Source organism: Callionymus lyra, chromosome 1 (genome assembly GCF_982586985.1).
Source record: "Callionymus lyra chromosome 1, fCalLyr1.hap1.1, whole genome shotgun sequence".
NCBI lineage: Eukaryota > Metazoa > Chordata > Actinopteri > Syngnathiformes > Callionymidae > Callionymus > Callionymus lyra.
This window is the reverse complement of record NC_141818.1, coordinates 23467580-23531221: the sequence shown is the minus strand read 5'-3', so window position 1 is coordinate 23531221 and position 63642 is coordinate 23467580. Positions and strand designations below refer to the sequence as shown.

Sequence of the window (63642 nt, the reverse complement as noted above, 5' to 3'; positions counted from 1 at the left end):
CTGATGTGCGGTTGACCCAGACACGACCCGTCATCTCAGTCCAGTTCTGCGGTTGGAGACTGCCGTGTTCCCTTTTTTTTCCCCAGCACAGATGTTTCCTGTTCTTTCACTAGTCAGCATTTTCACACTTTTAATTCTCACTTCACACTTACATCGTGGCCTGGTACTTTCCATGCACTCAGGTTAAATTCAGGTTAGATTTCCTACCAGGTTAGATTGTTTTCCTGTATTGCGCATCCCCTTAAATCTACAAGGGCAAATTCCAAGATGTGAAACTATAAAGCAAGACCACACCAGCTTCTGCATGCACTGACTTATTAAGTGAATCAGCCAGATGTAGCCAAACAATTATTATGCTGTCCCTGTGTTTTATTTTTAGGTATCAGTGTGCGTGTGTAAATGGTTCTGTCTTTGTGTGCCCTGCCACAGACTCGCATCCTGTCCAGGGTGTCCTCCGCCTCTCGCCTGAGGATTAGGCGATAGGATTGGTGCCAGCCCCCCCAGGACTCCCATAAGGGAATAAGCTGCACATCAAATTAATTAATGACTTGATGTAAAACTTGCTAAAACACAATAGGTGAAAAAAATCCTTTTTTTGTCTTTGTCATTCTTAAATCTAGCTCGCACAATTGTCAAAGGAATATGTATAGTATTACTGTAGAGTAGTATGTCTAATTTAAACAAGTTGTCTTACCTCGAAACATAATAGTAATGTAACTTAATTATGTAGTTACTGTATTTTTTGATCACAGTAACAAAAGTACTTTTTAAAACTTGTGATACATTCATATCACATTAACATCATTTATGGTGAGCAGCTGGGGTGGAGCAGGATTCAAACCGCCAACCCTCAGAGCATTGGACGACCAGGTTTAGGTTCTATTTTTGCTTTTATTTATCAAACTATTATATTCCCCTAATCTAGTCTTGAATAGCTTGTACAATGAGTTGTTGGTATATTTTAAACCAATTCATGAGACCTAGTTTGGTTTCATGCACCTGCACCAGCCCAGGGTCCTGTGAAGCTCACCTGAATAAGTCCATCACTGCTGAGAGAATGGCTTTGTTTTTTAGAGTATAGGAGTGAAATTCTTCTTAACAGGATATTTCATGCTAGATTTGGCTGACTATTTAAGAATACCATTTTCCCATATGTTAAAATATGCTTCATTTCTGACACAATTTCATTTTAACTGTAGATGGTAAAATTTCAAATAAATAATTCAACAACATGTGGGCAAGCACAAGTTATATTCCATTCCATAATGAAAACACAATATTTCACAATATTTTAATGTAAACATTAAAAAGATCAACATATAACAAAACATTAGTCAAATGTGGCAATTGTTTTTTATTTGGTATCAAAACCAATGATGTCAACCTTTCACCCTTGTATCCACTGTATGGCTCTGTTAGATCACATGTAGCTTTCATATTTGTTTTTGCTTTAAACACTCAGTTTATTGAATATAATTCAGAAAAGAAGACTTTCATGCAATATAGGTTCTTCAGAAAATCCTTGGTGCAGTAGGTAAGAAACTATATAATCTCCTTGAAATAAATCATAGTAGAGGCTGTCTGTATTTGATTTAAACTATAATACAAGTAATTGGAATAGATCATTTGATATATTTATATATAGATATAGATATAGATATCTATATCAATATATAAATATATCAAATGATCTATTATAAATATATAGCTATATCTACAGGTCAAAATCAATCAAAAAAATTGCATATTGTGATAAAGTTCAATATTTTCTGTAATGTACTGATAAACATTAGACTTTCATATAGTTTAGATTCATTACACACAACTAAAGTAGTTCAAGCCTTTTATTGTTTTAATATTGATGATTTTGGCAAAAAAGTTAAAAAAAAAAAAAATCCCTATCTCGAAAAATTTGCATATTTCATCCGACCAATAAAAGAAAAGTGTTTTTAATACAAAAAAGTTAAACTTCAAATAATTATGTTCAGTTATGCACTCAATACTTGGTCGGGAATCCTTTTGCTTCAATGCGGCATGGCATGGAGGCAATCAGCCTGTGGCACTGCTGAGGTGTTATGGAGGCCCAGGATGCTTCGATAGCGGCCTTAAGCTCATCCACAGTGTTGGGTCTGGTGTCTCTCAACTTCCTCTTCACAATATCCCACAGATTCACTATGGAGTTCAGGTCAGGAGAGTTGGCAGGCCAATTGAGCACAGTAATACCATGGTCAGTAAACCATTTACTAGTGGTTTTGGCACTATGAGCAGGTGCCAGGTCTTGTTGAAAATTGAAATCTTCATCTCCATAAAGCTTTTCAGCAGATGGAAGCATGAAGTGCTCCAAAATCTCCTGATAGCTAGCTGCATTGACCCTGCCTTTGATAAAACACAGTGGACCAACACCAGCAGCTGACATGGCACCCCAGACCATCACTGACTGTGGGTACTTGACACTGGACTTCAGGCATTTTGGCATTTCCTTCTCCCCAGTCTTCCTCCAGACTCTGGCTCCTTGATTTCCGAATGACATGCAAAATTTGCTTTCATCCGAAAAAAGTACTTTGGACCACTGAGCAACAGTCCAGTGCTGCTTCTCTGTAGCCCAGGTCAGGCGCTTCTGCCGCTGTTTCTGTTTCAAAAGTGGCTTGACCTGGGGAATGCGGCACCTGTAGCCCATTTCCTGCACACGCCTGTGCACGGTGGCTCTGGATGTTTCTACTCCAGACTCAGTCCACTGCTTCCGCAGGTCCCCCAAGGTCTGGAATCGGCCCTTCTCCACAATCCTCCTCAGGGTCCGGTCACCTCTTCTGGTTGTGCAGCGTTTTCTGCCACACTTTTTCCTTCCCACAGACTTCCCACTGAGGTGCCTTGATACAGCACTCTGGGAACAGCCTATTCGCTCAGAAATTTCTTTCTGTGTCTTACCCTCTTGCTTGAGGGTGTCAACGATGGCCTTCTGGATAGCAGTCAGGTCGGCGGTCTTACCCATGATTGCAGTTTTGAGTAATGAACCAGGCTGGGAGTTTTTAAAAGCCTCAGGAATCTTTTGCAGGTGTTTAGAGTTAATTAGTTGATTCAGGTGATTAGGTTAAGAGCTTGTTTAGAGTACCTTTTCATGATATGCTAATTTTTTTAGATTTAGATTTGGGGTTTTCTGGAGCTGTATGCCAAAATCATCAGTATTAAAACAACAAAAGACCTGAAATATTTCAGTTGGTGTGCAATGAATCTAAAATATATGAAAGTTCAATTATTATCATTACATTATGGAAAATAATCAACTTTATCACAATATGCTAATTTTTTGAGAAGGACCTGTATATAGTTTTGGGTACCTTCATATTTTTGTACTAAAATACCTTGTGATGACACATCAACTTAAATGACTCATATACTGTGACTTGAGGTGTTTTGTATGATTTTTATTTTGACTGTAAAAATTCTTGGGGATGGTGTGAACATGCTACATATCGCACTGGTTATGGTGGGGGGAGGGGCGAATTACGGTCCGATACAAAGTTAAAGTTATGTTATTAACAAAGCCGTAATAACGCATATTATATTCATTATCCACAATCTGATTCATTACCTCATCAGTATCTTACTTCATTCATCAATGGAAGTCTGGAAACAGAAAATTCTTCCAACTTCTGCAAACTGAGACATGGGAAGTTTTGCGACGTTTAGCGAGTGCTCATGGGAAATGTGGTCTCTTGTCGGGCTAAACACTACCACTTTAGTCCACTGGCGTCGCTCGACTTAAAGTCGCATAGAGCTGCTTTAATAAACAAAGCAAAGTAAAAGCACACTGTGGGCGTTCTTTTTTCATGTAGTTAAGCAATAATCGACATTGAGCATTTTGTGACATAAACCCGTTGTGATTTTCTGAATAAATCATATCAAATGCATGTATTATTAACATTTTCGGGAGATTTTGTTCTCACTCCGGTCCAGTAGGGGGTAACAATGCGCCTCCCACTTGGTTGGCCTCAACGGCTGAGGCGCCATTTAGCAGCAGCGTAGAAGAAAAGTTATTCTAGTTGACAGCCAGGCAGGCAGTCGAGTCATAGAAGTCCCTGTAACTTACACGTCAGTCTATTCTCCGATCAAACATGAGAGAAATCCTCCACCTCCAGGCCGGCCAGTGCGGCAACCAGATTGGAGCAAAAGTAAGCTTTTTCTGTCTTTGGATGGATTTTTTTTTTTAAATATGTCGCATTCCGTTTTTTCCACATTTTTTTTCTCCCCTCTGCGGCGTACAGGCCTTACGCCTCTTAATCGACCCACTTTCCACTCTGGCTAAACTAATACTAGTGTTAAAATACTCGTTTATTTTTAGTCGCCATGATTAAAATGTATATTTTCATACGGTAAGTGTTTTATTTGTTCAGACAGATGTTATGCTGGCGTGTCCTATAATCCTCCTAGTTTTGTCCTAGAGGTTGAAAATACGTGCTATCTAGTAGAAATGTGTGCAGCCTGCCGTTTTTCTTTTGTCTCTTTGTCAGGGTTGAGTAATGGAAACGAGACATGTCTGCAGGGTGTGGTTTGCGGAAGTTAACATGACAAAGCAGCCATGTCCACAAATGGCGCTGAATGACGTATTTCAAACTCTGCGCCAACCAATCACAGGGCGCGACACTGCAGCGAGGCGGGCGCGAGCACGAGAGATAAACCTGGCTCGCAGGTGACGCGCAGAGGTCATAACGGACTTGGAGTGGATTTCAAAGAGGCAGTCGTTACATTTAGGCGCTAGAATCTCACTACTAGCATTAAAAAAGTATGCACTTAATACAAAATTAGACAATTATCCTTTAACTTTCATAGCAGAGAAACTTGATCATAAAATCACTTTCCTATTAGGAAGGCATGACTACAAAGAGATTTGCCTTCTTAAATGTAACTTTCAAATATGTTCTAGTTCTGGGAGGTGATCAGCGACGAGCATGGCATTGACCCAACTGGGATTTACCATGGCGACAGTGACCTTCAGCTGGACAGGATCAATGTCTACTACAATGAAGCCACTGGTAAGTCAGAACGGGCTTCAACAGTATTTGGAATAATTTTTTTAAAAGGTTTATATAATCTTTTTTCCGACAATTTCAGGTGGTCAGTATGTCCCCCGTGCCGTCTTGGTCGATCTGGAACCAGGAACCATGGACTCTGTTAGGTCTGGACCTTTTGGTCAGATCTTTAGGCCTGATAATTTTGTTTTCGGTAAGCTTTCCCTCTAATTGAATAAAAAAACTTGTTATTTTAGAGTTGGATCCAAATTTAATTTCTTCTCCTTAGGCCAGAGTGGTGCTGGAAACAACTGGGCCAAGGGTCACTACACCGAGGGTGCAGAGCTGGTAGACTCTGTCCTGGATGTTGTGAGGAAGGAAGCTGAGAGCTGTGACTGCCTCCAGGGCTTCCAGCTCACACACTCCCTGGGAGGCGGCACTGGCTCTGGAATGGGAACCCTTCTGATCAGCAAAATCCGTGAGGAGTACCCCGACCGCATCATGAACACCTTCAGTGTGGTGCCTTCGCCCAAAGTGTCTGATACGGTGGTCGAGCCCTACAACGCCACGCTGTCGGTCCACCAGCTGGTAGAGAACACGGATGAGACCTACTGTATCGACAACGAGGCTCTTTACGACATCTGCTTCCGCACCCTCAAACTTTCAACTCCATCATATGGTGACCTCAACCATCTGGTGTCTGCCACAATGAGCGGTGTGACCACCTGCCTCAGGTTCCCTGGTCAACTCAATGCTGATCTTCGTAAGTTGGCCGTCAACATGGTGCCCTTCCCTCGTCTGCATTTCTTCATGCCCGGCTTCGCTCCCCTGACCAGCCGAGGCAGCCAGCAGTACCGCTCTCTCACTGTGCCTGAGCTCACTCAGCAGATGTTTGATGCCAAGAACATGATGGCTGCCTGCGATCCACGCCACGGGCGCTACCTGACGGTGGCCGCCATCTTCCGCGGTCGCATGTCAATGAAGGAGGTGGATGAGCAGATGCTGAACGTGCAGAACAAGAACAGCAGCTACTTTGTGGAATGGATCCCCAACAACGTCAAGACTGCCGTGTGCGACATTCCTCCCCGTGGCCTCAAGATGGCGGCGACCTTCATCGGCAACAGCACTGCAATCCAGGAGCTGTTCAAGCGCATCTCCGAGCAGTTCACCGCCATGTTCCGGCGCAAAGCTTTCCTCCACTGGTACACGGGCGAGGGCATGGATGAGATGGAGTTCACTGAGGCTGAGAGCAACATGAACGACCTGGTGTCCGAGTACCAGCAGTACCAGGATGCCACTGCAGAGGAGGAGTATGATGAGGAAGATGGAGAAGAGCTAGATGCCTAAGCTTCTTTTCATTGTAATAATTTCTCAAGTAAAATTCTCTCCTGTCATTTCATGTACCAAAGTCAGTTTTACTATTCTTTTTTTCCTCTTCTGAACTTAAGCACTTCATTAGTGAATGTCTTCCAATTTTCTTTGCCTAAGCACATGAAATAAAGTCTGTTGCATTGTGAAACATTAATAAAAATGTCAACCATTTGCCTGCTTTTCCTTGCAAAGATTACATTCCTTATCGACTTGACAGTGAATCTAGTGAAGATTAGTGCAATTCTATTTTGTGCCACTTGGTGGCAACACCATCCAAACAAATGCCCTACAATAAGACGTGCAGAAAATAGGAAAATAATTAAGAAAAGTTGGTTTTATATTGGACGATTCATATAAATGAGTCAACTTTCTTTTTTGAACCTCTGTTTATTATTACACCTCATCCGTAGATGACATATCCCTTAGAACATTATTCAAGTCACCCAATTGTTTAAAAATAAATCCTACAAAGATAAAACAATACCTTCAGACAAAACCACCAAAGGAGGTACTGCTGATGGTTTCCAGTATAGAACCTGACGTCTTTCAAAATACATACACTATGAATAAAAAGATAACATGCATTCCACAATGTTTTATAAAATCCAAAACTGTCATGCATGAAAATACATTCACAATTATGTATATGCCAGTAGTTATCATTAGTACTGTTGTAGAAAAAAATGTGTACACAAGTTATACATGTTAGTGTGAGTGTGTGTTAAATAGCATCAAGGGTAACTTTAAATAATTTCATTTAACATAATAGTTGATAGTTTTGCCAATTTCTCAAATTCGTGGAATTTCTATACCTTTCACGATAAAGTTGCGAGCAGAACTGTCTTTGACAGGCTTGAGTTAATGATGCATGTTAAGAGAAAATCTCTGAAAAACTCTTAAGTACTCAAAATTCTTCATTAGCGGATGAGCCTGTCTCCTCCTCGTGGTCTTCCTTCAGTGCTGTGTCTCTGGGTGATATTTTGGCACTGGTCGTCCGACATCCTTTCTTGTAGGCTCTTTATCAAAGTGTTTGATGTAATTGGCCCCTGGGTTACCAAAATGGTGAACCCTCTCCCTTTCCACAGGGGTTTTTCCCATTGCATTTAAACATGGGATTGTGGAGCCTTTACTCAAAAAGCAAGGCTTAGACCCGACTGACCTCAGTAATTTCAGGCCTATTTCTAAGCTCCCTTTCTATTCCAAGATCTTAGAGAAGGTGGTGTCTGAGCAGCTGTCTTTGTTCCTGGATCAGAGCGACATCCATGAGAAGTTTCAGTCTGGCTTTTAGGTCCTTTATTGTTTTTGCTGTACTCGCTTCCCCTGGGTAAAGTCATTCAGAAATTTCCTGATGTTTCTTACCACATTTTTGCTGATGACATCCAGACATACTGCTCTTTTGATCTAACTGAGCCCCAGAGGCTGAACAGCTTAGTCAATTGTTTGCTAGAAATCAAACAATGACTGAGTGAAAACACTTTGCTGCTAAATGTAGACAACACTGGAACTCTAGTTATTGCTGCTGATGACAAGATTCCAGGGTTGAGTCAGTACTTGGGTGACTTAGGTCAGTCTGTCAAACTGATCCTGAGAAACCTGGGTGTTTGACAAAGACACCTAGAGACATCTCTAGTTTAACACTGCAGAAAACTGACCAGAAACTGTTTCCTTCAACTGAGAGAAATCTCCAAACTTAGGAAAATCTTGTCGGAACATGATCTGGAGCTTGTAATCCATGCGTTTGTGTCTTCTCGTCTGGACTATTGCAACAGTCTGTTTTCATGTCTTAACAAGAAGGAGCTGACTCGTCTGCAGTTGATTCAGAACTCTGCAGCGAGAATTCTGACCCGCTCTAGAAGTAGAACTCACATGTCTACGATCCTTAAATCTCTTCACTGGCTTCCCGTTTCTTTCAGGATCAACTTTAAAATTCTGGTTCTTACTTTCAGATCTATTCATGGTCAGGCTCCTCCTTACATCACTGATCTGATCCAACCTTACACCCCAGCTCGGGCTCTGAGGTCTGTGGATCAGAATCTACTGATGATTCCTCGCACACGGTTCAGGACCAGAGGAGAGAAATCCTTCCAGGCTGTTGCTCCTAAGATCTTCTTCTCCCTCTGCGTTTGATGGAGTCTACTGACTCCTGAGAAACAACTGAAGACATTTTTATTCGTGCAGGTTTTTCGTTGATTTTCTGAGACTCTTGGATTGTTTAAGCGCTTTGAGACCCTGGTCTTAAAAAAACACTCCATAAATACTAATTGCTTACTTACTTATGTAAGGAAATGACAACTTTACTGTAATCAATCATCTAGATTTACAAGTCGCTGAGAACAGACAGATTCTAGAAATCAACAACCTTCAGTAAGTTTCCACTACGATCACGTGCGACGGCCATCTTAAAATCAAGTGTTTACATTTACTGACCAATCCTACATTCACATTTGACTAGAGGCGTTAACCTGAATATTCTACTATAAAGATCCACCATTTTGTCTGATCTTTGCGTTCTGGCATGCGAAGACGTCTGCGATAGATCTCTCTGCTTGCTAGCGCCCGTGTTGACGTAAGTTTGTCTCTGACTTTTGCATAATTCACTAAACAAGCATTTTTCTTAAACTCATCAATGTGTCTGTCCTTCATTCCATCACCACGTACGAGCCTGGGGAGGGGTCGGTTCATCGGAACACAAAAACCCCTAACACTTACATTGTATATTTTATCTATATTCTATAATCCCCCTCTAGATCCCCAAAGGAGATTAACACTTAGGGAAAATCTTCATAAAAACCTCAACACAGAAATATACACATCATATCCCACCCATAACAAATTGTATGAAAAACACAAACCCGTATTAATAATAAAAACAAAACCTCATACTCAATATCCCAATACGATTTACTTTAATAATAACTATGACCCACCCCCTCATAACCAGTTAAAACATTCATTAAAAATACCCACCAACATTTGATAATTGTAAGTATAAAATGCATATAACATTCATAAATGTATTAAAGCGTAAAATAAGTAAAAACAAGAATAAACAGATCATTAAAGCAGAGAAGTGAGGATTTCCGAAACTTCGGGACATGTTGAGGCTGACATGAGAGTGTACTGGCCATAAGGATTCTTGGCTATGACTGCCTGATTGATACGAAGAATCAGGGCTTAGGCAAGGAATCAAGCAAGAGCCACACACGGCCAAGAGACTGATTACCACACCAAGAGTTGTGAACAGATTAAGAATTAAACCTTTCCATTTAATTCCAGAGAGCCAGGTGTGTAATGGGCTCTCTACTCTATACTCGAGTTTGGCTCTAAGACTAGTTATCTTACCCCAAGGTGGTGTGTTATTTGGAATAATTGTGCAACAATGTGGCTTGATGCGGGCACACACACCTTCTTCAGCTAGCATCCCATCGAAAATAAGCCTATTATGGAAGGTCATCAGTGATGTAGCTGCCAGTTGTTCATGTACTCCTTCTATAAAGCCTGAGGGTACCACCAGAACCATGTGATCATGCAGAACACTGTGAACATCCCTAGCATGCATACAATTCTCGTCAGGCACGCCCCCATGTCGATCCATTAACTCCAGTCACTCCTCCAAACTATTCAAAATCCAGTCCATGTTAAAAGGGTTTGGTTAAATGGCCAAGCCAAAGCAGAGCCACAAATACCATTTTGTGCAGCAGTGAGACTCTAACCTGAATTGGCATTCACCAGGCATGCATCCTGCCTTCAACATTCTCACAACACATACCATACATGACACATTATTTGCCTGTGTGAACCGAGGTCAGCCCTGAAGGCTACAAAAACCAGCTAACATCATGAATTTGGGCTCACAGGTTCAGGCTTTCGCTCGGCGAGATCTGAGTCTGCGAGTCCAGCTCTGAAGTGCTTTGTGCAAGTACATTTATCTGCCTATACCATTGAAAGAAACTATTAATTTAGAAATCAACACTTCGTCAGCCAATGATGAATAATAATGTTTATTAAGCATGTACTATGACATACATCATACAGAATAAAATAATTTAAAAACTAAAGGGAAACTTAACATGTTCTCTGCACCAGGACTTCAGAGAAACATTCTAACCAACTATTGCAACTGCCAGGGTCGCCCTAAAATCATATTTAGAGACAACACACCTGTGTTACTCTTTGTGACGAGGTATGATTGACTGAGTTACAGAAACGTTCCGTCACTCAGGGGCTCTGCAAAGAAGATATGACCAATGGCGACACAAACCAATACTATGCACAGAATGTGAATGCATTGATGCAACTATAGTTTATAATGTTCTACAACCATATGAAATCACGGTTGATTATTTTCAAACTCAAAAGAGAATACAAAAATAAAATAAAGATACAGAAATTAAAACACCAGTTTCGAGCCATTGCCCTCTATGGTCAGTCGCCATTGGGCTGAAGATGAACAGAATTGACCATACACGATAGTTACTTCTCTCAGTTTCCCTTTATGACACAATGAAACTGCCACGTCTTCCTCACATAATTCATTGAAAATCAATTAACTGGACCTCACTTTAGCCCCACCTACTGACTCTGATGGATTAGTTTGTCTTTTTTGTCATTGCATTTATCTGCCAGAGGACTCTAAAAAATTATTTGTATAAATGGAATTTGAATTATTTGATTATTTAAATGTATTTAAGTCCATTGCAATATTTCATTCATTCATTCATTTTAATTCATTGATGTTTTCCGCCACTTATTCCCTTATGGAGATCCTCTTGGTACTGGAATTTATCCGAGCTGCAGAGGGCGAATGGCAGGGGACACCCTGGACAGGTCACTAACCTGTCACAGTTCACGCAGAGACAAAAAAAAACACTTGCACACACTACTTCAATTTTTGAGCACTCAATAAAACTTCCATGTTGTTAGAGTGGGAGAAAACCCAGAGCACAGGAATAAACAACGTAGGCCACACATAAAGGTTGTCTCAGATAGAAGCAAAACCACAAGCTTTTTGCAGGAAGTTAACAACTATACCACCATGCACTCATGACAAAAAGTACATCAAAAAAATCATTTGGTCTTTAAAAGTAAAATTAATACAGCACATGTGTTGTGTTGTATTGGACATTGTCATTTATAAAAAGAGAAAAATAAAAGTACAACATTACATGCGCATGTGGCAGGATTGCTCCTTTTGTGAAGAGACATTCATTTCCTTCTCCGGAAAATGACTTGCAAAAAACTGAATGGACCCCACCTTTTAAAAGGTTATATTAGGTTGCAAACTCTTCATGCTCTTGTTGAAAACAGAATTCAAAGGATAGGTTGGGGTTCTTTTCTATCAGGAAGACATGATGTGCGCCTTGAGAGACAACTGTAATTCTACAGGGACACATGGATACATGTGACAGTCCTCTTTGTGTGGACGAAGGTAATTCCATCCAATACAAACCTTTGAAAGGTAATATCAGGGTAAGGTTTCACTCAGTTGGAGGTGGAGGAGGGGCGGGGGGTTCCAAGTACGGGCTTGAGTTGGAAGGCCAGAATGGATGATGGTAGGAAGGATTAAAGAAGGAATGAGGAGGAGGAGGATAAAGATGGAAGTTTGGAGGAGGAGGAGGCAGATTGTACATACAGGGAGGGGGGAGATACATAGGAGGAGGCTGAAAGTGTGCCGGGTGTGGGAGGGAATGTCCATAGGGTGCTGGGGTGTTCCTTGTATGCTGATGTCTGAACTGAGGGCCAGCAGGGTGGAAGGATCCCTTAGCACCATGAGACACCGGGTGCTGCGGTTTCTGGGCAGGATTATCTATAAAGAAATAAGTAAAAATGTGTCAAGATGAGGAGGGACAGGGCAAGGAGCACAGATGAGGAAAGTCTGATGAAAACTTGGAACCAGATTGTCAAGCCAGAACTTAGGGGTTCCTCTGTGTCAACAAGGTCATGGCAAAATTAAACGCAAAAGGTCAGCAATTTGGGGGTGAACACTTTTTGTTGCCGTTTCCTGATCATTTAAACAATGTCCTGTTTAAATATACTGTAATTGTGTCTCTACAGGATGGGACTAGGGAGCCCTACAAATATAAAGAATTGTAACAAATGTTTTTGTTTATTTCATATATTGTTCCCTTGTTAATTGAGTTAATTTTGAAAGAAGTAGCTAGTAATGTAACCAGTGTAACTATTTTGACATGAATGATGACTGTAAGTCTGCATAAGGGAATCTGTTTAAAATTACCTTCATTATTATTCTTTCTTCTGGAGTTTTTAGATTTCCTTTTGGCTTCTTGCTCCTTCTCATCATCGCTATAGTCCAAAGCCTGGAAGAGTCACACGATAATCAGTAAAGCAAAAAGCCAGAACGCGCAGAAACTGCGAGTAAAGATGTTCACTTGCCTCTGATGGTGGTTCTTGGTCATTCTTCCAGGACGCATCTGAGCCCCTTAAACTGTTGAAAGAAAAGTCAAATGGGACACTTTTTTCATGAGATTTTAACAACTTCACAAAATGAAAGAGCAGTAATGGATAGCCTTTTTAGAATTTAACATTTTTCACAAATTGAATAAATATTGAATATAAATATAAAAGTTAAATTCACGAAGAACATTTTCTCGCAACCGTTGTTATCGAAACCGGATGACTCAAACATTTAACATTTTGAAGACCCCACAGATAACAGAGGAAATGTTAAAAAAAAAAGAAAAAAAAAAGCAGAAGCCAGCTAAAGTGAGAAAGTGGGTCTGTAAGCACAGGAGGACAGGATGGAAAACAAAAGCCATCACTAAACTTTCAATTGGATGGGGTCAAAAATGAAAAACCATAACCAAGGACATTAAAAACCAATAGCATCATTCCACTTCATAATTAAAGTGTGTGTACTCACAGTTGAAGCTGCTGTGTGAGGATGTACCCAGTGTACTCCTTGATGTCTGGGGCATAGTAAACAATCTGACCCTCAATGAGGCCTTTATTGGTAATCTCCTCTGGTGTGTTAAAACACATTAAGTAGAGTGGACTGGACACTGGTCCAAATATTTCAAACACCTGAAACAAAAACAAAATACTGTCTATACTTTTGGGCTGTAAAAATTAAGAACTAGTGACATAGCAGTGTTTATTACATGCACGATTTAAACTAAAATAAAAACATAACATAATAAAAAACATTTTGTTTTTGATATTTTCATGAGCTGAACTGAGTTGACGTCTCTCACTGAGTTTGACAATTGCTACCACGATGTACCCGTGCAAAAAGGCCATGCATTAGTAATACCTATACGTCAACCCAGTTTAAATTAAACATGTATATATTAATGAATTTACATACAAATATAAATTCACTTTGAATTAAAGAAGAATGAGCCCCACAAAACCATAACACTAAATGTCGCACCCACTCGAAATTGCAAATTTAAGAACACGCTTGGATGACGCTTATTGAAGCATGTCCACTAGATGGCTCTATTCGTTCTTTAATATTTTATTTGCACAGGAAGCCAATAGAAACTCAATTCTTTTTTAATCTATAAAAATAAGGAAACTGGTTATGAAGCTTCATCACTCCTTTACTGGTGCAGGCACCCACTAATTCTGTCCCTCCTTATTAGCCTTCTTTTGCCTACCTTCCCCAAAGCAAGTCGATCGGAGCGAAAGATGATGCTGTCTTCAGTCAGAGCAGGGCTATCCTTAATACTCTTGACCACCACTGCACAGAAAAAACATCAGTGGTTAAACAAAGTGACAATTTTGAAGCAACATTGAAGCTCTTACCAAGCTGCTGGACAATGCTGGACACAGTTCCTACAGGCCTGAGCTCAGCTTCTTCTGGAAGTATTACATTAACTTCCTCCACGGATGGAAACTCCTGTTAAAAAAAATAAAATTTGGCATTAAATTATGCCTAACCATCCGGATAATCTGACACGCAAAAGCACACTTCCATAGAAGTTCTAACAAGCGCAAGCAGATGTTGGGACCCTACGTTGCGAGGCCCAAAGTTTTAATTAAGACAAATTTGCTGTGTTTCAACCAGTATAGGTTCTGCGTTGTTTTTATTGATTTGTTGTTAAATCAAGGGGGGGGGGGCATGTTTTTTTATACCAAGCATGGAGGCGGCTACGTACAGACTACAGACATGCACTATAAATTAAATGCAGATGTGAAAATATTTAAAAGTGACAAAAAGGAGAGAGACTGAGATAATGATAAAGAAAGCCTCCTGAAAGTTTAGATGAGGCAATATGACGAAGCACATTGAGCGCCACACTTCACTGTGGCAACAGTTGGAGACAAAAAAATGGATGTGATTACAATGTCCAAAAACATTGGGAGCGGACAGTATGAAGCCAAGCTAAAAAATGTTTCCTTCATCCTAATGTGACTCAGAATAAGCTTTATTGCCAGTCATGAGAAAACAAAAAATAGTTTTGTAAAAACAAAACAGGGCGGCATGATAAAAAATAATTGAGAAGCACCGTGTTATGGGCAAAAGCTCAACTAAAGAGTCTACATTTCACATTTGGGTTGTTAAGAAAGCACTTAATTTTAGTTGTTTTTTTTAACTAAATGTTTAACAAAAATGAATTTGCTCAAATGCTTTCCTTACACTGATATAGCTGCTTTTCTTTAATAACCAGGAGATTCATTTTATAAAATTAACTTTTGCTCAGCTGGCCAGTGATCTCTGTGAATCAAACTTGGTTGAATTGTAACACAATTTAAATAGGTCTAGTATATAACTTACAAAATTTTGAGTATGGGTAAATATTCTGAATTTAAACGCTTCACTAATGAAATTGTAACTTTGTCATAAAGAAAAGTTTAATTTAGTTGCTGCTTAAAATAAAGATAAAAAAACAAAACACCAAAGAGAATAATAAGTGTGTCATACAAGAAAGTGCTTTTTGACATTTCCATCTAAAATAACAGTAACTTGGAATAAGTGTCCAGTTATATAAAGAAAAATAAGTAATTCATAGGGCTTCCACTTTTAGCCTTCATATCACTGATATACAAGAAAACGTCAACAAGAATTCAACATACTGACCTCCAGCAGAATCTCATCTTTAGTTTTGATAATAGCTGGTTTACTGAAGTCTTCGATGTCATCATTATCATGACCCTCCAGAACCATTGATGGTGAAGATGAGGACGAGGAGGAAGAAGAAGAGCTAAGCAAAAAGTTATGATATATTAATGCATTCTATATTCAGTTTTGTTAACAAGATTAGATTGTATTGTAGTGTTTACCTGTCCGAGTCATCCTGCTCCTCCTTGATACTGGAAATAAGGGTTGGAGGTAACAATGATTCGTTTGCTTTTGACAACTCCTCCAATGGTGCGTGTTCTTCATCTTTGACATCATCTTTTACATCTTGCAGTTCTTCAGTGGTTTCCATCACCTCATCTTCCACCACATTATCCTCCTTCGACTCCTGATCCATCGTCCTTGTGGGAATAGAAGAGTGAAATGTTTTTCAGAATTAACTAACTTCTAAAAGGTTTTATATTGGAAATCAATATCGACTTTACAAAACAACGAATGCAGGACCACTGAAGAAAAATAAACGATAATTTAATAGTAAGGTAGTTTAATCGCTTCCAAAATATCCCGTATTTATCAAATGTTCCGTGACAAAACAACGATATCGTCTATAAACAGTGCATTCGTCGCTACTGACATTAGTAAACGTTTCCAGAAATCTTAAGATGTAACATAATACCTACTTTATCGATCTTTGCAACAACGTTGACGTTCAACTCGTGCTTCTCTACTGTAGTTTAGCAACTCTCTGCTGAAGACTTCCGCATTATTTTTACCTTTTCAAAATAAGTGTTTGTATATACGAACCTGTACTGTAAAGGGAAATGTACTGAAACATGTTTTTCATAATAATCATTTTAAATATTAATACTAATTGGTCCAATCTTTATTAATAGTAATTGGTCGAGTGTTTGAAGTCTTAGAAGTAAAAAAAACAAAGAAAGTGCACATATAATCGTAGATTGATTTTATTTTGAAGGCAGTCCGCAAAGTCGCAGCTGGTCTACCACGGCGCATGACTACAAAAGCACATGGCGTGTGATACAATGGCGCATGTGCTGCGGCGCCCTGTTTGATGACGTCAGAACATCGCACGGGCTGCACTGCATTTATATTGGAGAAAATTCGAGGAAGTGCTTTGGAAGACGGTTTGGATCCGACCTCATCACTATATTATAAACAATAACGTTAAAGAAGTGTCAGTTAAACTTCCCCATATATTATATTTAGGTTAAGACTATTAAGCTATTGACAGCACAAGTTATTTTTATGTAATTTACCAAAGTCCACTGTACACCTCTACTGACCTGCTGTTAAGGTTTTTGTGGCGAGATATTTGGGATTGTATTAACAACAATATAATTACTGATTTGGAAGTTTTCACTAAACAAAAGGTATGCAAGACTATTAAAGCTTGAGTGGATGCAACATTTACTCAACATGTTGCTACAGTAAGTATAGTTTAGTCTTTTAGTTGAATTTAATATTTAATCTGAATAACAAAGGGCAGTATGAAAACGATATCAAAGTAATCCTTCAGTCCTTCCAATCAGTTTTAGTGATATGGTATAGATTTAGTTATATAGCCTGACTGAAGTACATTTAACCAAACTCTTCTCTTGATTATGCTAAATGGACAAAACACAACAATCCCAAAATTACTGAATAATACAATTCTGTAACCCTTACTAAATAAAATGCATCCTTATTATCAAAAAAGTAATTGGACATTACCACATTGCACCAAAAGTTAAGTATGAAAATGATTATTTTGTCATGAAATCATTTAAACAACAACATTTATTTGTATGACTTTAAATTTGGAAATACTTTTGGGGAGGATATTCATGCCCTTTACCTAATCAAATGTTTATTTCTGTAACATACAAATCACCACCAAACTGCATCATGGTAAAACAATCATTAACATGTGTGTGTAGCTTTCGTTTAAATACTGGTAATGTTTTAAACCCGTTAAAAAAATATTTTTGGACCCATGGCGTGTCTCCTGGACATCATAATTGCTGCTTCATCAGACAAGAGCTCTTTGGTGATTAAGGTTCACTTCACATACACTGTGGCACTTTCTGTTCCCGCGGACAAATTCTGCCATGAATAAAGGAACAAATAGCTCAGAAATTTAACCAGCCATTTTCTCCTCTGTGCCTCAGGTAACCCGAGGCTGGACCTTCTTTTTCCTTTTCAGTTTTTTTTTTACAAGTGATGATTCTAAAAATACCATCCACTTTAAGGTACTTTAGCTTGAGGTTTAATATTTGCTTGGTATGGGAAAAAAAAAAGTCTGTGACACTCCTCTCTTTATGTTTGACTTTAAACATTTACCAAGACCGGATCACATTTGAATTAAGTTGTACTTTCATGTGTAATGTTTGAAGCAGATAAGGATGTGGAAAGCAACAGAGCTCTTAGGTGCTAGAAGGCCGGTGTGCCTTGCAGGTCTTCACTGCTGTTCAGTTATGGGGAAACAGTTGACATGTTTTACATTATCTGATTTTTTTATATATACTGTCCTTCAGTAAATAATGAAGAGCTGGTGTCACATTGTTTATTTGTGTGTGAGTCACAGCCACCTTCCTTCCATCATTTTATGGACATCCTCTGCTTCTCGGTGTTGGTGACAGGCTGATAACAATGATATAAATGTGTGCAGGTGGCACACAGATGGTGGCACTCACAGATAACATGGCGTTTTTGTGGTCCAATTGGTGGATTGGACCACATTTGGAAATATGTAGGTGCTTGTTTTCAGCCAAGGAAGTGTCAGGACACTTTCACCATTCTCCTCCTCAGGACTCAGTTTGCCGTCCTGGGTAATAAAGTCGAAAAACTCAGCAGCAACGTTAATATGAATGGCTTGACACAAGAAGAGTGTTCTTTACATTTCTATAAAAGAAAAGTTCTAAGTAGAACACTTCTTTTTCTGTGTATATGTTTGTGTTGGTTTCAGTTGAAGTCAGTGTCAAAGCTTTTTTTTAGTTCTTACAATTGTTGATCTGACTCCAGAGAAGTCAGTGCCACACTAAAAACCCACTGAATGAATTGTATACTTTAGATTTTCCATAAAATGGTTTTCATCCAAAGGAAAAAAAAGATTAAGTAATTGACAAAAAAGGGTATGTGAGAATACGTTATGTCCTACTTTTGTGCTCTGTGTACGCTCTTTGTGGGTCCCATATTTCGACTTATCACACACCTTTCCTCTGTTGTCTATCTAGTAGGTGGACAGCTGTTGTGCCAGCTCCACTTCATATTGGGGAAAATATTCCATGGGGGGTGGATATACGCGTTGTATACCATGATCCGAGCCTAAAGAGGAAGAAAGTCTCCAGTGCACCCAAGAATGTAAAACCTCCTAGCTGTCTTGGCAAGGATTTGATTAAATGGAGTCCACGTTAGAGTATTGGTAATAATGACACCAATAAGTGTAATGCTCTGTGTAGGCTACAACTCTTCATTCACAAAGTAAATAGGAGGGTGGGTCTGTTTACGTTTCCTGCTTATAATCATCTACTCAGTTTTGAATGTTATAAGTCAGAGGCTCACTTGTCTATGCTGACCAGATCACATTGAAGACTTGCGGCATATGTATTCAAATTTGAACCGGTAAACATCAACTGGGTTGCACCACAGTCATGGTGAACCTATTTTTCCCATGCCCTACTAATTTTTAACCTGCAGTAAATACAAAACTTTGCAGCGAGAATTCTGACCCGCTCTAGTAGGAGGACTTACCCGATCCTTAAAACATTGCATTGGTTGCCAGTTTCCTCCAGGTTACATTTTAAAATGCTAACTTTTACTTTCAGAGCTATTCATGGTCAGGCTCCTCCTTACATCAGTGATCTGATCCAGCCTTACGCCCCAGCTTGGACTCTGAGGTCTGTGGATCAGAATCTACTGATGTTTCCTGAACACTCTTCTGGACCAGAGGAGAGAAATCCTTACAGACTGTTGCTCCTAAGCTTTGGAACGATCTTCCTCTTTCTCTGCGTTTGATGGATCTACTGACTCCTTCAAGAAACATCTGGACAAGAGCGATTTATTTGTCGGTCTTTTTCTTAATTTTCTTGGGGCTGCTGTTCGTCACTTTGTTGTCTTGACATTGTTGCCTTTATATTTTTATTATATTTTTAAATGTATATTGTTTTGTTGTTTGAACGCTTTGTGACCCTGGTCTGCAAAAAGATGTTTTACAAATATAAATGACTAAAGTACTAAATTGACAGAAGAACTGGAGATAAACATTCCAGCATGGCTGCCCTTGACAGCCAGCTAATCCTCGGAACCTCTTCAAAACCACCTTCAAGAATTCTCTATTGTCTGTCTTCGTTTTCCTTTTTTTCCAAACCTTCTTTTACTCCTACATGTGGCCTACAGTTGATCAGCTCTGACTTGTTCAATCCCCCTGTGTAAAGTTGTATTATATCATAAAAAAGAGAACAGCTTCCTGCTGATGTAAGCCTCGCTGATCTGTGACTCCATTAGCTAAAAATAAAACATTTTGATCTAAAAGTGGATGAAATGTGTTGTCAGCTAATAATACATGAATGACTCACAGCACAACTTTCACAATAGTGTATCTAGGTTCCCTGTTTTATCTCACGAATAAAAATGTACACATTCCTTATTTTATTTTATCGTCGAAAAAAAAACCCACCACATTAATATAGCATGTTGAATTCCTTTAATAAATTATGCATGTGTGTGAAACAGAATTATGCAGGTTTAGGGCGTTTTCTTGTTACATTATTTTAGGTAGGTTCTTGATGTGTCATCCAATTTTTGTATTTAAAATGCTCTCAATTATACACACAGGAAAAGACATGAAAGATTGTGAGAGAGTATGCATGTTTTATGTTTCTCATATGAATAACAAAGCTTGCACTTGAGAAAAATCCAGAGCCTGAAGTGTGCTTTTATCTAGTAAAAATAAATATGGCATCTATTTTAGTTCATACAAATTAAACTTTGTATCATTCAAGAAAAAAAAAAAGTTTAAATATCTTACGGAGTGAGACTTTATATTTAGCAAAGTAATTGAAATGCTTTTTATGATATGTATTTTTATTTATTTATATTCTTTTATTCAAAAGGGTGATATGGCTTGGGTGAATTGAGGCTACACTAGTAGCACTGTGACCTTTAAAACACTGTCGTTTCCAGTGAGAGAGAGCATGTTGTAACCAGGAGGAAATGCAGCTATTCTTTTGTTGTCAATAAAAGGGGGCAACACAACCATGTAGTAAAAGTTAGGCTGTCCAGATATGATATATGTCATAATCCAGCCACACAATATTTATATTATGTTGTTCTTAGGATCTTATCTCTTGGCAGGAATATCATTTTTTTTTAAAACTATCTTTTTTTTCATATTGGTAGAAATAAATCCAAGAAAAAAGCAGACCTTTGAATATTTAATCAAAGATCTGCTTAGGGAGGAGGCATCCGGGCGATACCGACATACATTCCCAGTGGATCTTTTATTAGTAAACCTTAGATTTTCTAAATGTAATAATTGTAGCTTAAAACGGTTGAAAAAGATGATACATTTTCAACTGAGAGAGAAACAGTTATAAGGACCAGTTATAAGAAACAAAACAAGATTGCTAGCTCCGGCCCTGGACAGATAACAAATGTAAAACATCCTTCAATTTGTTGTGCTGGCAGTTAAGATGAGTACATGTGTTAGGATATGCCAATATTATATGGCAGGTTGAGTCTTTGCTAGAGCTGCTTATGACAGCATATAAGGGTGATATTCTAGTATACATGCTATTTGAAAATGAGCCATGTCAGCTGTACAAAGAGGATGATTGAACAGAATAAAACACGATATTATACAATATTTTTAATAGCCTTTTTGCTTTGACATATTATAAAAATGCTATGTTATAGTAAAATTATCTTTCAGTTATATACACCATGTTAGGTTTGTATAATTGCCCAGCTTTCTGATAGAGCACAATCACACATTTTTATTATCTTCACAACTAACTCACTTGTTTTGAAAACAATCATTGTCTCCACTTATCAGTAAATAATAATTGCAAATTGCAATATTGAGTGAAGATTCAAACATCATGATCCAAAAAGACTGTGCTTTTTTATTTACTAAACAAGCCTAAAGTCATCATTTAAAAATGTAACTTATGTAATGTAACTTCACTTATGTAATGGCATTCATTAATGCAGATATAGCACTTGTTTAGAGTGGAACTGTTTCAAGAATTAATCAAGTTAACAGAATTTATTGAAGTCTTCTGAGGTTGGCACAGGCTAGGTACACTGTGAACACAACAAGTCAGGCGGTGTCTGCCAGTGTCAAAACCATGGAGCCATCTTTAGATTCATCTTTTTGGCTGTAACTGCCTTTAAGAGAGGAAAGTACAGGAGGGATTGTCTTTTAAGTAAATGTGTGCCTGTTGATTGTTTGGTGTGAAGCTGTGCTGGTGTTTATAATTATAATTTAATTTTTAAATATAAAATCATTATATTTTCCTCATGCGCATTTGGACGAGTCAATGCTCTTAAGATAATATCCATAGCTCTAGCAGATCTATAATAAGCAATATCACTTAAATCCATTCAATCCCTCAGTGGGGTTGGGCTTAAACCCTGTGACAACCTGAATGTGAATCACAATCTGCACAAAATATTTCGTTTTAAAAACACATCCGATCCCATTTTCATTGACTGACTCCCTGCCTGATGGATCCATTCTACTTATTGAACTTGTGAAGTGTCAAGTTAGGTTAGGTTAGGTAGAACTTTATTGATCCTTTAGGAGGTCTCCTTCAGGAAATTGGTTAAAGTGTCATAAGCAGAACAATAGTCAGTGAATTGTCCGAGATGGGGGTAAATAGGTGATTAATAATGATCTCAAGGGGAACTCTTAGAAAAGAGAATGAAGGTTGTAAGTAAGTAAGTGACATTGTTAAGGGAAGACTGCTTATCAAATGAAGTGCTGCAGAATGGCTGCTTTGGTGTTTGGTTGTCTTTTCATTGCTTCTTTTTTTATGTATTCTCTTTCATTTTTTATTCTGTACTGCCACCACAAATACATCCACATGTTGTGTTTACAACACTTGAAAGTTTTCTGATCCAAACAATCGTATTTATACCTAATTTTAATATTTTCTTTCTCTTTTTTCGTTCCATCATTTGAAACTGAATTTGTTTAATCCAGTCAAAGTTCTATATATTCTTATTGTATATTTGATTTCACCTTTAGACTTTGAGATTTTATCATCTTGTTCTTTCTCTTTATTTCTCTTTGTTCTTGTTCTTATTTTATTTAGATTTTTATGAATAATTGCTGTATTGCTGTGTGCTAATTGTAAACAAAAACAAAAAATCCCGAATGAGACCTCCTGAGGCATCAATAAAGTTCTAGCTAACCTAACCTAACCTAACCCTGTTGGGGGTGTAGTAATTCAATGCAGAAGCACTAAATAAAAAACAGTTTTCCTTTTTATTTCCAATTATGTTCCGCATTCTCAATATTCTTGAAGTCTGCGTCAAATGTCGGAATTCCAAACCGACGCAAGTTTGCCTATGATGTCACAGGAGTGACAGGCGCACACGCGCACGTTTCACGGCTGCGAGTCTGTCCCAGCTGCGCCTCGGCCACGCGCACAGATCCGGACACGCAGGACCGTCGCATCTGAGCGGTCCTGTGGATCTGTGGCTCGGGTGTCGCCCCGCTGACCAGCGTCTATCGTGGGATGAAGTGCGTCAGGACCGCGTGGATCTCCCTCCAGTGAGCAGCTCTCAGGCTCCAGAAGACCCCGCCGTCAGACGGTTCGCTATGTTGCAGGATGAGTTCGAATCCGGATCCGTCTTCTCTCCACCCGCCGCTGGACTCGTGGACCGGCTCGTTCGGTCGCAGGTTGTCCGGTAACGTCCGGCGGCTCCACGACGCTCTCAACATGCTGCTGAGCGAGCCGGAGCGAGAGCAGTTCACGCACTGCCTCAACATCTACCACAGCAGGAGGAACGTCTTCGATCTGGTCCAGACCCTGAAAGTGATCCTGGACTCCTCCGGGAAGAGGCAGCTGCTGCCGATGCTGCGCCTGGTCCTGCCGCGCTCCGACCAGCTGCTGTTCGACCAGTACACCTCCGAGGGTCTGTACCTCAGCACCGAGGGAGGCGAGAGTCTGGACGGGCTGGACGAGGAGACCGCCTGGCAGGAATACTTGAACACCCTCCAACAGTCGGTGCACCCGGTGTGTCAGGAAGTCCGCGGAGATGCCTCCTCGGAACCAGAACCCACATCCGCTTGTTCGGCTCAGAAAATGCGCAAAGTGACGTTGACCCGAACCAAAAAACACGAGGGTCTGGGTTTTAGCATTCGGGGAGGCTCGGATCACGGCGTGGGGTTATACGTGTCCTCGGTGGAGCCAGGGTCCACAGCTGCAAGAGAAGGACTGAGGGTCGGGGATCAGATATTGACAGTCAATGAAGTCCACTTGGACAACGTCACTCACATCCAGGCAGTGCAGGTAAGACTCAGTCTCTCAACATTCATCTGGTCCAGGGAAAGAAACACAACACAAAAGACTCAACCATTTTATTCTGAATGAAAAACAGCATCAACGTGTAATTCTCCTAAAATTGCACAACATTTGCACAGTTTAGAATGGAAAGGTGTTTCATGACTACATGTAAATCTGAAGCATAACTAATCGTATGTTCCAACAAAAAAATAGCATGTTTGTAGAGGTTTTCACTCACTATTGTAACTTTGACGAGTCGCCCATGGCTACCAAACACCACAGTAATCGGATACAGTGTTTATAATGAAATACAGAGAGACGTTTTAAAGTTACCAGGAAGATAAAACCAGAAACTTACAGAATAACAGCCTTTATCTCAACCTCTTCTTATTTTGATTAAAAAAAAAAAAAAAGATTCTTAAAGTAATATTCTGTATTTTAAAAGTATTAATTAGCATCCAGGTTTCTGTTGGACATTTTTTTTGAAGTGTTGTAAAGATGGTACAGAAAGTACAGCGACCTCAGTGTGTTGTAATGAAGAACAAGCTCAGCTCATCCTCTGTGTTCATCCACTGTTTGGCCTTTTTGCTCTGATCCCACAACCCAGAGTCAGCTTTATTGCCAGTCATGTAAGAACCCGTCCTCAGATGAGCGTTGTGTTTACAGTCCTTTGTCCTTAGATTAGAAAAAGATGGCAGCTATAATAGGGATAGTGATTTTAAACAGGCTTTCAAAGCGCAGGCTCTCTAACTCACTCGTTCACAGTGGGATTGCAAATTCATGTGACATTTGATGCACAACTTAATAGAAAAAAAGAAAGAAAAAGGTGGAATCTAACAATACCATTGCTCGTAAAAGGGCAACTAATGTGAAAACCCAAATCTTCTGACTTACTAACATGTTTTCAAGTCTTTCTCTCCAAGATGCAGTAAGTTCCTCATCATGACAATGTTTGAAAGTAATTACTTTATAACGTTCTCCCCCGTCTGAAATCAAATAGAGGAGCCCGTTATGACTAATAATAATAATAATAATAATAATAATAATAATAATGGGCTTCACTCCTCCTCCAGCCAGCTGTAATCATGCCTGCTTTGTTTATACAACAAGTCTCTTGGACGTGGAGCCTCTCGGATTGATAACACGCGTTGACAAACCTCAATATTTGACCAAACTGAAAAGTGTGGGTGTTGGAAAGGTAAACAAGATTTAATCTCAAGAAAAACATATTTCTGAGGGCGGGGCTTAAGCACATATTCTAAAGTAAATATTTCAATGAAAAGAGAGTTTCTTACAAACAGACAAATACTGATGAGTACAATAGAAGTCCAAGATCAATTTAAGATACACTTTAACTCTGTGGTTCTAATACTTTTATTACAACATCACCCACAACAAGGTACTTTGTAGTCATGTATGCAAGACAAGCTGTTAGTAAGTAAGTAAGTAAGTCATTTATATTTGTAGAAAGGTAACCAGTGCTTTTGATAATGTAAACAAGTTGACTCAATTGTTTCAAATGTTCAAGGCTAACTTTGACTTTCGGGAAGAGCTAACAATAGTTGAATGGATTCATCAGTGATTTTCTTCTGCAGAAAAGACGACATGCAAAGTAGAGATGTGCAGCCATTGTTTTTTTTTTTTAAACAGATACTGGGGGTATTCTATTAGATAATCTGTATTCCCCATTGAATAAAAGTACATAGAAAATTGAGAATTATTCTGTTGTTGAATTGAAAACAGATTTATAAAAGGAATACATTTCTCCAGTCTGTAATATAATGTTCATTATGTCAGGTTTGCCATACATGAGGCTTAACCCTGGAAACTTTGCCCTGTCCAGCATCTAGCATAGCCACAAACCTACACTCTTTTTTTCCCTTTGTGTTTTAATTCAAACAAAATGCTGTTTTCAATAAGTGTTCAAAGCCATTTAGTGTCACGTTTAACCCCATGAACCCCTTTATCCACTCGAATTTCTGTGTCACTAACAGATGCACTTCCACTTTATGGAATATTACTCTAACTCTTATAAGTGAGTGTTTCAAACAGAATCTTTTCCAGAAACAACATTTGGTATTCATTTAATTAAGTAGAAAATTATATTTTATATCTTATATATTCTGAAAATTAGCATGCACTCTTATACTTACTATAAATGTAGTCAGTAGATAATAAAAAAGGCTCAACTTGACTGTAATGTCAGCAATTGATACATGCATAAACAAAAAAACATTCAGTTTCATCAATACTATGAATACATGTTTAATTACACAAGCTTGTCAAATTAATAGCTGTTTATCTCAAATACGTCTTAATGAAGCACAGTTTAAATGGGGAGAACACAAATTGCTATTTCAGAAAGACATGCATGGAAAACTTCAGAGCAGCAGAGAATGAAGGTGGGGGTTTCTTCCTCCGGTATTTTTGAGATACTGAGGTGTACATTAAAATGTCATTGATTTAATCCATAAACCATCTTTCTTTCTTAAACTGCCAACAGTTGGCCGTCATACTCTTCTTAGCTGTCAAGTATCTGTGTATAGCAAGACTCGTACAGGACCTGGATTTGTACAAGCAGAAACAGATTCAGAACAAATTGAATCCTTAGAATGAGCTAAAACATACTTATCAACAAATACTACTTGACTTTGTCTTTAAAAAAACAAAAAAAAAAACATTATCCTTTTAACGGGTATCCTGAACATTTTGCACAGACTAGCCCCACATTGTTACAGGCCCGTGCTAGGGGACAAGTTATTTGTTTGTAAGTTTTATGCACACTGATGAATCTGTACTGTGGCCTGGAGAGACAATGACATCATCAAAAGTCATGGTCCAGGGCAAAGGATATGTTCTCTGCCTTTGGCATCTCTTACATGATAAATATAAACTCATGAATAGCGATTATCATGGAACCACACACTTTTAAACCACCCACTGAATTACTCCCACGGACCTGCTAAGAGCTACTCTACCACCCACTCCAAAGATGAGTTGGCTTGTCTCTGCTGTTTATGTCTCTGATCTCTGCACCATTGTTGTAGCGGTTTCCGAGAATTTAGATACATTTAAAGGGCAACTAATGTGTTGATTTGATTGTATCTTAAATTAAATCCTGGACCTCTATTGTACCAAACATTATGTGTCTGTTTTTACAAAACTCTATTTTAGTATTTACATTAGAAAATGTGCTTAAGCCAAAACACTTTTTTTGGAGATGAAATCTTGTTTACCAAACCACATCCACTCTGCTTTTATTGGTCGAACATCAACAATCACGGCAGTCTCCACCTCCAAGGGACTTGTTATATAAGCACGATCCATGTAATAAGTTGGATAATTGTTCAACCTATTATTACGTCAAGATGGGCTCCACTCTTGTAACCTCTCGTTCGCCAAGATTTCAGACGGGGAGAGCTTTATAAATTAATAAGTTCAAAACATCATCATGATGACAGACATACTGCATCTTGGAGAGGAAGACTTCAACATTTGAAACATATGAGTGAGTCAGGAGAGATGGGTTTTCACATTAACTTATCCTTTTAACTTATCACGTGCAGAAAAATCTTGCTCTATATCTGTTTATTCAATGTTTATTTGACAGTATTCTATGTAATCAAAGTTAAACTGGAAGAAATATTATTTTATTATATTATTTTCTAATTTAAGAAAAATTCACTATAATGATTACTGCTCTTTTTGTTTTTTGCTGAATTATATTCATCTTTTGCACAACTAAGTCAGGAAAATTTAATTAAATATACTGTATTATTGTAGCAATGGCACAGCTTGAATTAGTCATTATTCATTAATTGCACAAAACTATGTTCTTATGACTTTATTATTTCCCTCAGACAGGTCCAACATCTGTGTTGTGTTTTAAGAATAATCCATTCTATATGTTTTACTTTTTGGCTTTGAGTTAAGTTTATTTCTTGTTACATTTTTAAATTTGACATACATATTGTTATAGATTGGTATTGATAATTTACATTATCATCGCTTTGGCTGTACTTACTCTTTGTAAGATAACAGAAAGAGATGTCCGATCCATACATCCATTTGCTTTATATTACCCAAGCTGGGGTGACTTCAGATTCAGAGGCCAGATCTCTCTCTCTGCATATACATTGGATGCAAAAATCCAGAGATGTTTCCAGGTTAAGTGAAAAACAATCTATCCAACATGTCCTGAGTTCTGACTTTTAAGATGCAAATAAACACAGACACGTTTTTGATTGTAAAACTAAACTAACTAAATAATACAGTTAACGGTTAGATTAAGTTTTACTGTGAAATTGATAAGGATCACACTGGGAGATTCTGAGATTCAATCTTGGCAATCGTCAGTATCATGCCCACATGGGAAACTCTGATAGCATCAGCTGTTCTGCAGAGCTTTGTTCCTCTTTAGTGTGTACGCTTTCAACTGAACAGGAATGAATGTAAGGAAAATGTTTTCAAGATATATCACAACACCTTGTCAGTCAACTCAATTAAAAAAACAAAACACATTAATTTAAACATTTTTACTTTTTTCTTGGTTTTGTCAAAACCAGAGTGAAGAAATTGGACTTTCGGAAATGGATAACAAAAATGATAATAGTGGATACCTGTTAGTGTGTAAGGCATCACCTGAATCATCCCAAGCATCCTGAGTACTTTCTCTGATCACATCCTTCCAACCTAATAGTTGTCTGCTCGCTGCTAAGATTAACTGATTTACTGTTACTTCTAGTTTAATAGTTTTGAGTGTTCCTTCTTTCCTTTTTCCTGAAGAAAGTGATATTAGTTAAATCCAAGCCACAAGGAATAACGTTGTCTTTGGTTCCACATGTAGTACAAATTGAATCCTTACTACTACTACTTACGGCTGTCAAGAATAACTTAGTCTAAGGTCCTGGTTGTGGCTCTACAATAATTTCCTTGTCTCTGGCTTAACAACACCTTCTCCTTTACATAATTGTTCTACTCTCTTCCTCTTGAAGTCCCTCCAGAAAATCAGCTTTACCCCGGCTGTCATCCTGATCAATGCCTAATCAGCCGCTCTTGTCTGACATGGTTCCTGGAGAATACTATTTAAAAAAATGTTGGTATTGGTATTCTCAGATGAATCAGGTTCAAGTGTCACATTCACGGGCAGACTAAAATGCAGAGAGGAGGACGACTACGTATGTCTTCATGAAGGCAAACACGGAGGAACTTTCTGCTCCTCCATTAATTCAGTGCACATTGATGGTTTAACAAATTACTCCTAGTGCCATTCTTGCCAGCATTTTTGTTTAGATAGATAGATCTATGCAAGTTAACCTGTCCGTATACATTACAGTCAATCACAGGATTATTAAGTCTTGATCAGACGATTAAGCCCTTGGTACCAAAACTTTTCACCTAAAGGCAAAGCATACTCTTCCATACCCCATGTTACCGAACCGAAGTTTGGTGCCCAGGCTCTTAATTTTTTCTGTTTAATAAGCAAATGGAAGTCATGCTGTTCTATAACATAGTCAGAACGGGGGCCATGTCTCATTGGACAGATAAAAGAAGCTCAGTAGCTCCAATACTGATACCTATAATTATAATGATAAAGATCACATGCATGGACAAGTTTTCTTTTTAAAACAAGTCTCTTCTCTCGATCAATTAAATGTATCGGAAATTATCAGTTCTTGAGACTCATGTGGAAAAGAGAAACACACACAAGAAAAACTAGAATTATTATTTAGCAGTAGTAGTAGAACTTGGAACATTGGAACAGATTTAAAATATGAAACTAATATGTTAAAATTCAAATGATTCTATCCCAACTCGATTTTCTCTCTCTTTTTCAGATGCTGAAGGGATTTAACCAACTTACAATGTCTGTGTGCTCGCTGGGTCACAGCACTGATGGCAACATCACTAACAGCATGTACTCCTGGTTGGATCCAAAGGGTCACAGCATCTCACCACCACCAGACAACCACCAGACTAACAGCAGTGTGTATGGCATGCAGGAGCGGCTGGTAAGTTTTTGTGTGTGTATTTGTAAAACATTAGTAAATGTATTACTTTCTAGCTGAAGTACCTGGTGTTGACCAGGGATTTTTATAAGATGAAAGACTGCAAAAAAAAAGCAGAAAAATTACGTGGCTTTAACTTGCTTAATATTTAAATTACAGAGCTCTAATTTAGTTTAAAACATTACTTCATATAAAAGAAGTAAATGCTCTTGAAGTAATAATAATAATAATGGTTTGAGTATGACCATTTTCAGCCTTTTTGGCCTTGGAGACAAATAAGGCCCAAAAGGAAAAGTTAAGTCTAGACTTGAAGCAGTTTAAGGCGGTCAGCACAAGTAGAGCTCTGTAGGACCCCTGTAGCACATGTGAGAGGGTAACCAAGCTCTTTCAAGTGCCCTTAATATATGTAGATATATAAAATAGACAAAATACTAAAATGAATTAAAATGTGAAAGAAAAAATGAATGAATAAAATAAGAAAAATAAATCTGGCAGAAAACAGATATGTTCTTTTGCCGAGCTATAGACTTAGTCTATCCAACATGTCCTGGGTCTTCCCCAAAGGTCTCGCTCATTTGACATGTCTCGAACACGAGGCATCCAGGAGGCTTCTTAACTGGTAATAAAGGGACCAAATAGTGTATGTTCACAAATGTGGTATCTTGTAATCTAGGACCAACATGGTACCAAGAGGAACATGGTTGAAACCCCTGATCAGTCTATTTATCTGCTCTGAGGACAACAAGGACACTGCTCTTCTTGAATCCAAAGTTTGTCTATTGAACAGGTCATCTCCTGCAGTCCCCCTGAATAGACCTTACCAAAAAGCAGAGGGGAAGTGTTGGGGTGAAGATGGTTCATTATCTATTTTAATTTTATTGTAGTAGGTTGAGCAACAGCAATGACCCAACCCTGCAACATCCAGAACCTTTAGATACTGCATAGATATGGTAAATACCCGGGACATAGCTAATTTGAAGATCTTTCCCAACAACCTTAACCCCAGTGATGTCAAAATTGTCTTCTGATTTTGTAGTAGAAGTAGAAGTTGTGTCACTGCGATTTATATATTTATTTATTTGAATTAAGACAATGCATATTCATCAACAAGCTTATTTAAAACTCTAAAGATGAGGCAAGCATCCATGAATATCTGATAATTATCAAAATTCAAGATGTTACACTGTTAAATCTTCCATCTTCTCACAATGTTCCTGGTCAAGGTGAACTTTCCCCGATCTCCACTGTAGAAAGTTAGTGGTAGAATAAATGGTCCAAAATGTTTTAAGATGAGGTTTTTTTTGCTTTGTCGCAAGCCACCAAATTTTATTTGTCAACCATCTCAGGAGTTTACAATCCAAAAGGGCCTGACAGACCTTCTTTAGCTTTATGACACCCGTCACCTCAGTGTTTCAAAACAGCTTACACCAAAAACCAGCTGACCATTTTGTTGTGACAAGCACAGATCTCTGCAAGAAATGCCCACAGACTGGAGTTGTCATTTCTCCCAATCATGTCTTCCTAGTCATACTGTTGTTGTCGCCATCAGCCTGGAGTCTCCCAGCAGAATAATGAAGTCACAAAGTGGAGCACTGGATAGCAATCCATCTAGTGATCCCCAAAAAAGTTGTTGTTTTGAACGAATATTAAGTAGGCTGTTAGGAATTGCTAATGTTTATGCAGGGGACGCTTATTTAGCAGGGTATTTATCGTTTAACGTTCTATTAATTAATGAATAAATGACCTGATTCATAACAAATAAGCAAACGATCATCAGCATGTGTTGAATAGATAACTCAAATAAAAGGAGGCTTAATATGAATGTGTTTCAAATGTTGTAGATGATATTTAATTAGATTTGAAGACAAAATGTATGTAACCTTAAATAAAACAAATGTCATAACATTGATGTCTGCATAAGAAAAATCTGAGTCCACAGATAATTTTCAAAGCCTTTTAAACATTGCATATGAACAAGCCTGTCCATTTCCAGAGGGTGCAATAACTGTTATTAGAGAGGGAGAGAAAACATTTCTAATGCATGATCTGGCTGCACCAAATATTTATTTTTTTCCTGAAAACATTTGACTAAAAATAAAGGACATGTCTTCCAACAGGTCACTCTGAATATGGACGGTGGCCAGTCTCTAGGTCTGATGATCAGAGGAGGGGCTGAATTTGGCTTAGGTATCTATGTCACTGGAGTGGATCCTGGATCAGCTTCAGATACTGGAGGACTTAAGGTAAAAAAAAAAAAAACAAGTTTAACATCACTAATGATGTGCAATCCATCACAAACTGTGCTGATACATGTTATTGACACGCGGCGGTTACCATATATCTTAATGTCGCCAATATAATGCTCACGGATACGTTTATTTGCCTTGGTTTTCCACAGTCTGGCTGATATTTGTAAGAGTCTTATTTAGTTTCGCTCATCGGAAATAAGGCTCATTAGCATGTGCCTCCAAACTACTTCACATTTCCATTGAGGCGGAAAGCCTTTAAAAACTAAAGGAAATAAGGACGACTTTAACATCAAAGAAACAGAGGTTTGTCTGTGGCGAAGAGCAGACGCATGGACTTTATCTACAGATAAAATTAAGACCAGAAACGGTTTTAAATGTAATTTAAAAAAGAGATAAAACTCAGAAAAATACAAAAGAATATTTAAAACATTTAGGCCTTAAATAAAATGTTGTTTGTTTTTCTCACGCTTATATCTATCTATCTATCTATATTAACCTATGTAATAGTCAATATTGATCTTTTCACCATTATAATCATTGTTCCAGGTTGCGTAAATCTAGCCAATAAAGGAAGGCCTGACTCAATATTAACCAATAAGAAGCAACCAAAGGCGGGTCTATCTGTCATTACAGCACCACTTGTCTAACAGGATTCTTCATTCTTGAGCCAAACTTCAATCTGGGGAATTTACCGTAAAGTTTAGCGAGAACTCTCCAAACGACATTTAATAGTTGGAAATAAACGCTCGGCTTTCAAATTAAGAGCATTAAATCAGTTGCATCTTCCTTGTAATCCTTTACTATCACGGTCATACTCTATACTGTTTAAATCCACGTTTGCTAATCCTTTTTAAATTTATTAGTTCATTTATCCTTTTCTCTATCCATTGATTGTTTAAAATGAATTTAGATTTTCAGCCAATTTATTTTGGCAAATGTGTAATTGTTCAAGAAAGAACTGTGTTTAAGCTATGTGTTCTGATGCAACTATTTTTTTGGTGTACTTTCTAAGTGTGCCATTTCTTATAATGAGCACCACCTCCTCAATATCACGCTGTGAAATCTGTTACTGTTACCAACATCTGCTGCAGTTCATTCAGAAATATGCTTCACTTAACAGATGGGCCTAAACAGATACTAATAAACAACATTATTTCAGCACTTCTCTTAAGCTTTTCCAAGAAGCAGGTCACTTAACCAGCCTCAGGCAAGCAAAACAGAAGCAGTGAATAGTGTGCCAGTGTGCGTGTGAACGTGTGTGCGCGTTTGTGAGCTTGTGTTTTTCTCAATTTGGGTGTAAGGGTGGTGTGTTGGGTTTTTGCATGTTTTCGTAGTTTACAAAAACAAGCTATTTTAAAAACATTGAAACAGTTCCTGAGACCCTGATTATGCTGCTTCCAGTGTCAAACATTGAATGACTGCATATTAAATCAGGATTAATGCTATTGCTTCTTAATACACTGCTCGTGCAACCCTGGGGACATATAACAAGCAACTGATGAATTGTGAAGAACCGAGACCAATAATACGTAATCTTTAGGTTAATAAGCAATATCTGGTGTGGATATTAGTATCGGTATAAATCAAATTCTTGATGTCAACATTTTCAACTGTTGACACTAAGCCCCTGCAGTTTATAATTTAAACTGAAAAGAAAACATGTGAATAAAATGACATAATAAAAGTTCCTTAGGCAGGGTGAGGGTGTTACTCTCCTCTACAAAACAACAAATTCAGAATAAAACAACAAGGACTGATGAAGAAGCCAGATGAGCAGGACTTAATATCAAATCACTAAAAACTAAAAAATGAGGATTAACGCAAGAAACCAGGAAATAATTCAGATCAGTGGCCAAGACATTGAAAAGGTAGAGCAGTTCCTTTACCTGGGAGAAACATTTTGTCAAGAGGGAGGTGGAATGAAGGAACTGAAGAATAGATTATCAAAATCAAGAGGTCTTCAAGACCTCCAAGATCTGGAGCTCCAACAGCATCACGGTTCAGGACCAGAGGAGAGAAATCCTTCTAGGCTGTTGCTCCTAAGCTTTGGAACAATCTTCCTCTCTCTTTGCGCTTGATGGAGTCTACTGACTCCTTCAAGAAACATCTTAAGACGTTTTTATTTGTTCAGGCTTTTCCTTGATTTTCTGGAACTCCTGTTGTGTTATCAGTTTTATCTTGATCTTTAAAATATATACTTTATTGAATATTGTTTTGATTTTTTAAAGTGCTTTGTGACCCTGGTCTGGAAAAGCGCTATACAAATAAAAATTACTTACTTACTTACTTACTTACAAGAAGAACAAAGCTAAGACTCTACAAAACGCTAGTGGTTCCAGTCATGTTATACGGATGTGAAACATGGAAAATAAACAAGGGAGACAAAAAAGCAGTTGATGTATTCCATAATAGATTATGCCGAATACTGGGTATACATTGGCAAGATCACGTCAGAACTGAAGACCTGCAAAAAGAGCCGAGATGAAGCCACTGAGTGAAGTAATGAAGCTGCGTAGATGGAAAATGATTGGACACATACTGTGGCAGGACCACAACAACGACTGCAATAAAGCAATGACATGGGCACCAGAAGGGAAGAGAAAGAAAAGGAAGACCAAAGACCACCTCGAGGCGTACTGTAGAGAATGCAAGAATTAAGCCGGATGGACATTATGGTCTGAAGTGAAGACTACAGCAGCTGACCCGGGAGAAGTGGAAGCGCTCTGTGAAGGCCTTATGTGCGACAAGGCACGAAGTGGATAGGTAACAGGTAACAGGCAGGATGAGATGTGACCAAGATTTTTTTATTTTGTCTAAATGATTTATCTCATAAGATAGTAGTTACAAACAGACAACTTTTAGAGTTAGAGTTAACAGCTGTTAACTCTAACTCTAAATGATTAGTAGCAATCTAACTAACCAAAAACTATGGCAAAAAAGACAAAAGTTCAGTTTAAAAGTAATGCATCCATGGCAGAGATAGCTGGATCTTTGGTTGAGACCAGTCTGAAGAGTAGCCACACTTTACATTTACATCAGTGAGTGTTGTTTCTGTGGACGCTTGCAAAAATCGTTGGCCATTTGGGTTCTCTTCCCAAATCTGTTGCGGCTAGCAGGACTTGCTTTGTTTTGGGTGTTTTCTGTGACTGACCCTTGTGAAACTATCGAGCGGATAAGGGGAAGAATGTGTTGGGAATTGTTTTAATTTTAATTATTCTGTTTCAAGAAATTGAGGCCAAGGATGGGCCCCTGGCCTTTTTTTTTCTGGGCACCAAAAATGCTTTGTACCTCACGACCACAGACACTACGTAATTTTTATTTGTAAAGCCCATTTCTCAGACCAGGGTCACAAAGTGCTAAAAAAGTACCATAAAAGGGGCAGGTAATCACATCAAATTACATCATGTTGCTATTTTAAAATATGGCCGATTTTACAAGGATAATTTAATCGTGTAGACCAATTATGGTTTCAGTGAAATCCCGTCCTAGAAAAAAACAGATTGCAGGATCACTGTAACAGCATTTCTAGTGAGTTTTCTGGTAAACTATGACCAAAATTCCGACATTACACCAGAGTTGTCTGTTACCTACTGATTGGAGCAAGATGAGAATGCTTGAGGATCGTCACCTTAGCAACATCTGCTAACTGTGTGCTTGATGGATTAGCAATAAAGATGAGATTCAGCTCTCAGATTTTTCAATGTGCAGGTAATGGCAGGATTATTGTATTCTAAAATAACCCTGAATATCCTGGAAGCGTAACTGGAGCTGACTTAATGTACTAAAGGATTGCTCTACTCTACTAAGTCCTGCATTTATCTGCGGTCACCATGGAGATCATTGCCATTGCACTGTAGTCTAAAGAGTCTTTGTTTCAAACACTGTGTTGAATTGACACGTTTGGTTTGTATGTCCAGTGCAAGACAAGATGAAGAGAAGATTTAATTGAGCTTCCACTCCTAACCCAAAGATATGATGCTCACTGCCAATCGTCTGATCTTTGATCTTCATATCGTCACTTTAACCTTATTCATTCACCCTCATTCATATGCAATCTTCTTTTATTTGTTTTGTTTTTTAAATAAATACTCATCAAGTGCAGTATTTGATTAAAAAAATAAATGAATATTTGTGTGTTGTCAACCCAATTGTAGCAAAGGGACCCTGGTCTGTGAAAGGTGCTTTACAAATAAAACATACTTACTTACTTACATGTGCATGTCAGAAATAAAGCATCAAACTGCTTCTTTGACTTATCATTAATAATAAGGGCAACAGTTAAGCTGAACAACAACAACACTACCGGTTTCCAATCTTGACTAACTTCTTTGTTTTAATTCTCACTACTCTGTGTCATTTCTTAGACCCTTTTTGTCTAGTAACCAGCACATCAGAATCAGAATCAAAAACCCTTTAAAAATGTTATATAAATAAATAAAATGAAACAAAACAAAATACATTCAATTTAATTAAACAACATTCATGTCCCATATAGCAGAACTATATAGAACTGGAATTTTCTGGTCCGTATCGATCTCAATCCCCTGACAGACCGGAGCAGTTGGAACATGGGGTGTCCCGGGTGAGAGGGGTCCGCTATGATCACCTCACAGAGTAGTCTTTTATTTCCTCTTTGTCTCAACCTCACTTCACATCTGCTGATTTATGTGGTTTCATGGATTTCCATTTGGGTCAGTCAAGCATCTTTGTACGGAAAAATTAAATATTTCTCTGTCATTTTTCATTTTCTTTATTTGTTGGCAGGTTGGTGACCAGATCTTGGCAGTAAATGGTCAAAGCTTTGTCACCATCTCCCATGATGAAGCAGTTCACATCCTCAAGACAGGGCACTGTCTGAAGATGAAATTAAGGGATGTGGGACGTCTTCCTTATGCACGTACTGTGGTGTCTGAGACCAACTGGAGACCTGCTCACTCCCTGATGGAGACCGATTCAACAGCCAACGAGAGCTCATGTCATGTCAGCCACAAGATCAACTCAAACTTCCAAAATAATGGTGATGTTCTAGCATGCAAAGACAGGTGAGTCCCCAATAATGACTTACCAGGACCTCAGAACTAGGAACCAAGAGGAAATGTGCAAATCAGGCCTCTGACTATAGGTGGTACCATGAGTCAACTAATGTAAAAAACAACTCTCCTGACTTACTTGCTCTACCGACGTGTTTCAAAAAGTGAGCTCGTCCTCTGAATGATGCAGTTTTGATCTGTTTTTAAGTCCCTTTTTTATATAAAGTTCTAACCGGTCTGAAACAGCCATTTCTGTAAACCAAATAATAATGTGGTAAATTCTTGCTTTTGTTATCTAATGACCCAAAAAACTGGACCTATTACACATCAGCTCTCCTGAGTGCAAAAACTGTTGCATGTCACAGTGGAGACTGCAATCCAGGAGAGTCTGGAACTCTCCTAGTAGAGATTTGAACTCTCCTAGTAGAGATTGGAATTCCAATCCGACTCTACTAGTTGAGATTGGAATTCTACCAGGACAATCTCCAATTCTAATAGAAACAATTTGGATTGCATCAAAATGTTTTGGAAAATACACTGAATCATTTCATACCTAAAATTTCAAATTACTTCATGTTTTAGATTTCTGATCACCCATCTATTAATACACATTGTTACATGTTTTTCTTGAACCGATGTCAAACATATGCTATATACTACTCCCTTTTTTGACTCAACAATTGTAGCCCTAGTTACCCTACACCAGGGGTCACTGTCATCAGAACTCCTCGCTCCCCCCTCCCTCACCTGTCTCACTCTTAAAGGAACAGTGACACGCAAAACAATCGTATTATCGTAGTTTCCTTTGGTTTGTTCAAAAATAAAAATAAAAATTCTGCAGACCTAAAAAAAACTTGTTCAACTATAATTTATTTCTGCCTACATTTTCGGCAAATCAGTTACAAACGTGTACATTATAATAAATTAGGTTAAGTTTGATATCAAATAGTTACGTTTTAAATGTCCTATTATTTTGTATTGTGCATTGTTGAAATGATAGTAGTAATAATGATAAAATATAATAGCACATAGTGCTTTACATAAGAAAAGACAACAACAACCATGACTATGTTAAACAACTGCAGTAAATGTACAGTACAAAACATTGTTATGATAATTATCAATGCTTAGCTAAGTGATAGTTCAACTAAAAGATTGTCCTGGTAGAATTCCAATCTCTACTAGTAGAGATTGGAATTCCAACAGAACAGATATTCCTTTGAGACTAAGCAGTCTGTCCCCATTTATTATTAATATATTCTTTTTTTTTCTACTGCAGACCATCCTCAGCCAAAATCACTCTTGAAGTGGAGAAGGTAAGATTAGATTAGACCTTTAACTGATCTTGAAATATGTGAAACATTGAAAACATTTAAGATTATTCCTTACATAAAATAAGTATGTAATACTGAGGAAAATTCCAGGATGAATTGGCAAAATGTGCAGAAAGACAGCCAGACACACGGACAGATAGATAGGTTTATCATATTCAATGTATTATACAATTGTCATATACTGTTGGCATCAAATGATTAATGCCTGGTCGCTGTTATGAATCAGTTGAGAAAGTTCTTGATTTGATGTGATCTCATCCCTATAGTCCTTGGTTGTTATGGCCAGTTTGGGATTTATTCATAATATTTCCAATTGGGTAAACTTAACAAAACAGTTGCACACCTTGTATAGATCTGATTTACTCAACAATACTCATACTTGCAGTGGAGTGGCATACTCTGGCATGTCTATTGTATTTTTTAACTTCTATAATCACAATCCTACATGCACAGGTCTTTAAAATCCTGACTTCTTAATTACAGCCAACTTGTCAAAGAACGATTGATCCACCGGGTCCCCAGGTTTCACTGGAGCAACAGGCACACATGTTACTGACAGAGCCACAGTGGCAGACGATGGAATACTACCTGAAGGAGTACGAGAGGAAGCACATCAGTGTTGAATCACTGACCATGGCTCTATTTGAACTCCTTAATACAGAAGCAAAGGTACAGTATTGAAGTATTTTTAAATTGGTCATTCATACTGCTGATGTACGATATTATGTTGTAAAAATATTAAAGCAACAAATATGAAAGGTACATTTTTCTGTTTCTCTCTCGTGTTCCAGCTGTCTATGCTTTCTGAAGTGAGGGGTCTTGTGGCTCTTCAGGATTTGGAATTGTACGACAGTTTGGTTCTGAACCAGGAAAAGGAAATCCACCAGGCATGGCATGGAGGCTTGGAAATCTGTAACCCACAAAAACACTGCATCCATTTTAAACATATTCATCCAGATGCTAAACACAACCAAGAGGAGGTAAGTCTTGATCCATAGCTCCATGGTAGAGTTTACCTGTGACTAAGAAGTTGGTGGTTTGAATGTTTTTGAACTGGAGTAAACTAGTGCGTGGAGCAAACCAAAGCAGGCTTGTTGCTTCTTCCCTTATACTGTAGCTGTGAGGCATTAGTGCAAACCAGGAACATTTAGAGGGTTCCAAATGAGAAATGACAAGTTCATAGAAATAAGTTTCCAAATAACACGTCCATTATTATAAGTGGATAGCTTTGTTGACCGCTTTGTCTGGTATTTTATTGTGACAACAACAACAAGTGGAGGTGTAAAGAGGAGGTCGGTATTTCTATTTTATGCATTTATTTAATGTTCACAACCATGCATGTGTTGTTGGAAGTTTTCATGTTACATCTTCCACTTATCCGTTTTTCCTACTTTACACTGTGCTCTACATAGTAATTAATTCCTAGATATTGTTTTATTTTTGGAGTTACAAAAAACATGATATTGCTTTTCCATGTGAAGTCCCTATGGTGTGTGGTAGAGTTGAGGGAGCAATTGTGGAGGCTGAATGAATGATCTCATCAGGATCTTAGGAATCCCGATGAGAACAATCTGGATGAACTGCACCAGTTTTTCGGGTTCTGAGGCAGCGAAGTGGGCTGCTTTTGTAAATATTACGAAGATGATAAAAGGATGTCTCTCGTGTGTGATTGTGTGGGATTTAAAAGTGTCTATTTTAACACAGGCTGGTCAATGTTGTAAGAGAAAGATATGCGATATGAGCCAAAGAAAGTGATGCTGGTTATGGATGATCATTGATTGCTTATTAATTAAAATGGTGCTTTTGGCACTTACAACAATATCTGTTTACGCTCTGTTTTTTTTTATTTACTTAAGTTGGTTTGATCATTTTTATTGTATTTGTGGTAACCCGAGGGTAATGATGCACGCACACTTGGAGCTCAGTTAGAGAACTTTACTTGTGAAGAGATCGTCGTACAACAGTCCAGCATTCCATACATTCCTTAGGCGGTGCAACCACAAAACCCGCCCGTAGAGAACACAGATAAAGGCACAAAGGTTCCGGGGTGCAATGAGTGCAACCTTAAGTCAGTCTATAACACTTCTCCCCCTTTAAGTAAACACTTAGAATACGGTTAAACAAATAAACTAACTTTGCCTGTATGTACCCTTGTACCCGATACCGAAGTACTATTGCACTTTTAATTCACATTTCTCCAGGCCATCAACAACATCCGGTATTGCACAACATTTCTCTTTATCACAACAGGCCTCAACAACCGATATGGCATAACACTTTTTTTTTTTTTCTTTTTTTTTTCTTTTAGTTTATAAGTTCAGTCTCTCTGGAGGCTGGTGTTGCCTCTTTGACCGTCTTAGTGACACATTAGAGTCCACAGCCTGGGCAACAGACAGTGCTCCACTGAGAGGAATTTGGGCAGGGGCAGGTGAGGCAGTCTGCTCAGACAATTCCTCAGGAGGCAGCAACCGTCCATCAATGCACACCGGTGCTCCACAGTCCATAGAGCCGCTCACACTATCCTTGTGAGCAGCACTCCGAGACCCCTCCTCCTCTATGTCAGTGTGGGCCCGCACGTGATCCTGGTGCCTGCGAACCTGCCTGCCATCCAACAGGTCCACCACAAAGGAAACTGGACCAGACTGGAAGTGAATAACCCCTGGCAGCCATGGTGAGCCAGCGGCAAAGTTCTTCACGTACACACAGTCCCCCTTTTGCCCCCACATCCGGGCGAAGGAGATCCAGATGAGATTTGGGCTTCCTTCCCAGCAACATCTCAGCTGGAGACAAGCCAGTGGTTGTGTGTGGAGTAATCCGATACTGGAACAAGAAACGTGCAAGCTTAGTCTCTAGCGTGTTCCCCGACATTTTCCTCAGTCCATTTTTCAGCGTCTCCACAGCACGTTCTGCTAAGCCGTTGGAAGCAGGGTAGTACGGCGCAGACCGGATATGTCGGATTCCATTCTTCTCCACAAACTCTTTGAACACCTCACTGGTGAAAGTGGGCCCGTTGTCACTGACCACTTTATCCGGTAGCCCGTGGGTGGCAAAGATGCTTCTGAGCGTGTCAGTGGTAACTGGGGCTGTGATCTTTGACATGATGTGTGCTTCCATCCACTTTGAATGAGCGTCCACTAGCACAAGGAACATGTGACCCATAAACGGACCAGCAAAATCCAGGTGAAGCCTGGACCACGGACGGGCCGGCCACTCCCAGGGGTGGAGAGGCGCAGGTGCGGGCATCTTCTGGTTACTTTGACACTGTGAACATGCCTTGACCTTTTTCTCCAACGCAGCGTCCATCCCTGGCCACCATACAAACGACCTGGCGAGGCTCTTCATTCTTGACACCCCGGGGTGAGCTTCATGCAGCACTTCCATTACCTGAGCACGTCCTGCAGGTGGAATAATCACTCTGGAGCCCCAGAGGATACAGCCATCCAGCACACTGAGCTCCAGCTGTCGCTGGACATAGGGCTTGAGCTCCTCCTGCTCAACTGTTACCGGCCAGCCCTGCAGCAGCCATTGCTTTACTTGTGACAGCGCCGGGTCTCTTCCCGTCCACTGTTTGATCTGCTTTGCGGACACCTGGGAGTCAGACAGCCTGTCTAACAAAAACACAGTCTCTGGAAGGAGGTTAGCTTGGCTCGGTGACTCTGGGAGGGGAAGACGGCTGAACGCGTCTGCATTTGCATTTTCACTTCCTGCTTTATACACAATACGATACTGGTACGCTGACAAAGTTAATGCCCAGCGCTGCACTCTTGCTGACGCCATGGGTGAAATACCTTTAGTCTCACCAAACAGGCCCAGCAAGGGCTTGTGGTCTGTGAAAATGGTGAATGGGCGACCATAAAGGTACTGGTGGAACCGTTTCACAGCAAAAACTCAAATCTCATCTGGATCTCCTTCACCCTCCATACGATGCGAAAGGACTGCCCCCACGCCGTAGGCTGATGCATCACAGGACAAAACAACTTCCTTGTCTGGGTCAAAGTGCACGAGCAGCGTTGCAGAGTGCAATAGTTCTTTTACCTGTTGGAACGCTGTCTCTTTATCCTGCTGCCAAGTCCAGGAACAGTCTTTGTGCAGGAGCTGATAGAGTGGGGCAAGCACAGTGGAGAGTTCAGGCAAAAACTTCCCATAATAGTTCACTAAGCCCAATAACGACCGGAGTTCTGCCACATTCTTTGGGCTAGGAGCCTCCTTTATCGCCCTCACCTTCTCTGTCATGGGGGAAAGCCCCTGAGCTGAAATCCTATGACCCAGGTAGGTGACACTCAGAGCTTGGAAAACGCATTTACTTCGCTTCAACCGCAGCCCGGCCTCCTTCATTCTCTGCAGCACCTGGTCGAGGTTTTTCAGATGCTCCCCTTCGGTCTTACCCGTCACCAAGATGTCGTCTAGGTAGACAGCAACATGGGGAATGTTCTGCAGGAGGTTGTCCATGGTGCGCTGAAAAATGGCTGGGCTGGACGCAACGCCGAACACCAAGCGATTGTACTTGAACAGGCCCTTGTGGGTGTTGATGGTCACATATTGTTTAGAATCCTCGTCCAGCAGCAGTTGTTGGTATGCGTGACTCATGTCCAGTTTGGTAAATGTTTGTCCTCCTGCCAGTGTGGCGAACAAATCCTCCACTCGTGGCAGGGGATAAGTGTCCAGTTGTGAGGCTTGGTTGATTGTCATTTTGTAATCACCACATACCCGCACCCCACCATCTTCTTTCAGCACCGGCACAATTGGGGCTGCCCAGTCAGAGAACTCCACCGGTTCAATGACACCTGACCGCTGCAGCCTGTCCAGCTCCGCTTCCACCTTAGCCTTCATAGCGTATGGCACTGTGCGTGGTTTACAAAAACGTGGCTTTGCGTTGGGGTCCACGGTCAACTTAACTGTTGTGCCTCGGAGGGTGCCAAGCTCATCCTTAAAAACATCTGCATACTTTGATAGGATGTCCCCAACCACCCTCATGTGCATGATTTCCCCCCAATTGAAGCGAATTCTCTTTAGGAGGTCCCGCCCAAGCAGACTCTGTCCCTCCCCATCTACCACTATCAGCTCCCCTTTAGCTGACTGGCCCTCATACATAACGTCTACTTCTATAACTCCAAGTAGAGGAATGCACTCACCAGTGTATTGTCTCAGTTTGATGTTCGTCTTTCTTAAAGCGGGCGCCTTTCCAGGGCCCCGCAACCTGCAGTAGGTGGTATGACTTATCACTGAAACTGAGGCCCCCGTGTCCACCTCCATTGTCATTTTTTTTCCATTTATTTGCAGCGTTGCGCAGATCGGGGCTGCCCGGGGTTCCCTGAGGTCCATACTGAACATGTTGAATGAACACTGCTCCTCAGGTCCTTCTCTTTGCAAATGGTGCATTTTCCTTTGGGGTTTTGACTCTTCCCACTCCTTTTTCCATTGCTTTTTAGCACCTCTGCACTTCTTGGCTTATGGCAAACAGCATCTCTAAAACCACAGTCATTAGCGAGATGCGCTCCCCCACACCGGTGACATTCGCATGACTTCATCGGCTTTCCTCTGCCCTCTTTAAACAGACGGTGAACAGTGCTCTGTGGCACAACGGCATTAGCTGCTTGAATGTCTTTTGAGTTGTTAGCTGCTGTTTCCATAGCATGAGCGATCTCCAACGCCTTCTTGAAAGTTAGTGTACATTCACCTAGCAATCGGCGTTGAATACCACATTATTGATACCACAGACCAACCTGTCCCGTAGCAACCGAAACTCCCTCTTTGCGTGAATGTGTGTGGAACTTGAAGCGCTGAACAATCACTGACGGTTTGGGGTTGTGATGCTCCTGCACCAGCATCACCAATTCCTTGAATGATAAGTCACCTGGCTTCCGTGGGGTTGCTAAGTTGCGTATCAACTTGTACGTCTTGGCACCGCACACACTGAGGAGAATCGATCTTTGACGTTCCTCATTCTCAATGAAATTCGCCAGGAAAAAGTGCTCCAGTCTCTCGACATATTCGATCCAGTCACCATCCTGCTCGACGAACTCACTGAGCGTGCCGACCGTAGCCATGCTACACGCTAGATGCTACACGGAACTTCTTCTCCGACCCTAACTTCACGACACTCCGTCATATATGTTTTAATCCTCGTCGCCAAAAGTGTGGTAACCCGAGGGTAATGATGCACGCACACTTGGAGCTCAGTTAGAGAACTTTACTTGTGAAGAGATCGTTGTACAACATTCCAGCATTCCATACATTCCGTAGGCGGTGCAACCACAAAACCCGCCCGTAGAGAACACAGATAAAGGCACAAAGGTTCCGGGGTGCAATGAGTGCAACCTTAAGTCAGTCTATAACAGTATTGTTTGCGCAATGGTTAGCGCGGTCGCCTCACAGAAAGAAGGTTGCTGGTTCGATTTCAGACCGAGCCAACCCTTCTGTGTGGAGTTTGTATGTTCTCCCCGTGTTGCTTGGGTTTACTTCGGGCACTACGGTTTCCTCCCACAGTCCAAAAACATACAGAGGTTGATTAGGAACTTTGGGAAACTGTCCATTGGTACGAGTGTGTGTGTGAATGGTTGTCTGTCTTTGTGTGCCCTGCGACAGACTGGCGTCCTGTCAAAGGGTGTCCCCTGCCTCTCGCCCTATGATACTGGAATAGGCTCCAGTCTCCCCGCAACCCCGAAAGGGATAAAGCGGTAGAAAATGAATGAATGAATGTTTTTAGAGCTATTGTTTTTTGTCTGTAACACATTTTCTACTGATATGGTGACTGCACTGACAATAAATCACTTGAAATATTTAAAACCAAACAAACCCATCTGATTGACAATGTTTGTGTCAGTTTATTGAGGAAACAAACAACAATAATTCCTATTGTAGCTGGTTTGTTGTTTCTGAAGCATCAACAAAAGCAAGTGCGTGGGTTACATTTCAACTAATTGGATGTGTGAGTATTTTTTTTTCTCTTTCAACAGGATCAAATGCAGGCATCAGATGCCTCTTTACAGGACCAGAGCAGATCAAATATTGAGATGATTGACAGCTGTAAATCATCACCTAGAATGGATCAACCAGCATTCAGTCATGTTTCCAAAGGCCGAACCCAGCTTGTCCAAGGCTGCCTCAACAAGTCCCTTAAGTCCATTCGAAACATTGATCAGCCACCAACAGTCTCTACTCACCACACATCGCTCAACATGTTACATCACAGCTGCCTAAGCTCCCCCCAGCCTGCTGACACTGGACTCAAAAGTTACCCCCACTACACTCAGTCACTTCATCACCTGAATCAACTAAGTTTGGACAACTATTGGGACTATAACAGATCTGCAGAGCCAGCAGCATCAGTCAAATTTTCATCAAGATCAAGCTCGTATGAAAAATCCTCCATTTGCTTAAGGTCTCCTTCATCCCCTAGGGGAACATCTCCTGTGCCCCCCAATCATCTCTTCCCACATCTTTCACCGTGTTCATCTCCATATCCTTCAAATATTAGGCTGTCCGCAACTCAGTCTACTCCGGATGAGCCAAACCTTCCAAAAAAGGCACAAAAGGTGATTTCCACAGATGTAAGACAACAGCCAAGAGGTACATGAATCCAAATCTGTTCAACGGTATTAAAACAAGAAACATCTTCTGTATGGTACTAGACAAATGGGATGTTTTGTTGTTGTTATCACAAAAAGTGATTATGATTTACCCAACAGTTTTCTAGAGCTTTAACAAACATAATGTTTTTTTCAATGTACTATTTGCTTCACTTTTGGGTGCATCTGTTGTGCATGTTTCTGATAATTACTGAATTTACTTTGCTTCCAAAACGAGACAATAAGAAAAAACTGGATTTAATTATGGTAAATAATTCACTGATATAGAACAATTTTGTCTTCATTCAGGAGCTACACCATTGCAACTTTCTGACAGTGGTCAGACTCTTAGCGAAGACAGCGGCGTGGACATAGCAGAGGTTGCTGGCCTCTGCAGAGATGGCGTTCCTTGCCCTGAAAAGAGCCAAATGTGTTTGTCTGGGCTGCCTACTGTGCAAGCTTGTGTTGCTGGGACCACCAGACAGGTGAGTGTGTTTCTGTTATGACTAGATTTTGCTCTATTCAGAACTTCAAAATCAGATTTTTTTTCAATACAATTTTGCTGACTCCTGTGTACATGCAGTGACAGTGTTTTTTGTCATTGTTTGACCTTCAGGGCCGTAATGGAGTAAAAGCTCAATGTAGCCACAAAATAGTTTATTTATTAAATTGAATTATTAACTAATGTTAAATATAAGGCATTTGTACTGTGTCACTCTCAACCTTACATCACAGGAACACATACAAATTCATTTTGGATGTTGTCTCCTTTTTGTCCAGTGTGTTTGCAAACCCAATTTGTCAACTTCATCTTCACTGGTGCGAGTAAAGAAAAATGCCCACTTTCTTGGAGTTGCTATTGAAGGAGGGGCAAATACACGACAGCCTTTGCCACGAATCGTTACCATACAGGTGAGAAGACACCCTCTTCTTCTTATGTACCCATATTGTGGATGTATTTATTTATTTTCAAACAAAATCATCTCAGTTCTCTAAAAAAATGTAGGGTCTGCAGACTACAATCGAATGGTGTAAAGACTGCCAACCAAGCTTTGCTATTGGTTAATCCTCCAGGCCCTGACTCAATGAATTCACCACCCAGCTGGTGCCGCCCCCAGTCAATAAAGGCAGGGAATACAGCACTTCCTTTTATTGAGAAACAGCCACAGAACGGTGGGCAGTCTGGCAATGTATTTAGAGGGCTTTGCATCATTCGTAGAATCTTAAGTTATGTCTAGATAACTCAGGGGTTCTACTTTAGCTAGACCATCTAACCAAGCTTCTCTATTAGGTAAGGTTTGCCTTGGTCCACCTTGTCCTTTGCAAAAAACACAAAGCCCCAAGGACTATGGGCCCATCATAATCATCCTAAGTTCTTTCCTGTCTTGGCCTCTGAAAAAAAGATGAACAAAGTCCTTTACTAGGGCAGCCCCACTTGGGACCCTGTCTGCTACTACATTCAGAACACAAACTGAGTGGTTGCTGGTTCGATCCTAGTTCACGATGCGACCTTGAGCAAAACCATGTGGCTTATGACCTCACCTGTTTCAGCTATGAGTATTCTATAAGCCTGTGTAGCCAACTTGAAAATATACATAACGTTATAGAACCTAATAGTTTCCATAAAAAAATTACATTTGATCTGTAAAACCTTGACTGAAGCAATAGGTATTTTGGGGGCAATCATTTAAAAACAAAACATTGTTATTTCAGCTTAAAGTGTTGTTCTTTATTCTGTTCTGAATGACTAGGCTAGTCTTTCTTCCCATGTGCTGATAACTTTAACACATATATTTTGTTCCTGTTGACAGAGAGGAGGCTCAGCCGACACATGTGGACAGCTACGAGTAGGGCAGGTCATTCTAGAGGTGGACGGCTTTTCCTTAAGTGGCTGCCACCACAAAGAAGCAGCTCGGATCATCGCTGAAGCCTTCAAGACCAAAGACAAAGACTACCTTGACCTTCTTGTGTTTGAGCCAGGACCCTAAAATAAGTTATAACTTGGATATGAATATGTATGAATGAACTCAGCTACCTCTAGTTGAGTAATATTAAGAAAACTAAACCAGATATATATGCTAACATTCGAGATTTTTTGTTGAGGTTTAATAGAATGAAGAATTCAATTATATTTGTTAAATGAAGGTACCATCAATTCATGGTGCAACATTCACATCATGTAATTCTATTTGCTTCTTTTGTTTTTTTCTTCTTAGGGTTAGGGTTTTCCCTGCCAGTGGTTTTCCTGCCTTTTTTTTCTCACTCTAGTACTCTTAGTCTATTTAGCTATTAGAATATCATCCATCTGCCATAATACTTCAAGTATAACTGGGGGTTCTGAAAATGTTCTAGTAATGATATCGCTCACATAAACAGTTGTTGCAATAATTGCTGTATGGTTTTAAGTTGTAGTAGGTTGTCAGAGGAATTTACCTGAAACGTGCATGTGCATCCGACTTGGATTAAACATTTTTTCCAGTAAGAGGTCCTAATATGTCAACAGAAGGGGTCGAATGCTTCTCTCCCAATACTGACTTAGTTATGGGCTGATGATGCTTCATGAGATCCTCATCTCCAAAAAAAGGCTTGGGTCCTTTATTAAGTACGATTCTGTTCATCTGTCCATCTTTCTTTTAAGACTGATGCTACAAAGTTTTACTTGCTGCCTCTCTACTTGCTTGCTTTGTTTGGCTCTGTCACTAGAGTCAACTGCTGTTCTGTTTCTTTCCTTCTCATCACTGTAGCCACAGTGGTCAGCGCCTTACCCACTTCTCTGTGCTGTGGATGAACTTTGTGTGATGAAATGAACTACCGTGTCATTATCACTGGAACGCTATAACGCCATTCTGTCGACTGGCTCTGTGTAATCTTTGTCTGAATTTACTTTCTTCTTTCAAAACTCTTAGCACGACTTGTCTTACACTTCTTATTGGCTGTTTCTTACTTGTTTCTGACACCTTGTGATATTTACAGGACAAAATAACGCCAATTTCAGAGATGTATCTCTAGCATGAAGAAGACAAGTGCCACATGCACAGACTGGATGTCATAATCCTAGAGGCAGTCATCGCCACTATATACTGATCACTTTCAAATCAACGGCCGCAGAGGTTTATGATCGCTGTAAAGTTATAAAATGATTTAAAGATATTAAATCATTAACAATGTATATGTAGCGAATGTCATTCCAATTTAAAAAAAAAAGGTATATATTTTTTAAATTAAGTATAATACAGGCATGACCTATATCATTGCATACATCTGGATCTTCTACATTGAATTATTATTTTTAATAAAATTCATGCCAAAGAATGAAAACAATCACAGATGAAATGCTTACATTTATTTATTCATTTTACTACTAATTATTAAACACATATTTAAAGAAATAAAACGTTCAGTTATTTATGTATTGTTGATGTTCCTTCATTAAACATATTTGCTGCTAGATAATCAAACTCATTATTAACCCCCCAATCTACTTTTTTTTTTAAAATAATCTTGAGGTTTATTTATTTTTACATCAATGTGTTTGTTATTTTTTAAATAACGGGGAAATATTTGTAATTATAGTAATGTTTTATATGCCATCAGTGTTATAATAGTATTATATAATTATATAGACATAGTCTGTCAACGCAAACTCACCAGTGGGTTTATACTATTATGACTTGTTTGTATATTTATTATATATTTAAGATTTATCCCTCTGTTTTAAAGTTTTGTCTTGTTTGCCCGAAACTAATGCTTCAAATTTGCACTACACTACCTTTAATCCTCAGTAATTTTGCTCTTGGGAGGACTTCATGAATTGAGTTTGGCAAATTAAAGTCGTTTAAGACTATTTTTTGCATCCTGTAATACAGGCCAATAAGTTTGTTTTTGCTGTGGTGACGTGATACTCACTGGAGACAATGTATTTAATAATTCCACAAGTCCACAAGTGGGTACATGTATAAATAATAAGTTATTGGATAACATACAATACATGTTGCTATGTCTTTATATTGTATGAAATCCACCACTGCAAAGTTAAATAAATCATTTAATTAAAAATGTTTTCCGTGTTTGCTTCATGAGTGACTGTTAAGTTATGCTCTCTATTGCAAGGGCAATTTTTTTCTACAAACATTTTGGCAGTTGTGCATTTACATTATGATAGTCACACAATCAGATCATTTAACTCGAGCTGTAAATTATGTTTAAGGGCTTTCTTCACTTTTTTTTTCAAAATAAGGATGTTGTAATGAGTCATTGGTGGAATGATGTGGCAGCACTTTTAAATCGACAACCACACTCATCATTAAGAATTATTTTGTCTGCCAGCCTGACATTTAGATGTTGTTTGACTGATGATGGACATTTTGCTCTCGGTGTGTACGGCTATGAATACAAATCTTTCATCTGATCTTCTGGTGTTGAACTTGGACTTTTTATTGTTAAACTTTGATTATGGTTAAAGTGGCAGTGTAAGTATTACAATCTCTTCAACTTTTTCACACTTTGTCATTTTAACATTACAAACTCAAATGTGTTTTGTTGAGATTTGATGTAATTACATACACAGTGTGGTCCCAAGTTGCCCCAAATTGAGTGTGGAACAGAATTTATGAATAATTTTCAAAATGGATTGCTAATAAAAATTTGCATTAGGATTGAACTCGCTTGTGGCAATACATTTTTTACAGCCACTTTTTGCTGTCATGTTCAGGATATGTCTCAACTAGCTTTGCACAACTACAACCTGAAGTTTCTCCAATGCTACTTTTCAAAACAGCTCAAGCTCAGCCATATGGATCATCTCTGAACAGCAGTTTTCAATTCAATTTGACATTAAGTTCACTTCTTATTCAGGCCAACAGGTTCAACCCTGATCTATCTGACCAGAGCCCCTCCTTTCACATGCTGTCTCTGCTACATGTGTTGTGCAAACTGCCAAATGGACTTATGACTTTATTTTAAAGTTTCATCTTGCCACTGTGATACACAACTTTTGTGGACAGCCTAAGCTGTGGATTTTTGCAGCTGCTCCAGAGTGACAATGGGCTTCTTGGTATCTTTTCTGACCAATGCTCACCTTTCTCTGTCGGTCAGTTTAGATGGACAGCTATAGCTTGATAGGTTAGTAGTTGTTGTATATACTTCTGATGATTCTCTTGCTTTTTTTGCTGAGGCTTCCATGGAACAACTCTACCAGTACATTAGTACTAAATTACTCACAGGCAATTGATTGCATTGCATTTCATGTTAGGGTGTCAGAGCATAGTGGGTTGAATGCATATGAAGGCAACACTTTTAACATTTTTATTTGTCTGATTTTAAAAAAACGAACCCATCAATTTTATTACACTTAGTTAGAGTTGATCACATACAATTTCAATTAAATACATTGAAGTTTTTGTTAATAAAGTTATCCAGAAGTACGACAGAATGACAGTGTTCTTTCTTATTTTACTGGTACCATTAAGATAAAGATGTTACATTAGTAGTCGATCTTGATCAAACCTTTGACCTGGTCTGAACATCTAGAGGTCCATCTTCTTAACTATTCAAACATGATAGTGTCAGAATAGATCGAAGAGACAGCTGAAGTGCTTGATTCCTATAGAAAGAATGACTGGGGAGGAGGGGAGGGCATTGTCTTATTATTATTATTATTAGAAAAACGTACCTAGTCTTATGTTACATTTGCTTGGATTCATCATGTTGTCTCATAACTTTTCCTAACGTAGTAATAGATGTTATCTCCACACAATCTGTTTTACTCTTTTGGCCTGAAGTTGTACAATAAACCCTCTAATTTCCAGTCATGCATTGCTGTTTCAACCAATTAAATTAGAAAACTTGTGGTCGCGGATTCTTACTCTAAGTCTAGAAGACACAAACAACTCAAAATCAAAGAATGGAACGGGCTCCCAGACAATCTAAAGAACAAAGCAGATTTTCATCGCTTCTCACAGGCTTTCAAAGACTGGCTTTTAGACAACCAGTCCTGCTAGCACTAATAGTACCAGACGGGTATTTGGCAATCAGATGACATTATTAGATTGTACTGTGTTTTTGTATATTATTGAGTTTTTGCTTTATTTGTATGTGATGTATTATGTAAACTGTCTGCATCTTTGTTGAGGACTACAGATGGAAAGTAGCATTGTGCTAAATCTGGTGCAGCCATCTTTTAATGTAACTGCACATTGTCCTTTTAAATTAACTGAACTGAACTGAACTGAAAAATGTCTTCTTTGAATGTCCTGCTCTTTGAAACTTTTAAAGGGCAACTCATGAGTTGAGTTGTGTTTGTCTTAAATAGATCTGGGACCTCTATTGTACTCATCAGTATGTGTCTGTTCGTACAAAACTTTCTATTAATAGAAGTATTTACATTAGAAAATGAGCTTAAGCCCCGCCCACTGAAAACACTTTGTTTTTCTGGAGATTAAATCTCATTTACCACAGGTGCTCTACTGTGATAAATCAAGTATTTTCACACGCATCATCAATTTAAGAAGTCTCCACTTCCAAGTGACTTGTTGTATAAACAAAGCTGTATGATTACAGCTGGAGGAGTGAAGCCCATTATTATGTCATATTGGACTTTGCTCTCGTAACCTCTCATTTGCCGAGATTTCAGGCGGGAAGGAACAATATAGTAAGTAATAACTGCAAAACATCGATCATGATGAGGGACTGCAACTTGGAGAGGAAGACTTTGTCTCCTTTCTTCATTTTTGAATGTAAATGTTAAGACTGAACTCATCACGTTTCTAATTCTTCATGTGTCCTTTTTCTAAATGTACTTGACTACAGCAATGTTATTGAGAGCATAACTTTGACTAATAGAAAACCATGAATTTCTTTGCTTTGTAGCAGAGAGATAGGGAGATGTCTTTAAGGGTGACAAAAGATTTTCAAATTAACTGAATTGCAACAAATCCAGTCAGACACTGACCTCAGACTTTAGAGAAAAGGCAACTATTGCTGCCAAGAAATGGAGAAAAAAATAACGTATAGCTCACAACCAGTTACTGATGTGTATTTTGTGGAGCAATAGTAATATTTAGCATATTGAAAGAGCACCCCTTTCTTATTTGTTTTTTATTTTTCATTATTTTATGTTATTTTGTGAGTTTTGTTAATTTGTATCATTCATGTGTGCAGAACAATTGTATTTCTATTTTTAGACAGGGACAGTGAGTTAAACTTTAGCAGGCACTATGGGCAGCTTTAGGGTCTGTTAGGGGTTTCTGTGTTCCGATGAACCGACCCCTCCCCAGCCTCGTACATGGTGGTGGAATGAAGGACAGACACATGGATGAGTTTAAGAAAAATGCTCGTTTAGTGAATTATGCAAAAGTCAGAGACAAACTTACGTCAACACGGGCGCTAGCAAGCAGAGAGATCTATCACAGACGTCTTCGAATGCCAGAACGCAACGATCAGACAAAATGGTGGATCTTTATAGTAGAATATTCAGGTTAACACCTCTAGTCAAATGTGAAGGTAGGATTGGTCAGTGACTGTAAACACTTGATTCTAAGATGGCCGTCGCACGTGATCGTAGTGGAAACTTACTGAAGGTTGTTGTTTTCTGGAGAGAGTTTATTCCCAGCGACTTGTGTCCTTCAGAGTGAATTCTCAGACAGGTGTCCAGACTTCCTGGAATCTGGGATTGTTTAATCTTTCTGTGTGTGTGAGGGTTTGTGACCTCGGCCTTTGAGTTGTGAACCTGAGTTTAGTTTAAGTGAATGCACTGCAAGACAATGATTATTTAATATGAATTAAATATGTAAGATCATCAGTTAATCAAGTGTCTATTTGAAATGTGTGTTAAATCTAGATGATTGATAACAGTAAAGTTGTAATTTCCTTACATTCCCCCTGATTGCATCATGAACTAATGATGCAATAAAACAAAGACAAGTCTGATTTCAAAATAATGATCGCGAATCTGATTATAAACTAAACATGCTAAACTATCATCCGTATAGTGCCACACAAAGATTACATATGGTGAGAAAGCAACAGAGGAAACACAGATTCATTTAATGAAAACAATTATACATTATGAGCATTTCTCTCAAATCACAAAAAAAAAGAAAAAAATCCAAAAAAATAATTTAATAATAATAATAATTCCAAATTATGCTATGAATTAAAACTGAAGTAATTGAATGCCAAATCATCAAAACAAACATATTCACACTAAGTAACTCAACTCTAATAAGTCTATTTTGAAGTAGAGATTTTGATAAAATGTATATTGTTATGGAGCCAGTATCCACTGTTTTGAAAAACCTCTTTAACGAGGTAAAAAGAAAGCAGCAGCCCCGTTTTCGGCGACTTGGATGTGGGCTCTTCGTGTGAGGTGTTGTTGACGTACTCCCCCGTCAACAGTGCATCATTGAGCTCGTCCTGCAACATAGGAAAGAAATGAACAGCATCGCATTCTTTGGAGAAATGAGAAACAATACATCGTTAAATCATGCTTTTTATTTAGAATTTACTCATACTACTTCATGCAGACAAAATTAACCTCTTCCTATTTACTACCTAAGTCAGAGACATAGTAAAACACAGTCGTACCTTATTCTCGAGCTGTTTTCTACATGAACAATTTAAACTAATTGAATGCAATCTGGACAGAGCTCCCTTCAGCAGTGTTGATCGGCAGAACCGTGCAACAAGAATCACCATCACGTAACAAACCTATTATCCAGCTAAGTATCTATCTAAGTCCTCCCCCTGAGGGACAAATAGAACAACCTAATTTATTTGTATTTAAAAAATGTTTTCTTGAATAACTTTATATCCAAATCTATTGTCAAATCATTTAATTAATCATAATACTCTTTGTATTAACTCTCTTAAATTTATTTATGAATACATTTATTCAATTATATGACATTATTAGCTACAAAAATATATTCTAAGCTTTGTTTAATCTTTATTATTCCTCTTAGATTTGGTTTGAAAGTCTATTGCTAAAGTAAATGGATAATGTCAAATAGAAAAAAATGTCTATGTGCAAACTATTCTGCAGTCGTTTATTTATTCAATTATGTTTTTTCTATATTAGCTATAAAAATTATATATATAAGCTATTCTATTGTTGGATTTCTGGACCTAAGTTTAGCCAATTAATAAAAGACTAACTAAGACTTACTTTATGATTAAAAAAAAAAAAAAAAAAATTTAAAATCTACTCCATAAAATATTTTTTCAAATATAATGATTAATTCTTTTATTTTATTTTCTTGTCCTTTGTTAGATATAGACACTTATTTGAGAACCTTATTTGCCAATATTAACCAATTTATTATCTTTATTTTGAAGTTCCCCAAAGAACTGTTAAACTCTAGTATTAATTTGGTATTTATTTTAGGTTTCCTTTGTTTAAGACTAAAATCAAATCATTTTGTCATGTGGATGAAGACTAGTCATTTTCAATGCTTATATAATTTAATTCCTTCAATAAATTACACTTGCAAGTCCATATGTTGTCAATTTTAGAATTCAACTTGTTTATTTTCTATCAATCTCTTGCTCTAGTTCTTTTTTTTCTTCAACTTAGATTTAAGGTATATTTTGTTTAATGTTTATAGTTGCCTTAGAATGTTAATAGCAGCTTTAGAAACATATTTCCATTTCTTATTGAACTTTTTCAATTAATCAATTTCAGTTTTTAATTCCAAGTTTCACTTTTCATATTGTCTATTGTATTATTGGCTGCTATTGATGTAGATAAAAGTATTCTATTTTAATTTATTAAAAAAATACATGTTCTTAAAATGATTAATTCGAAAATATGTTTATTCATAACAATATGTTTTCTGTTCTTTGAAACTTCTCCAATGTTTGGACATTTTCCAGCCCATTTGATTGTCCTTTTAAATACAAATACCAATATGTACCTTCTTTTAACATTAAGTTAAGTCTTATTAGTTGTAGGGAAGTTGTATTTATCTCAAATCATGATTTCTTGTGTTGGTAATTTAAACATCTTAACTATTTCACCACATGTCCAAAGAGTAGTTTCCTAAAACTACATTTGTTCATATATATATTTAGAAGTCTGCTAGTCAAGTTTTTATCTTTACTCATGCTGGCTCATGTTTCTTGTTTACCTTCTAACAAGGAGATCTTTTGATATATTTAAAAGTCTGCAGTGGACAGTGGCTTCTTATTTCTCCCTCACTGAAGGGCTTCTCAACACCACCTCTAACAGGATAAGAATGATCAGAAGTTATGAGAAGGTCAGTTATTAATCTATTCAGGTGGTGATGAGGATATTGTGTGTGTGTCATGAGTTGTGTATTCCAAACTTTGTAGATCTGTGGATGTCAGTTAACGTTTGTCATGTGTTTTATTTGAATAAACCTTGAAGTTAGCAGAGAGTTCAAATTATCAGTATGTTTTGACTTCATGGTGAAGAGGGAAACAGAGGCGGGTGTTGGAGGGAATTCTTTCATTCTCACACACACACAGGAAGCAGATTGAAGCAGTGACACTTTTTTATCTTATTCAATTTAAATTGAAAACATCATGTGTTTGTTTGTTTATCTCTGAGATCAGTGTGTTATTTGTAATATATATGTGAATGTCTGAGATTTTTGTGTGAGTTCAAATGTGTTTTATGAATGTAATAGTTTATTTGATCAGGTGTCAGTCAGACCTCTTTAATTATTTACCCACAACAGAAATACAGTATCTATTCTAGATTACTATTTTGCTTATCTTAACTAGTTTCTTTAATCAATATTCACTTCAAAGAGATTTCCTCTTATTCAATAGGTGTTTGGTTTATTCAACTAGAGAGAAGAATGTCATATTTATTTTTCTCAGTGTTTCTTTTAATTTATCTCCTAATCTATTATTTTTTCTTATACCTTTCCTCCTACAGTATTTTAGTCTCTATTTTTACCATTTTCACTATTTAAGTCTAATTCCCAAAGAAAAATATATCATCAATTTCACTCGCATCAAGATGGAGTGGTTTAGTATAGTCTAGTCTCTATAGTATATTCTTTATAGTCTAGTCTTTATAGTCTAGTCTTTATAGTCTAGTCTTTATAGTCTAGTCTCTATAGTATAGTCTGGAGGTGACAAGTCAGCAGCTCTAGACAGAGTCACTTTTAATTCGTTAAAATATAAAATTCTGCATCAGTTGACCTCTCAAGTTTTTGTTTAGTTTTCTTATGGCTGCTTTCATCATAGCTCTGAGTGGAGCAATCAGAGTATGTTATTCTGGGATTAACTGTTTACTGTTACAACTTAAGATATCATGTCTCTAACAGGCTAGATTTGTCTGCTTTTTTCGTCAAATAACGAACAACTTTGCATTTCTTAATCATTTGTCTCCCAGGGCCCTAGCTTCTCCACCAGCAACCACAGCAAGAGCAACATGAGGGACAGAAGTGTCAGAGAGAGCATAGAGAACACCTTGTTCGTTTGTTAGTTTGTTAGTTCAGCAGCCACACCATCAGGACCCACAGAAATGTCACTGCAGACAAGAGTCAAGTTCATGTTTGCGACCAGATCGTGCCATTTGTCTTCATAATCACGTTCATCATCATCCCAGATATAGTTCTTAGTTCAGCGTGGGGGGTCCAAAGGTGGATCATAGGAATGAAGTCTCAAAAGTCTTTTCAAGATCAGGTCTTTGTGGGTCTGTTCGGCTCATTCGAGTCATTCGATGAAGAGCGAGCATGTGCGAAGCAGCCGAGTCAAGTGTTTCTGTGTTTCTGTCTACCAAGAAATAAAATCATCGAAACCAATGCACGCCTGGAATCTAGTTTATGGTTCTAAGTGCGCAACATATTTTGGAGGCACCGCTGGGATGATTATCGCCGCAGTGAGGAGCACGTGCACTACTTTTGATTGACAGCAGAGGGGGGCGTGGTCACGGCAAACGCAATGGATCTGGAGGAGCTGGCAGAGACGGTGTCTGAGAGACTATGGCTGCTGCAGCTGAACCAGCTCAAAGAGGTTTGTGCTGAGGCTAAAGTCACAAGTGGAACTGTCATGACAAGGCGGGCGTTAATCAGAAAAATAACAGAATCTATGGACAATGTGATAAATGATGAAGAACAAGATGTTGCAACACAGCATCTTCAGACAATTTTGAAGTTAGTGGAACAAATTACAGAAAACAACGGGAACGATGACAATGAAGAATATTCAGAAAACACTGCAAAATCCGGTCGGAAGTAGCTGAAGAATTGAGTTTAGGAGAAAAATATTCACAACTTCAGCTAAACAATCAGATTCTACAGGATGAAGTTGCGCGGCTGAGTGAAAGAGTAAATAACTCTTCAAGTCAAAATGCAGGTCTACAGAAGGTACCAATTGTTAACCGGCTTCCAGAAGTGACAATTAGAAAAGAGTTTAAGATTTTAGGTCAGATAGGAGAGAAAGGACAAAAGGAGAGACTCTCGTACACAAACCTGATGCATCAAATTGACAGAGGCCTAAGTAAAGGACACTGTGAGACTGAGGTGATCGAAGCAGTGATCAAGTCAATCAACCCTGGTTTGAGTCTGCGAGACATGCTTGAGATAAAAAGTGACATAACTCTCCAACAGTTGAAGACCATACTAAGAGGACATTTTAAAGAGGACAGTTCAACAGATCTTTACCGCCGACTTGTAAATATCACTCAAGAAAGCCGTGAGTCCCCTCAAAACTTCCTCTTTCGAGCAATTGAGCTAAAGGAGAGACTGCTACTCGCTTCGAGAGATGTTGGGTCAGATGAACAGTACAGCCCTGAGCTCATTCAGAAGAAATTCTTGAGGTACTTAGTTAAGTCCTATCTTGACGATCAGCAAGTGACAGATGAGATACTTATTGACAAAATGAATGATGCAGTAAGTGTGGAATCAGAACGACAATCAAAGCAAAATAATACAAGTAGCAAAGTTGCAAAAGTCAATGAAATACAGACAGGTATGCAGTTCAATCAGCATGGTCATGGTGTAGCTGAAGCTAGAGTAGGTATTCAAGAACAGTCGGCTGAAGTCGTGAAGCCAAAGAAACCGACCGTCATCCCTCGTCCAAGAGAGTCAGAGCTTTATGAAACAGTCAGGCTGCTAAGTGAAGAGATTTCTGACGTAAGGAAAAGCTTAAGTAACCCCCAAGCACCTACCCGCCCTATCAGAGCAAATACCAGGATGGGATGTAAAGCATGTCAGGAGCAAGGGAAAAGTGATCAGCGTGAACACTGCTTCAAGTGCGGACAGTCGGGGCACTTCTCGAGAGGCTGCAGAGGACCAAAGCGACTGACTGAGAAACCAGACAACATGAAGGTGACAATACAAACTACTGCACCCCTAAAAGTATCTACTCCAAGCCAAGCTGAACAGGATCGCATGGTGCATAAGTTACTGCGTGGCAGAATCAGGCAGCTTGAAGGCGAGTTACAGAAAGGCGAAAGAACTGAACAGATTGTGTGTGCTACCTACAACAGTCATCTCTCTTTACATCGGCAAGCAAAGTTAAGAGCCCTCATTGGTAGGAAGTGCATGGTGGACTGTTCCTTTGAGGGAGTATCAACGCAAGCATTGTGGGATACAGGCTCGCAGGTCACTATCATAAATGACAGCTGGAGAGAATCCTGCTTTCCACAAATCCAGTTGAGGAGCTTAGATGAACTCCTAAGTGAAGAGGAGACCCTTGTCGGAAAAGCAGCAAACCAGATGGATATCCCCTTTGCAGGCTGGGTGGAGATCAAGTTCAGACTTGGATCAGTCTCAAGCCCACAACCAGAACTCATTGTGCCAGTGCTTGTCTCAAGGGAGCCAGGAATAGCAGACCCAAGTGGCCAGAGGGCTTGAACATCTTGGAAGCTGTCATCTGCCTGCAGAAGGGAAGCTGGTCCAAGGTAACGATACCTGTCACTAATGAGAGTAACCATGCCATTACTCTCAACCCCCGTACAGTGCTGGGACAATTACAACAAGTTAAAGCAATATATCCAGCAGATGTAAGACCAGCCACAGTGAATGGAAACAAAATCAAAACATCTAGTACAAGTGAGAGCAGAGAAGATACTGTCAGCACTCCTGGAATGCAGCAAAAGTGCCACTGACCAGTGGATAAATGCACACAAGATCTATGGGACCCTCCAGTGGCAGTTGATCACCTGACACCGGACGAGCAGGAAAAGGTGAGACAAATGTTGAGGGAAGAAAGTGCAGCATTTTCTAAAGATGACCAGGATGTGGGCTGTATACCATCTCTGCAACTAAAAATCAGATTGAGTGACACAACTCCAGTCAGACGCACCTACACCTCTGTACCCAAGCCACTTCACAAGGAGGTAAAGGAGTATCTGGAGGACTTGCTGAACAGAGGATGGATAAGGAAATCCCGGTCCCCATACTCCTCACCTATAGTTTGTGTCCGCAAGAAGGATGGGAGTTTGCGCCTATGTGTGGATTACCGTGAACTTAATCAAAAATCCATTCCTGATCGCCACCCCATTCCCCGAGTGCAGGACATGCTGAATAGCTTGACTGGAATTGCATGGTTCTCAGTTTTGGACTAAGGCAAGGCCTACCATCAGGGTTTCTTGGAGGAGAGTAGCAGACCACTCACAGCCTTTATAACACCGTGGGGTTTGTACGAGTGGGTCAGGATCCCCTTTGGCTTGTCCTCGGCCCCAGCAGAGTTTCAGCGCAGTATGGAGGAGTGCCTCGCAGGTTTGAGAGACGAGACATCGCAACCATATTTGGATGACAATCTTGTCCACAGCAAGACTTTTGAAAACCATCTAAAGGATATGAGAGAAGTCTTACGCCGTTATCAGGAACATGGAGTGAAACTTACACCAAAGAAATGTGAAATGTTCAGAGACAAGGTCAAATTTTTGGGAAAGATTGTGTCCAAAGATGGCTATTGTATGGACCCTGCTGAAATTGCACCAGTACAAGCACTCAAAGACCGTAAACCTGAGACTGTGGGAGACCTGAGGAAAATGCTAGGCTTCCTCTCTTACTATCGACAGTATATATCGAACTTCTCAAGGACTGCCAAACCACTTTACAGTTTGTTATGCACAGATAAGACTAACGAGGGCAATGTTCAAGGATCAAAAGTGAGTAAGGCCAGAGGAAAATGCAAGAAGTCAGATCAGCTACCCTCTCGACAGCCGATCATCTGGACAGAACTACACCAAAAAGTGCTCTGCCAACTGCTTGACTATCTGCTGCATCCACCACTCCTTGGTTATCCAGACTTTGAGAAGCCGTTTGTACTGCATTGTGATGCCTCCCAGGAGGGGCTGGGTGCAGTACTGTACCAGAGACAACAAGGTAAATTGGTCGTCATTGGTTATGGGTCAAGAACACTAACTGCTCCAGAGAAGAATTACCACCTTCACTCAGGGAAGTTAGAGTTCTTAGCAATGAAGTGGGCAATTTGTGAAAGGTTTCGTGATTATCTGTACTATGCACCATCTTTTATAGTTTACACAGATAATAATCCCTTAACATATGTGTTGACCACAGCCAAGCTGAACGCCACCACCCACCGGTGGATTGCAGAGTTAGCAGACTTTAACTTCTCAATCAAATACCGGCCTGGGAAAGTTAATGGAGACGCAGATGGCTTGTCGCGTATGCCGCTTAACATGGAAGAGTATATGCATGCCTGCTCACAAGAGATGGAACCAGAGGTGATCGCCACCGTCACACAGGCACTTCAACTTGAGTTTGACAAGCATGAACCTTGGATGTGTCCAGTCACAATACATGCAGCGTGTACTCATGTAGAGCAGGAACGAGTAATACCCCCAGTGGCAGAAATCTCCACAGAGACACTCAGGAGAGCGCAGGAGGATGATCCGGTCATTGGAAAGGTACTAGAGCATGTCAGAGCAGGGAAGTGGCCTCATCTGGGAGGGAGAGACCGGCGTGATGACATTTCTATACTAGTGCGTGACAAAAACAAGTTGTTTGTCAACGACGAGAGTATCTTGTATAGAAAGTCAGGAGCTCAAGCTCAACTGGTACTGCCAAAATCTCTCCATCAGCTGATCTACAGGGAACTGCATGAGGAAATGGGACACCTCGGGGTAGAGCGGACACTCAGTTTGATCCGTGATCGTTTCTATTGGCCTCGTATGCAAAGAGATGTGGATCATTACGTCACCAAGGTGTGCCGCTGCCTAAAGCAGAAGCGTCCAAACAAGATAACAAGAGCACCAATGGTTAATGTGGTAACTACATACCCCTTTGAGATGGTCTCAATAGATTTTCTGCACTTGGAAAGCTGCAAAGGAGGATATGAGTATATCTTGGTGGTCATGGATCATTTTATGCGCTTCGCCCAGGCCTATGCTTGTACCAACAAATCAGCCAGGACGGCAGCGGAGAAGATCTTCGGATACTTTGTGCTCAAGTTTGGATTTCCTGCCAAGTTACATCATGATCAGGGCAGAGAGTTCGAAAACAAGTTGTTTTCAAAGTTGGAAGAATACTGCGGTATAAAGGGCTCCAGAACAACACCCTACCATCCAGCTGGGAACGGTCAGGTAGAACGGTTTAATCTGACACTCCTTTCCATGCTGAGAAATCTGACACCAGAAGCCAAATCAGACTGGAAGAGCTCCTTGGCGAAGGTTGTACACGCGTACAATTGTACACGTAGCGAAGCCACGGGATATGCCCCATACTATCTCCTGTTCGGCAGAAACCCCCGTCTACCAGTCGACATCATGTTTGGTTTGACACCAAGTGAACAAAGCAAATCTCACTGTGACTATGTCAGTAAGTGGAGGAAACGGATGCAAGAAGCATATGCGTTGGCATCGGAAACAGTCCAGAAGGCACAACAAAGGTCGAAGAAGCAGTATGACCAAAAGATACATGGAGCAGAACTGCAGCCAGGGAGTAGAGTGCTGGTGCGGAACTTCAAAGAAAGAGGAGGACCGGGAAAACTTAGGTCTTATTGGGAGGATCAAGTCCATGTAGTGATGGAAAGAAAGCACAAATTGAGTCCAGTATACGAGCTAAGACCTGAGACAGGCCCAGGAAAGACAAGTGCTGCACAGAAATCTGTTACTGCCCTGCGACTTTTTGCCCATTGACGTAGAGGAACACTAAAGTGGACAGACAGAGAAAGAGACAAGTGGAAGAGAGGGAGAGGGACATTGACAGTAGCTCAGAAGATGAAAGCAACTGGAGAGCCATCACCGCACATCCAGCAGAACCATTTAACCTGGTCAGAAGCCAACTCCGAGTGGAAGCAGAGGAATTCCAGCCACAAGCAGCTGACAGAGAAATGGTGCTGGAGGTGGATGAGCGATAGCTGGTGAAGCAGACAAGATGGACTCAGAGCCACAGTCACCTCCCACCAGAAAGTATCCTTTGAGACGCAGAAATCCACCTATAACACTCACATACAACACATTAGGTGAACCAACACTCACAAGCAAACACCAGTAATGACTACAGTTAAGAGTTAAAAAGTCACAATTACACATTGATATGTTAAGGTTATAGTTGTAATTAAGTAGTAGTGTTA

General features: G+C 39.3%; 3 protein-coding genes across 3 annotated transcripts; 2 read left to right on the top strand and 1 right to left on the bottom strand.

The window, feature by feature from the left end:
• Positions 1-4035: 4035 nt before the first annotated feature.
• Positions 4036-6548, top strand: LOC148088579 (tubulin beta-4 chain-like). The gene is made up of 4 exons (XM_087797866.1): positions 4036-4169; positions 4922-5030; positions 5110-5220; positions 5296-6548. Exons 1-4 carry the CDS (start codon positions 4113-4115, stop codon positions 6351-6353), a joined length of 1335 nt encoding a protein of 444 aa, XP_087653992.1. The 5' UTR covers positions 4036-4112; the 3' UTR covers positions 6354-6548.
• A 4883-nt stretch (positions 6549-11431) lies between these two features.
• naf1 (nuclear assembly factor 1 homolog (S. cerevisiae)) lies at positions 11432-16169 on the bottom strand. The gene is made up of 9 exons (XM_087797880.1): positions 16101-16169; positions 15624-15821; positions 15421-15544; positions 14145-14238; positions 13997-14079; positions 13258-13418; positions 12771-12822; positions 12613-12694; positions 11432-12183 (listed from the first exon to the last, which is right to left on the bottom strand). Exons 2-9 carry the CDS (start codon positions 15815-15817, stop codon positions 11855-11857), a joined length of 1119 nt encoding a protein of 372 aa, XP_087654006.1. The 5' UTR covers positions 15818-15821; positions 16101-16169; the 3' UTR covers positions 11432-11854.
• Positions 16170-23100: 6931 nt separating this feature from the next.
• LOC148088577 (whirlin-like) lies at positions 23101-50001 on the top strand. The gene is made up of 11 exons (XM_087797855.1): positions 23101-23939; positions 29771-29944; positions 32059-32184; positions 36955-37232; positions 38500-38536; positions 39038-39223; positions 39346-39534; positions 45511-46123; positions 46432-46607; positions 46903-47034; positions 47934-50001. The coding sequence occupies exons 1-11, from the start codon at positions 23256-23258 to the stop codon at positions 48108-48110; spliced, it is 2772 nt and encodes a 923-aa protein (XP_087653981.1). The 5' UTR covers positions 23101-23255; the 3' UTR covers positions 48111-50001.
• The last annotated feature ends 13641 nt before the right edge of the window (positions 50002-63642 follow it).

Coding starts and splice junctions, on each gene's coding strand:
- LOC148088579 (XM_087797866.1), top strand. CDS start 4,113: ATGAGAGAAATCCTCCACCTCCAGGCCGGCCAGTGCGGCAACCAGATT. Junction 4,170..4,921: donor GCAACCAGATTGGAGCAAAA/GTAAGCTTTTTC, acceptor AATATGTTCTAG/TTCTGGGAGGTGATCAGCGA. Junction 5,031..5,109: donor CTACTACAATGAAGCCACTG/GTAAGTCAGAAC, acceptor CGACAATTTCAG/GTGGTCAGTATGTCCCCCGT.
- naf1 (XM_087797880.1), bottom strand. CDS start 15,817: ATGGATCAGGAGTCGAAGGAGGATAATGTGGTGGAAGATGAGGTGATG. Junction 14,080..14,144: donor CAGCATTGTCCAGCAGCTTG/GTAAGAGCTTCA, acceptor TTTTCTGTGCAG/TGGTGGTCAAGAGTATTAAG. Junction 13,419..13,996: donor ATCGACTTGCTTTGGGGAAG/GTAGGCAAAAGA, acceptor TTTTTGTTTCAG/GTGTTTGAAATATTTGGACC.
- LOC148088577 (XM_087797855.1), top strand. CDS start 23,256: ATGAGTTCGAATCCGGATCCGTCTTCTCTCCACCCGCCGCTGGACTCG. Junction 32,185..36,954: donor CAGATACTGGAGGACTTAAG/GTAAAAAAAAAA, acceptor ATTTGTTGGCAG/GTTGGTGACCAGATCTTGGC. Junction 47,035..47,933: donor CACGAATCGTTACCATACAG/GTGAGAAGACAC, acceptor TCCTGTTGACAG/AGAGGAGGCTCAGCCGACAC.